Source organism: Gossypium raimondii, chromosome 13 (genome assembly GCF_025698545.1).
Source record: "Gossypium raimondii isolate GPD5lz chromosome 13, ASM2569854v1, whole genome shotgun sequence".
In the NCBI taxonomy this organism is placed as follows: domain Eukaryota; kingdom Viridiplantae; phylum Streptophyta; class Magnoliopsida; order Malvales; family Malvaceae; genus Gossypium; species Gossypium raimondii.
In genome coordinates, this window is record NC_068577.1 from 14,494,257 (window position 1) to 14,566,345 (window position 72,089).

General features: G+C 33.1%; 5 protein-coding genes across 8 annotated transcripts; 1 reads left to right on the plus strand and 4 right to left on the minus strand.

Annotated features, from left to right (window-relative positions):
• Positions 1 to 29,860: 29,860 nt before the first annotated feature.
• LOC105782685 (protein RETARDED ROOT GROWTH, mitochondrial) lies at positions 29,861 to 35,455 on the plus strand. 4 transcript variants are annotated; one of them, XM_012607588.2, is made up of 8 exons: positions 29,861 to 30,253; positions 30,371 to 30,482; positions 30,900 to 31,059; positions 31,471 to 31,619; positions 31,784 to 31,935; positions 32,506 to 32,620; positions 33,147 to 33,296; positions 34,872 to 35,455. In XM_012607588.2, the coding sequence occupies exons 1-7, from the start codon at positions 29,967 to 29,969 to the stop codon at positions 33,285 to 33,287; spliced, it is 1,116 nt and encodes a 371-aa protein (XP_012463042.1). In that variant the 5' UTR covers positions 29,861 to 29,966; the 3' UTR covers positions 33,288 to 33,296; positions 34,872 to 35,455. The 4 variants fall into 4 exon arrangements, 3 of the variants coding, with proteins under 3 accessions (XP_012463042.1, XP_012463041.1, XP_012463043.1); XR_001129887.2 differs by lacking the exon at positions 32,506 to 32,620; XM_012607587.2 differs by lacking the exon at positions 34,872 to 35,455 and having other exon boundaries at positions 33,147 to 33,498.
• Positions 34,177 to 36,239, minus strand: LOC105782686 (uncharacterized protein At5g01610). Its single transcript, XM_012607590.2, has 3 exons — positions 36,090 to 36,239; positions 35,299 to 35,353; positions 34,177 to 34,719 (listed from the first exon to the last, which is right to left on the minus strand). Exons 1-3 carry the CDS (start codon positions 36,189 to 36,191, stop codon positions 34,340 to 34,342), a joined length of 537 nt encoding a protein of 178 aa, XP_012463044.1. The 5' UTR covers positions 36,192 to 36,239; the 3' UTR covers positions 34,177 to 34,339.
• Positions 36,240 to 36,799: 560 nt separating this feature from the next.
• Positions 36,800 to 40,428, minus strand: LOC105782687 (chorismate mutase 3, chloroplastic). Its single transcript, XM_052626190.1, has 6 exons — positions 40,183 to 40,428; positions 39,280 to 39,508; positions 39,109 to 39,195; positions 37,955 to 38,098; positions 37,538 to 37,630; positions 36,800 to 37,424 (listed from the first exon to the last, which is right to left on the minus strand). The coding sequence occupies exons 1-6, from the start codon at positions 40,359 to 40,361 to the stop codon at positions 37,182 to 37,184; spliced, it is 975 nt and encodes a 324-aa protein (XP_052482150.1). The 5' UTR covers positions 40,362 to 40,428; the 3' UTR covers positions 36,800 to 37,181.
• A 4,188-nt stretch (positions 40,429 to 44,616) lies between these two features.
• LOC105781394 (uncharacterized) lies at positions 44,617 to 45,372 on the minus strand. Its single transcript, XM_052627018.1, has 2 exons — positions 45,078 to 45,372; positions 44,617 to 45,020 (listed from the first exon to the last, which is right to left on the minus strand). Exons 1-2 carry the CDS (start codon positions 45,370 to 45,372, stop codon positions 44,617 to 44,619), a joined length of 699 nt encoding a protein of 232 aa, XP_052482978.1.
• Positions 45,373 to 46,839: 1,467 nt separating this feature from the next.
• LOC105781201 (xylan glycosyltransferase MUCI21) lies at positions 46,840 to 49,914 on the minus strand. The gene is made up of 2 exons (XM_052626940.1): positions 49,678 to 49,914; positions 46,840 to 48,248 (listed from the first exon to the last, which is right to left on the minus strand). Exons 1-2 carry the CDS (start codon positions 49,841 to 49,843, stop codon positions 46,999 to 47,001), a joined length of 1,416 nt encoding a protein of 471 aa, XP_052482900.1. The 5' UTR covers positions 49,844 to 49,914; the 3' UTR covers positions 46,840 to 46,998.
• Positions 49,915 to 72,089: the final 22,175 nt, after the last annotated feature.

The window sequence follows — 72,089 nt, forward strand, 5'->3', positions numbered from 1 at the left end:
AAATTAAGTTAAATTTACTCGTATAGATTTGGATAGATCTAGTACAGAATTGGATCGAGGAAAACAAAAAGTAACAGATTAGTAGCATACAAGTTCACGAACATTGTCGAGGTAAGTTCATGTAATTAAATTGTATATATTTATATGTTTGAATTGAATATTGTATATGTGAATTGTATAAATGTCATATATATATGAACTTGATCACATGTCTGATAATGCCCGATAAATATTAAGTCTCGTTGGAATAAATGAAATTCGATTGGATACAGGGTTCCCCATTGGTTGTGGTCTTGCATATGTTGTGGACACACCATAGCTCGAAAGAGAATCTCATTATTAGCCCTCTTGAGCTTCTCGTTATATGGTTCTTGCGAGCTTCCCGTTAACAGCTCTTTAGAGCATCCCGATTTGGTTGTGATTCTGCATATGTTGTAGACACGCCATAGCTCTTATGTGCATCCCGATATATGGCTCTTTGTGAGCTTCTCGATTAAAGGCTCTTTGTGGGCTTCCTGATTAATGGTTCTCTAGAGCTTCCCATTATGACTCGCTTGAACTTCCCGATATATGGCTATCTAGAGCTTCCCTTTAATGGCTCTTCGGAGCTACCCATTATTGGCTTGCTTGAGCTTCCCAATTATGGCTTTTATGAGCTTCCTGTTATATGGCTCGAGAGAGGGCTCCCCGATTTTGTGCTATAACGAGCACTCCCGAATATGAATTGACGAATTACAATTTGTACACTTCAAGTGTACTATTTGTGTATCTATCGATATTTCTAATAAATTCAACTGCCAAAGTTCTGACATGGAATAATTTGAATTTCAAATGAATTATTATGAAAATTTTACATGATGAACTCATATTTGAATATTGATATTCGCATGAAATACGTGACTAACATGTTTCTAGAGATTATATGTGTTTAGACAAATTGCCAAACTCCTTTGGATGAATTTTTGCATGTTTATTTTATATGTAAATGAATGGTAAGTTAATTTCCCATTATACGAACTTACTAAGCATTATATTCTTACTTTGTTTTATTCCCTCTGTTTTATAGTACTTAGAAGCTCGTAAAGGTTGGAGGCTGGTCGGAGCATCATCACATTATCCCATGGCTCAGTTTGGTACAACTAGAAAACTAATTTAAGTTATAATGGCATGTATAGGTTAAGTACCCAATATTGGCATAATAATGTTTTGGTTGTAACTAGCCGTTGGAATGGCTAGTGTTTGGCATATTTTGATGTAATTATATAAGGCCTTATCATGCTTGATATGTGATGGTTGAATGATGGAAGTTACATAAGCATGTTAAGGATTGCATGAATTGGTAAAATATACATATATATTTATATGGCCAATTAGGTAAGATTGAATACTTGGATATATGGGATGTTGTGACATGTATTGAGCTTGAAATTGGCTTGAATTGAAGGTCTTATTGTGACTTGTAATGGCGCAAAATTGGTTGGTTAGGTTGATGCCAAGTTGGGTGAGAAAAATGGTCTATTTTTGTCCACACAGGCAGAGATACTGGCGTGTGTCCGTGTGTCCCCTGCATCCTTAAAATTGAGAAACAGAATGCTTAGGTATTTTCACATGGGCAGAGACACGAACGTTTTTCTCAGCCGTGTGTGACACATGGCCTAGCGCATGGGCGTTTGTTTTGGCTGTGTGACCCCGCACCTAATTAATACAAATTAAATTGTTCACACGGCTTAGCACATGGGTGTGTGGCTTGGCCATGTAACCCAAGTCAGAGAGTTACACGGGTATGGACACGGGTTGGGATATGACCGTGTGGCGCACATTGAATACCCACAAGGCCTAAGACACGGGTATGTCTCTTGGCTGTGTGTGCCACACGGCACACACGGCTTGACCAAAAGGGCGTGTGTCCCCTGCACCTAAGGAAAATTTTAAAATTTTACGAAAAATTCTCTAAGTTCCCGGTTTATTCCTAACTTGTTTCTAATGCATAATTTGGGCCTCGAGGACTCATATGAGGGACATTATAATTGATTTTTGATATGAATAGTAAATGACATAAATTAGCCGTATTGATCTATAAACTCTGGTAATGCTCCGTAACCTTGTTTTGGCGACGAATATGGGTTAGGGTTGTTACATGACCAGTTAAACCATCCTAGATCGTATATGATGCGAAAATTAATTGAGAATTCATATGAACATCCATTAAAGAATCAGAAGATTCTTTAATTTAAAGAATTCTCATTTGTTGCTTGTTCTCAATAAAAATTGGTCCTTAGAAACTCACTAGCTAAAGTTAAGATTTAATGTCTTGCATTTATGAAATGAATATGGGTCCATTCATTCACCATGTGGATGGTTTTGATATTATATGATTTTGGTAGATGCATCTACAAAATAATCACATGTGTTATCAACTCGCAACTTGTCGTTTGCGAGATTGCTTGTTTAAATGATTAATTTTAGATTATGCAGCTAAAACAATTCATCTTGCTAATGTTGGTGAGTTTACATCCCAAGTTTTCAATGATTATTGCATGTCAATTGGGATAAAAGTTGAACATCCTGTAGCTCATGTTCACACACAAAATGATTTAGCTGAATTGTTTATCAAATGCCTCAAACTAATAGCTAAATCATTACTTATGAGAAAAAAAACTTTCTATTTCAGCATGAGATTGTATTGATTTACATGTTGCACGCATCAAGCCAATAAATTATAAATACTCCTCATTACAATTGATTTTTGGTCAAGAGCCAAATATTTCCCATCTTACAATTTTTTTGGATGTGCAGTATATGTTCTAACTGCTCCACCATAACGCACAAAGATGGGTCATTATAAGAGATTGGGAATCTATATTTATATGAGTCTCCTTATAATATTTTTGAGCTATTAATTCGATATTTAGTTATGACAAGAGTTGTCAGTTTTCCCAACATTAGGGGGAGAGAATAAAAAGTTGGATTAATAAAGTATTTGAAATGAATTATCAGTGTCTAAGATCCTCGTGCAAAGCAATGTGAACCAGAAGTTCAATAGATAATTCATTTTACAAATCAACTGCCAGATTCATTAAATCTCACATACCAGCTGAAAACGCTCCAATACGAATTGATGTCCTAATAGGGCAAACTGTTAATGCAAAAGAAAGTAATCCATGCATGAAGCGTTGAAGACCGGTCGGTTCCAAAGATAAAAATCCTCGTAAAAATAAGGGAACAAACATTCAAGATGGTCATATAGTGGAGGCGAGGGTTCCTAAAGAGACCCATGACATAACTAATTATAAAACTTGATAAGAGATTCAAGTACCTAAAAGTGAAAATGGAAATGATGAAAATAAAGAGATCTCAATAAGTTATGTCAATACGAGAAAAATATGGAACAAAAACAAAATGTAGTTGTCGACAACAATTTTGCTTATAATGTTGCTATTGAAATAAGAAAAGAAAATGAGGATCCTGAGTCTAAATCTACTAAGGAATGTAAAAAATAGAAAAGATTGGCCAAAATGGAAAGATGCAATTCAAGTAGAATTGAATTCACTTTCTAAACGTGAAGTTTTTGGACCTGTAGTCCAAACACCTAAAGGTGTAAAGCCGATAGGATATAAATGGGTATTTGTGCGAAAACAAAATGAAATTGATAAAGTCGTAAGATATAAAGCTCGACTTGTAGCACAAGGATTTTCGCAAAGGCCCGACATTGATTATGAAGAGACATATTCTCTTGTGGTGGATGTAATCACGTTTAGATATATTATTAGTCTGACAGTACGTGAAAAACTTGACATGCATCTAATGGATGTTGTTACATCCTATTTATATGGTACACTTGATAGTGAAATTTATATGAAAATCCCTAAAGGATTTAAAATCCCAAAAAGATATAGAGTTTCTTGAGAAAATTGCTCGATCAGATTAAAGAAAAGTTTATATAGATTAAAATAATCTGGACGTATGTGGTACAATCGTCTTAGTGAATACTTGTTAAAAAAAGGTTACAAAAGCGATCCAATTTGGCCATGTGTCTTTATAAAAAGGTTTGGGTCAGATTTTATGATAATTGTTATTTATGTTGATGATCTAAATATTATTAGAACTCCTGAAGAGCTTCAAAATACAGTAAATTGTTTAAAGAAAGAATTTGAAGTGAAAGATATTAGAAAAACAAAGTTTTATATTGGCTTACAAATCGAACATTTAAAAGATGAAATTCATGTTCATTAATCAACTTATTTAGAAAAGACATTATAGAAATTTTACATGGATAAAGCAACCAATTAAGTAATCCGATGGTTGTCTGATCGTTAGATGTGAATAAAGATCAATTTTGTCCATGCGAGAATAATGAAGAGTTTCTTGGTCCTGAAGTACCATATCTAAGTGTCATAGAGGCATTGATGTATCTTGCAAACAACACAAGACCTGATATAGCTTCCGCTGTAAACTTGTTAACAAGATTTAGTTCTTCTCCAACTTGTAGGCATTGGAATGAAATTAAACATATATTTAGATATTTTAGAGGGAATATTGATATAATGTTATTTTATTCAAATAATTCAAAATCCCTATTGGTTGGCTATGCTAATATTGGATACTTATCAGATCCACATAAAGGTCGATCTCAAACAGGATATTATTTACATGTGGGGGTACTACCATATCATGGCGTTCGACAAAGCAAATATTAACTGCTACTTCTTCAAATCATGCAGAAATAATTGCAATGCATGAGGCAAGTCGAGAGTGTGTTTGGGTAAGGTTATTGACCCAACATATCCAGAAGATATGTAATTTGCCTTTATAGGAAAAGATGTCAACCATCTTATACGAAGATAATGCAACATGTATAGCTCAATTGAAGGGTGGTTACATCAAAGGTGATAGAACGAAACATATTTTGCCAAAATTATTCTTCATTCATGATCTTGAGAAAAGAGGTGATATAAATGTTCAACAAATTCAGTCTAGTGATAATTTAACCTATCATTTTACTAAGGCATTGCCAACTTAAATATTTGAAAGACTACCATGCAAGATTGGAATGCATCAACTCAAAGATGTAACGTAATGTTGCCATTAGGGGGAGTCTAAAACAAGTTGTACTCTTTTCCTTTAACCAAGGTTTTGTCCCATTGGGGTTTTTTTGGTAAAGGTTTTTAGTGAGGCAACTTGTAATAGAAGATTGTGAACTCTTTTTCCTTCATTAGGTTTTTATCCCACAAGATTTTTCCTAATAAGGTTTTAATGAGACACATTATCTACCAATGGACATCCAAGGGGGAGTGTTATGAATATCTTATTAAGTGGATGTCCATCATGATTAAGATAAAGTTTTGATGTACTTTAAATTCTAATATTTATTAGAATTAGATCTCTACTTCTTTTACACTTCTTATACCTATAAATAGAGACTCTGATGAAGCATTGTAATCATCCCTTTGATTAATAAAATCGTTCTCTAATATTGCTTTCATATTTTTTTATTCTTTATTCTCTCCATCTTTCTTTATTTTATAACAGATCCCATTTTTTTTTGTATAAGTTCACCCCAAACTTTTTCTTGTGTCAACAAATTCTTCCGAACTTTGTTTTTTGTATAGATATGTAGATCTCAAACTTTTTTTGTGAATAAGTTCATCCCAAACTTTTTTTTGAATAAATTCCTCCCAAACTTTAATTCTTCCTACATTTAAAAAAATATAAAATACAAAGAAAAAAGATTTTATTTATTATATGTGTGTTTTGGTAATAAGATAAAAGCAACAAAATGGTTCATTTAAAGGAAATATACAATTGACACCCACATTTACTCTTACATGATTTTATAAGTTTGTCACAAAATAAATAAATAAAATTAACATCTATTAAATTTACAATTAATTAAAAATTAAATAAATATACATTTTTTTATTTTTTAATAATTTTAAAATAAATTTAATAATTTTTTGAATTTTTAAAAATTTCAAAATTATTTAATTGTTTATGTGGCATCCATATGGCAATCCATGTGTGTGCCATATCAGCAAAGTTAACAAATGCTAACTTTTTTTATCTAATTTGGGGTGATTTGATAAATAGTGCAATTTTAAAGGCAAAAATTTATTAACATTACAAAAAAAAATATATTGAGGGAAAGAGGCACATGTTAAGAGAATTCTCTCGATGCACATTAGCAGGCTTCTGGCACGCGAGAATTCTCTTTGTTTCTCGTTGTTTTATGGGTTTTCTAGCTTGATTTTCTTCAATTTTCTTGTTTATTTTGTGTTTTTTTTGCTGCTTTTCAGCTTTGATTTTGTGTAATGTCCTCTTCGCAAGCTCTAGATTAGAGGAAGCTTTTTTATTCGTCATCTGAGCAAACTTTGGAGTTTTTTCCGCTGAATGTTCATGGTGGTTCTGTTATTGTCAAACATCCAGCCGATGTGTTTGACGAAGGGATTCAGAAGTGGCAACACTCGTTGGTGGCTCAATTTCTTAGGTGGCCTCCGAATTTTGGATCTTTATAGAAGTTGGTTGATATGATTTGGTGTAAACGGGGGTTGTTGAAATCAAGATAACAGGTAGCAATCTGTTTGTCTTTGAATTTTCTTCTTCTATTTCATGAGATTGGATATTGGATCATGGCCCTTGGCACATTCAGAACAAATCGATGGTCCATAGGAAGTGCGAGTCCAATCTCCAAAGATTGGATTTCTCCTTTGATAGCATGTCGATTTGGGTTCAGTTAAGTTGAGCCCCTTTGGAGCTTTTTACTTAAAAGGGGCTTAGCTACACTGCAAGTACTCTTAGTACTCCACTTTACATGGATAATATCACAACTTTGCAACAACGTCTTGCCTATGCAAAGGTGTGTGTTGAGATTTCTGTTGATTTTGAACTCCCTCGTTTTATTAATGTTGAATTGTGTGATGGTTCCTTCGTTTATATTGGAGTTGAAGTGCCATGGATATTGATGCATTGTTTACAGTGTTGGTCTTTCATTTATTCTGGTAAGCTTTGTCCTAAGAAGAATGGGGAGAAAGTTTGGAGAGTTAAGCAAGATGGTGTAGGCACTGCTCAGGCTTTTGTTCCTGAAAATTTTGCTGTAATTCGAAATGAGAGTGTCACATCCGTATTTCATTAAGGTCCGGAATTAGGACGATGTAAAAGTTAATTATAAGGAATCGCTAGTTTGGCGAACTCAATTGTGAGAATTTGGAAATTTTAGTGGTTGGTTAGCAATTAATTGGTTTTGATTCTGGTTTGGTTACAATAAATTCGGTTGGTTACTTAGTGAGAGACAAAATGATTGCCAATGTATGGTGTCTATGTGTAACGCCCCGAAATTGTGGTTAGAATTATTTAGGTTAGTTGGTTGGGTTAGCAGTTCGGTGGGACTGTTAAGTTGATTTTTGCGTTTTAGTGTCAGAATGAGCCTAGCCTTTGGTCTGGAGTTTGAGTTCACATGTGTGCAATGTGGGAATTATTCTTTTTAAGCATTTTTTTTTGTTTTAATTCTTTAAAAATGTATGTATTTAAATCCTGAAAGGTTTTAACAAATTAGATATTATTTATTTTTTTTGGAATTTATTTTTTTTAAAATAAATAATAAAATAGAATTTCCAAAATTGTCTTCACAATTTTTTTTTCAATTTACTTTCTTTCTCTCATGGCCCCATCTCTCACACACATTTGTTTTCTTCTTCAAATTTTTCTATTTCATTTTTTAATTTGTTTTTCTTTTTTCTTAGTGTTTTTCTTCTTTCGTTCTTTGGTTATCTGTGCTTCATTATTAGAGTATCAAGGTTCTGTAGTTTTTTGTCATTTTGGTCGTGCATTAAAGTCTTGGTGTCGGTCGCTTCATTAGAGGATTTGTGTGTTCTATTGTTAAGTGCAGAATAGAGTAAGTATTAGTATTGCTTTATTGCTTTTCTCTAAGTTTTAGGTTAATTGTTTTAGTTGATTCATCAGTACCGATTTGGGTGAATGCTTATAAATTATTATATTGTTTAATAAGTTTTCAGAACCGATGGAATTGAGACGTTCCAATAATTTGTTGGTGCTTGGAATCACAATTTCAAGTGTGTTTCTGAAATTAAAGTGGTTAGGGGTTGATTTGATTGTGAATTTCACGATTTTTAGTTTATTTTAGTGTGGTTTCGGGGCCACAAGGGCAGCCAAAAGGCGTGTGCCACACATAGATGATTCACACAGTCGTGTACCACTGTAAGAATTAGGTTACTTTCGTGTCACACGGTCTAAAGTGGGTTACACGGGCTAACCATATGGCCGTGTGACCTCTGTTTGGGGAATTTTTCATTTTTCACAGGAGCGTGTACCTCAGTTGCACGGCTGTATTTCTCAACCACACGGGCGTGTACCTCAGTCACACGGTCGTGTTTCTCAACCACAAGGGTGTGTGGCTTAGTCACACGATCGTGATTTTCCTACTTCCTTAATGGGAATTTTTGGTCACACGGGTTTGTGTTTCGACCACACTGCCATGTATCTCAGCTACATAGGCATATGATTTAGCCACACAGTCGTGTTACGCTACTTCCTAAATGTGTTAATTTTTTTATCACACGACAGAGTGAGTTACACGGTTTGGTCACATGACCATGTAATTCAGTCACACGGGTGTGTGTCTCAGCCACACAGCCGTGTGCCTCTATCACATGGGCGTGTCACTCTTTCACATGGCCGTGTAGACCCCTCACACAGTCTGGACCCTTCCACACGGCCGTGTGGCCCTATTTTTGTAGTTTTTATTTTTTGTTCATTTTTAGACTCATTTTGGTTCTTGTAGAATCCAATGCTCGTTTAAGCTTCTATGTATATTTATTTATTTGTTTATTTATTTTTAGTTTCTTCATCTTTTGTCTTTTGTTTTTGTTTAAGATTCACACTGAGCTCGTGTAGCTCATTCCCCTTAGTTTTCTTCCTCTCAGGTAATTTACGTGTTTTGAAGTTGGACTCAGCAGCTGGAGGTCTCGGATTGATAAGTTTTGAATTGATTTAATAAATTTTTTCCTCAAATTTTAATAAGTGAACTATTATTGGGCTGTGAATAATTTATATGAACTGTTGTATAATTTTTATTTTGGGTTCTCGTAAAGTTTTATTTGAATTGGACTTTAGAAACTAGGGATTTTATACTGAACCTTAATTTTGGAAGTTCACACATGGTTTTTATGAAAATGGAAATAATATGAATTTTTGAGACTGTGATGTTTTAAACGTTCCAATTTTGAAATGTCAAATTTATGAATTTTGAATCATAGTCAAACGACGGATCTTTAGCTACAAAGATGTTTTTTTGTACTAAAAATTATGTTTCATTTTAAGCAATTTCGGTGGTCAATGTGACCTCCGGGATTCGATCGAAACTTCTAGGTCGAGTTTTGGGGTGTTACATTTAGTGGTATCAAAGCCAGGTCTACAAAAACTCGACCTGTGCTTTTAACATGTTCGCATGTGTGTGTTAAGAATATTTCTAACAAAAGATAGCACGATGTTTTGAAAGTGTTTTGCGAAAATAAAATGTCTGATACTCCAATGCTGGTCTGTATGAAACTCTGAGATTGTAAGTTTATATTTGTAAAATTATAACTATAGTGTTTAGTTATTTATTTTTGTGTTTGGTTTTGAAATTGTAGATCTTTTAAGTTTAGTTACGAGGGTTGATATGGATCCCAGTGATAAGCAATATCGTAAGGATCAGCCTGGTGAGCCTCTTGAGAAGTCAGCTACTTCTCTAGGACGAGTGTCTACTCATGAGTCAGAGGTTACTGTGGAGAAGCTTACTGCGAGTGGCGGTAACTTGAAGGTTGGTGCTAAGGTGTTGACTCAGTTAGCGAGGGAAATCTTGGAGAAAGTTTTTTAGACTTGTAATAGCCCGATTTTTAGAAATGTTGAAAACAGTGGTACGAGACCACCAAATTCAGAAAATAACCTCGTAAATTTTATTATTTAATAATGATGAGTCAAATATGATTTTTAAGAGATTTTTGAATTAGTAATTTTTGTTTTATAAAAAATTATTAAGTCAAGAAATTGAGGAAAAGAGGTATCGAGACATCAATGTTATAAATCGAGCTGTAAATATTTTTATAAATATTTACGGAGTGTCAATAGGGTAGTGTTAAAGTTTCGTCAGAAAATTTTAACGTTTCAGCAGTCAATTAATTAAAAAGGACTAAATTGAAAAAATGCAAAACTTGCTAAAATGATTAAATAGCTTAAAAATTAAATAAGAAAGGACTAAAAGAGTAAATGGACCAACTTAAGTGGCTGAGATGGCATACCGTTAAAAAAATCAAAGATTTTTATGTATTTAAGGACAAAATTGGAATTACAATAAAGTTTTTGTGGCCAAAATTTATTTTAAGGATTTCAAGACCATTTCTTCTTGAAATTTAGGTGGGAAACAGCCATGGAAGAGGGTTTAGAGCTGGTATTCCATATTTTAGCTTTAAGTAAGTGTAATTATTACTTTTTCCCTGAAATTTTTATGTTTTTAGACTTTTACAATTAGGTCCAACTTAGTATTCCACTAGTTTCTGATTTTTTTGAAAGTTTAGGAAGATACCATTGATAAGTTCATATGATTTTTGTTATTTGATGATGAAATTGATATGTTAATGGATGTTTAAAGGTGTTTTATTAAAGAATTTTGGATGAAAACATGTTTTAGGGATTAAGTTGAAAAGTATTGAAATTGTGGAAATATTCTAAAATTTCATGGAATCCATGGGCTGTTATTGATATGTATAAGAATTATTAGGCTTGTACCAAGGATTAAATTGCAAGAATTTCATTTTCCGAGCCTAGGGATGAAATTGTCATATATTAAAAGTTTAGGGTCGAATTGGTAATCAATATTTTACACTAAAATAGTTTCGGGTAGCAGCAGTGGTTTAACTTTTAAAAATCACCAAAAATTATGGGAATCGAATTAGAAGATGAATAAAATATTGAATTAAAGCTTATTGAGTCTAGTTTCTCATAGAAGAAATGGTGTAAGCAATGGAATTGAAAATCATGAGATATAATAAATTTTGTGAGACAAGGTCAGAATGATTTCAAGTTCCCCTGTTCTGACTTTGTAAAATCATTAAAAATTGTACAAAAATGATTATGGGATAAACTTTATATGTTTAGAATATTTAATGAGTCTATTTTGAAAAGAAACAAACGAGAACATTATCTGAATTCTGTACAATGAGATAGTTAATTTTTAGTGAAGAGGGGTCAGAACTGTCGAACAGTGAAGCAGAGGAAACTTTAAAGAATAAGCTGTACTTATTGGCTAAGCCAAAAATTCTGAAAATTTTATGGTAAAAATATATATGAGTCCAGTTTTATAGAAAATTAACGAATCTTAATTTGGAGCTTTGTAGCTCTAGATATAAATAAATTAGTGACTCAGACTCAGACAGACAACTTGAATTTACATACAAGAAAATAGTGAAAGTATGGATAATGTTGTTTAAGTGTGTTATACACATTAAGGATGTGGAATGGAGAGGAGGAGGAGGAAAATATATGAATGACTTGTGTATAAATTGGTCATTTTCCTGATTTTAATCGATAAACGTTGAATTAGAAATGATATAATGTTTCATTTTAAATAGTGATTATGAAATTATGATTATCGTTATGTTATAAAATCGAATTGTAAGTTCATACGGTTAAATTTTAATGATTATTTGATAATTTTAGGAATAACATAATATGTTAATTCATATTTTTGCTATTGAATTGTGAAAATTGTAAAATAAAAGAATATATATATGAAAATTGAATTATAAGTTCAAATTGAGTAGAACGCAAGGTTGAGTACTTCTGATCAGTGACAAGATATAAGTGGTAAGTGATTCAGTGTAAGACCATAGCTGGGCTATGGCATCAGAGAGTGTTATTTGATTATGTGTAAGATCATAGTTGGACTATTGCATCGAGGAAATGAATTACTCAATTCTGTAAGTCGTTATCTAATTTGACAAATTGTGGTAAGTGTTATGCAAATTTTATGTGATAAAACATATTGAACAGTGAAATTGAGCTCAATTATGTGATCTCGTCTTTCAGATGTTGTGTTTGACAGGTTATGTTAATAAATTATGTGTATGTGAATTTAAGTGACGGAAGTTAAACAGCTAATGATATTGAGCTCATTTACACGAATCTGTCATTTGAAATTATGATTGACAGGAAGAAATAGTGAATTGTAAATGACTCGAATTATTTGAAAATATTCTGTAATCTTTGGTAATACCTCAAAACCCTATTCTGGCGATGGATACAGGTTAGGGGTGTTACACTTTGGCCAAGTTGTGGCTGGATTATGCCACGTTAAACTTATAAGTTATGCATTGAAATGGTTTATCATGTGGTTAGTTCCAAAAAGAATTATGTTTAAATGCACTAGCTTGCGACTTTGGTTGAATGATATGTTTATGGCTTGTGTGGTATGCATAGGAAACGAGTGTGGAAATGTAATGAAATAGTAATTTCATACTTAAAGTGTAAAATGACGAAAAAGGGGAGGATGAGTTGAATTGATGTTGTTATTTAAGCTAAAGTGATATTTTCATTGCAAAGTTGAAATTTCATAAATGTGTCAATGAATGGTATAATCGATAAAATTTGAGTTAAATGGTAAATATGTATTAGTATTATTAGTATTAAATTTAATGATATTGAATTGTACATAAATTAAATGGAAATTTTAGTGATATGATTTGAATTGTAAGCATGAGAAATTAATTGAATGAAATGGGAATGAAGCATTGAATTGCTTGAGTATGTATCGGGTCTCGTAGGTCCTATTATTTATGAATATAATAATTTGAGGATATATTGTGAAGAATTATAAAAACATTTTAATAATTTGAAAGTTTTAATTTAGATGAAATTTTATAACTCGGATAAATACGTTTACAAGTGTATGTGTTCTGGCAATGCCTCGTATTCTATTTTGGTATCCAATACGGGTAAGGGGTGTTACAAGCCTAGTTTGGAAAGAACCAAGAAAATGGTTCAGGGTAGATGTAGGGAGTGTGGAAAGAAGAGAGATCGTAGTCCTTTGAGTTCGAAGCCTCAATCTGCGAAGCGTACCAGATCTCAGCAGGACGTCAGTAAAAGTAAGGTGGAAGGTTCTAGTAGTGGCGTGGATGTGTCGATTTATGGGCATTGTAAGAAGCTTCATCTGGGTGAATGTCAGAAAAAGTCGAGAGCATGTTTCAGATGCTGGTCCACGAAGCATCAAATTAGGGAGTGCCCTTGACGGCATTGAGACAAGTATGGTTGTGGGTATTGTTGTTGAGATTGGATTATCTGATTGTTGCATAGCGTTTTGTTTGTGTGTGATAGTAAAGTAAAATTGTTTTGGTTTAGTGGTTAAGTGTTATGTTTGTGCGTGAGAGATTTTAAGGTTAAGTATGGTGTGGTAGCGCGTGGAGATTAGAGTGCTCAGCGGAAGCGTAGTGGTGGGTATTGTGTTTAGGCGATAGTTCGTTAGGTTAAGTAAAATTTCGAGGATGAAATTTGTTTAAGGATGGGTGAGTTGTAACCCCCTGAAATTGGGGTTAGAATTATTCAGGTTAGTTGGTTAGGTTAGCGGTTCAATGGAACTGTTAAGTTAATTTTCGTGTTTTAGTGTCAGAATGAGCCTATTGGTTTAGTGGCTAGGTTTTTGGTAATATAGCCTTTGGTCTGGAGTTTGAGTTCACATGTGTGCAATGTGGGAATTATTCTTTTTAAGAATTTTTTGTTTTAATTCTTTAAAAATGTATGTATTTAAAACCTGAAAGGTTTTGATAAATTAGATATTATTTATTTTGTTTTGGAATTTATTTAAAATAAATAAATAATTAAAGAGAATTTCCAAAATTGTTTTCAGGTTTATTTTTTCAATTTACTTTCTTTCTCTCACGTCCCCATCTCTCTCTCACGTCTGTTTTCTTCTTCAAAATTTTTTATTTCAATTTTTAATTTGTTTTTCTTCTTTTTTTGTTCTTTGGGTATCCATGCGTCATTATTAGAGTATCAAGGTTCTATAGTTTTTTTTCCATTTTGGTTGTGCATTAAAGCCTTGGTGTCGGTCGCTTCATTAGAGGATTTGTATGTTCAATTGTTAAGTGTGGAATCGGGTAAGTATTAGTATTGTTTTATTACTTCTCTCCAAGTTTTAGGTTAATTGTTTTTGTTGATTCGTCAGTACTAATTTGGGTGAATGCTTATAAATTATTATATTGTTTAATGAGTTTTCAGAATCGGTGGAATTGAGACGTTCCGATCATTTGTTGGTGCTTGGAATCGCAATTTCAGGTGTGTTTCTGAAATTAAAATGGTTAGTGGTTGATTTGATTGTGAATTTCACGATTTTCAGTTGATTTCGGTGTGGTTTTGGGGCCATACGAGTAGCCACACAAGTGTGTACTGTACACAGCTGGTTCACATGATCCTATGCCGCTATAGGAATTAGGTTACTTTCGTGTCACACAGTCTGGAGTGGGTCACACAGGCTGACCACACGGCCGTGTGACCTCTGTTTGGAGAATTTTTCATTTTTCAAACGGGCGTGTGCCTTAGTCACACGACCGTGTTTCTCAACCACACGACCATGTTCCTTAGTCGCACGGCTCTGTCTTCCCTGCTTCTTTAATGGGAATTTTTGGTCACATGGACGTATGTTTCGACTATACTACCATGTATCTCAGCCACACGGGCATGTGATTTAGCCACACGGTCGTGTTTACTCTGCTTCCTAAATGTGTTAATTTTTTTATCACACGGCACAGTGAGTTATACGGTCTGGTCACACGATCATGTAATTCAGTCACACGGGCTTGTGTCTTAGCCACACGGCTGTGTGCCTCTGTCACACGAGCGTGTCACTCTTTCACATGGCCGTGTAGACCCCTCACATGGTCTTGATCCTTCCACACGGCCTAGGCACAAGGCCGTGTGGCCCTGTTTTTGTAGTTTTTATTCTTTTTTAGTTTTCTGACTCATTTCAAGTCCTGTGGAATCCAATTCTCGTTTAAGCCTCTATAAGTGTGTTTGGAATATCATTATTGATCGAGCGAGGTCTAGTAAGAGAGCATTAATGTATGATTTTAGGTTTGTATGCAAGTTCGTTTGATTTAACTACATTATATGCTTAAATGCTTAAATATGTTGCTTGATATTTGGGTATGTACATTGTTGTGTCGCTATCATGAAACTGTTTTCAAGTTGTTTGTTAGTATGGATAATAATTAAGGAAATTAGAAAATGAGCTTATGTATTTTTGTAATCTGTTTGTGTCTACATTTGGGATTGGGTTATGTTTGAAGAGAAGGAAGTCCGATTTGGTAGTTTAACTGCAATATTATGTTACAGCGATGTTACCGCATTATTATATATGTCAGCTCAACCGCATATTTTTATTCAAGTGGCTTAGTTCCACAACTGTAGTGTGTAGAGTGGATGGACCAACCATGGTCCTTCGTAGTGTGCAAGGTGGATAGGCCTACCGTAGCCCTAATATGGTGTGCAAGGTGGACGAAGTGGTGTTTGGTTGGGTGGGTGGGTAGGTTTATGTATGTTGCATTTCTCTATATGTAGCCCTAAGTACATATTGTTTGTATGAACTTGTGAAAAATATATACGAATGTTAGATTATTCGTGAAATGAGTTGTATGAACTAAGGTGTTTAAGTAACGTGTGTGACTGGAATTTTGTTTCTATGTAAAATTTTTCGTATGTTGGCTATGTATATTTTTTTTGTTTAGTTTTTTTCATCTTTCGTCTTTTGTTTTTGTTTCAAATTTACACTAAGCTCGTGTAGCTCATTCCCCTTAGTTTTCTTCCTCTCAGGTAATTTTTGTGTTTTGAAGCTGGACTCAGTAGCCGGAGGTCTCGAATTGATAAGTTTTGAATTGATTTAATAAAGTTTTTTTTCTCAATTTTTAATAAGTGAACTATTATTGGGATGTGAATAATTTATATGAACTGTGGTATAATTTTCATTTTAGACTTTCCTAAAGTTTTATTTGAATTAGACTTTAGAAGTTCACACATGTTTTATACTGAACCTAAATTTTGGAAGTTCACACATGTTTTTTATGAAAATGGAAATAATATGAATTTTTTAGACTGTGTTGTTTTAAACGTTCCAATTTTGAAATGTCAAATTTACGAATTTTGAATCACAGCCAAATGACGGATCTTTAGCTACAGCGATGTTTTTTTGTACTAAAAATTGTGTTTTGTTTTTCAGTGGTCAATGTGACTTCCGGGATTCGGTTGAAACTTTTGGTTCGGGTTTCGGGGTGTTATACTATGGGAGTTGGTGACTGAGGATGTAGTGGTTATATATATAGTGAGAAGGGTTGTTCTACAAAGGGGGATTTTCTCTCTACTTCGTTTTCTTCTGTTCCGTTTTCTTCTTTTCTTCGACCTTTTCGATTACACTAAATAAGAGAAAGCTAAAGAAAGTATTGCATGGAGTGATAGACATGGGATTTGAGTCAAGAAAATAGAGAATTCAGTGAACTAACAAGCTTCTTAATCTTCACGTACTTGTGGATTTGAGAAAAATGAGAAGATATTGATTTCTGCAACCTTTGAAAGAATTTTGGGAGTTCTGGTTTCTAGGTTTTTGAAGCATATGCTTCAATTTAATCTGTGTTTTTGGTTTTCATACATAGTTGTCAGGAGAAAGAAGGTTTTGGCATTTGGAAAAGCCAACCTAGCAAAGTAGAGAGAGGCATCAGGTGAGTTTCCATACTCCATATTTGGGTTTTAGTCTAGATGTTGTGCAATTGATGTGATTTTATGTTGAGTTCAGTGATGATATAGGCTTCCTGTTTATTGGATATGTTATGTATACGTTGGCAGTTTAATTACATGAAGGAGGAAACTATGTTTCCTAAGAAAATGTTATGTTTGTATCTGTGAAATGGGTATGGCATACTCCATGTTATATTTTGAATATACTGTTGTGTGTTATGCTTGTTCATGAATTGTAGAGTATGGAGGAAATGTATTGAAGAATTAGTTTGAGTAGGAATTGACGTCGTGGAGGAAAGGGACAGATGAATTGGGAAATAGAATTTTTGTCAGCTTTTTCATAATCCGAATTGGCATGTTTTGCAACTGAGATAGGCGATGGCCCAAACTTGAGGGTGAACAATTTGATGTTCTAATTAAAAAAGAGGATTTAAGGAGGAATGGATGGGTGGCAATAGGAATGAGGTGTAAGACCATGGCAGGGTCATGGTACCGATTAGAGGCTTTAAGCTTATAATAGAGTAAGACCATAGTTGGGCTATGACATCATAATAAAGTAAGACCATTGTTGGGCTGTAGCATCATATAGTGTAAGACCATATCTAAGATATGGTAACATATGAAGTTCATCACGACAGTAAACATTTCATAAATAGGAGAATTGAGATACAATTCACGTGATTATGAAGTCCTCCAGGACACCGAACAAGGAAATCCGTCATAATAATTATGGTGAATATGGAAGCATTGGAAAATTTGTTGCAATAAGGCTCTACCAAGATATGAAGGTAAGAACTATGTATGAAAGTGCGGCGTACGCGAATATGTATAGAGAAGACTTTTCCCTTACAAAGTATTTTATAATTGGGTATCCACCACTTAGGGTCCACTAGAAATGACTATATTAAATGGAAGGTCCATTGGGGACTATCTTATTTGGTAAAGTCAGTCAGAGATTAGTCAAAAGATAAGAATCTCCATGAGGATTACCAAATGATTTGAAGTTCTAGCAGAATTTATTTTAGGTGGGAAGGACCAATGGGACTATCTAGTAGATTGAAATATTTGTCAGGATTATCATATCAGGGAAGTTCACCATGGACTATCTTGTGGGACATTCATTGGGACTATTTATACTAGAGGTTTGTCAGGTATTATCAAAGTAAAGGGAAGTCCACTATAGACTATCTCGTGGGACGTCCATAGGGACTATTTATACTAGAAGTCTGTCGTGTATTATCAAAGTAAAAGGAAGTCTTCTAGGATTATTGAGGAACTGAAATGTTGCGTGGATTGTCTCATATGGCTAACTATAGAAGGGGTTTAGTAGCGATGGTCCGCCTGATTTTAAGCTTAAATCGCCTACTGATGACGTCAAGCATTCGTGGGATTTTTCAACTTCACTGATATTCACTGAAGTGGTGGTAAACAAGTGAAGGGATAACAATATCGTATACCTACGTCAAGATCTTCATCAAGGTAAAGATAATGAAAAAAATCTTCCTTCACGATGTAGTATTTAGTGATTCATCAAGTTAGCCAAGTGGGTATTTATATAAACATCCATCTAAAAGATGAAATGCTCGATAGAATATCAAGCGAGAAGAACGAAAAATCTGATATGAAGCCTTGGGCTATGGTATGAGTCACCAGGGGGTATCCATTAAGAAGTTGTGTTGTTATAAAGAGTCTACCAGGAGTCGTAGAGGAAAAAACACAAACATCGAACATGACAACAAATGGTAAAGCCTAAATGGAAAAATAGGGAATTTTAATTATTTACATAAATTCTTTATATCGATTCTTTTATGTAGTGATAAGCATATGGAACCTCACTAAGTTTGCATGAACTTATGAGTGGATTGCCTTGGATGTGGGACCAAAGACTATGTGGAAAGTTTGGAAGGGACCGAGTCGAACCTTATGGAGTCCAAGAGGATGTGCGGATTGTGGTATCGTGCATATAAAGGGGGATCCTTAGAGGCTCCGCTTGAGAGGTTTGAAGTATTAATTGAACTTGAGTTGATATATGTCATGTATAATTTAATTGCTGTATAGTTAAGTTGAAGTAATTTCCTATAGTGAATAATTAAGCAACAACTTATATGGTGACTATTGGATTATTTTTAATAAATAATACATTGAATTATTTGTAAATTTCACGTTATTTGTTGTGTTTAAATAAAAAAATATTTATTTCATCTATTTAATAAAAAAATTGGCTAGTTAAATTATTGTACCGCATGTTTGATGGGTTTAATTGGGACACCTAGTGCCTAGACTCGGTGAACGGGTCAAGTAAGGGGTGTTATGGAGAGTGCTCCTAATGGTGTTGTAACTTTGACTTCAATGTTTGAAGTCTCCTCTAAGGATAAGGTTATGGTTGTGGATCTTTCCCCTACTATTAAACCGAAACATGTTTGTCTTACGGGATCTTGTAATATATTTGAGGCCTTGAGTGTTGAGCTTGAGAATCCTAATGATATTTTTGATGATGATATCGATGTTGAATAGATAGAAGGACTTAATGATGTTCCTGATGATGATATTGAAACTGAGCAGCTTGAGTTTTCTCCTTGGAAGCCTAGGTTGGTCTTACTAAGAGTGGGTCTTCTTATGAAATCTTTGAAGGCTACAAAGCAATTGAACATTGAAAAAGGTAAGAAGAAGATGAATAATTCTCTTAGCAAGGGGCGAGGCAAATGAGGTGGTAAGAGAGGTACATGTTTTCCTCGTGTTCCATGATTTTCTCTTTTGTAATATTAGGGGGTTTTAGTAATCCTCTAAAGCAAAAACTTGTTTTTGATAGGTTAGTTAGATTGAGGATTGACGTTTGTTGTTTGTTGGAAACTAGAGTTAAGTGTAATAATGCTTCGGTTATTTTGGGGAAGTATTTTCAAGGGTGGAGATTAGTTTGCAATTATGATCTTGCAGTTAATGGTTGAATTTGGTTTATTTGGAAGAGTGCTTGTATTGTGGATTTGTTGTATGACTTTGGTCAATGTATTACATGTAGTGTAATGCCCTAAACCCGACTCGGTTCACCGAGCCCAAATCTCGAGTGTTACTACACTTATACAGACTTATACTTAATTCACTTATACAGTTTCCAACTAGTACAACTTATTTAAAATAATATTCCAATCAAGACACAAGTAATTGTGTAATGGGAAATTACAATTATTGAATCAGGAAATTCGATTACAAGGGCTTCTAAACGAAACGCATAACTTGATTACATTATTTCAAAAATGTAATCATTCAAGTAATGCTACTGGCTACACTTGTTATGCCAACTCGTTTTGTATGCATAATAGACTGATACGCTACTCCTTTGGCGTAGTCCTGGCATCGTCCCTTCTGGCGTAGACCAAAGTCGACTCACCTGTAACATAAAACACCTAGGTAAGTTCATAATAACTTAGTGAGGTAGACACCAATTACCCGGATCATATTTGCACAACCCAGTTGGTAAACCTAATGTTGGACTTGTTGTTTTTGTCCTTTGTCTCATCTTTAGCGAGTATTTTTCCTAAATTTTCCATATCTTCATACACCTCAGACATTATGCCTTACTCTGAGATTATTTCTTACCATCATCGTCTTCATAGTATTCTTTACATTCTTAAACCTGAACCCTCATGATTCCTTATCCATTTCCTTTCCATAAATCCATTCAATTGAAACACTATCATTCTAGCATACTTGACCCTAAGTCATCATTTTATCGAGGCTCGTGAATGATTACATAGAGAGATGGTTGATCGTTCTTTTAATTACATACATCCATATTACCCTTTTCTTATGCTAACCCATGACTTCTCTCTATCCTTTCAATTCATTATTCACTATTGATTCATAGTCTGATACCATACATTATCGTAGCCCATTAAGATTCTGAGTCTTACAAATTTTACTAATTACACATACGAACCATACTGAGTGTGCCATAATCATTTGGTACAAAGTTTGCCACAAGGGATGTTCTTTACTATACGCCATTGAGAGTTTTCTTATTACACACCAAGAGTGTGTCCTTTTAGAGTTTGTCGCAAGAACAATTTTGATAGAGTATGCCACGAGAGACATTCCCTTCAGAGATCGCCATGAATGTTTTTCCTTCAGAGTGCTCCATTGAGGCATTACATTTATTTTGTTGCCACAAGGGCTATCCATATAGAGATTGCAACAAAGGCTAATCTTTTCAGGCTTCATTACAAAGGCTTTCCTTTTGGATTGCCACAAAGGCTTTCTTTTCAGTTCGCCACAAAGGCTTCCTTTTCATTTCACCACAAAGGCTCCCTTTTCATTTCGCCACAAAGGCTTTCTTTTCATGCGCGTTTATGATATGGATTCGCCTAAACTCACGTTACGTGAGGTTTGCCTATCATCGTCCTAGGATACGCAGATAACCTCATTGGGTAATAACCTTCCTTTAAGTCTTTTTATATGATGTCATGGCCTAGCTATGATCTTACACAATATGCTACCATGACTATGGACTTTTCCTTTCAAAGATCGTGTTTAAAGTCTCGAATGACCCCTTTAGACTCTATCGCGGTGAACAGACACAAACTTAATTAACAGACTCTTCATGAATTGACACAATTTAATACAAACTATGCATGCAAACTATGCATGCAAGGCCCATAAAAAATTCATACTATACTTTTCTAATGTCAGTCTCATAGTTCATTTAATTTCCACAGAAATATCTAAAATAAATGGCACACTAACAAGAGTTAGCTTAGGGACTCACTTGATTCTCACCTATTGTAGTTCAAAACTCTAGATCTAGACTTCCATCGTGCAATCAATAGCAACTATCGCTACAAAACATGGAAACTCATCAAGATCTATTCATATACCCCTTTTTCCATAATTTTTAACACTAGAAATCCCCAAAAAGGGTCTTATATCTTTTATCCTACAAATCTACCAAGTCTAACATATTTACTCTTTCACAACACAAAATACAGTCATAAATCTTACTTTGACATAGAGTAATCACTAGTAAAGATCCAGATCTACAAATTAAGCTCAAGTGAAAGAAGGAAATACTTTAGGTTCCTTAAGATTTAGACAGAAATACTTCTCGAAGAAGAAAGAAGAAAAACTCCTCATTCCCTAACCTAAATATCTAAATATACAACATTTATCCCTATTGGAGTTTGACATGCATAATAGTCTTTTTCAATCTGCCTTATAAGTGGTTTACAACTATAAAGAAATGTGTACAAAAATCTAACATATTTATATATATTTGGGTTCATTCCTTCGTTCATTCTTGACCACCACGTTAGGTCGTAACCAGCACAGTAACTAACCAAACTTGTCATACAATACTGTTCGGCAATAACCTAATCACCTGAAATCCTTAATACTTTACCAAACTACTCTTCTTAACAACTTATCACTTTCTGAGACAATTCCTTTCAATATTCCAATGTCTTCTATGCACCCATTTCTACACGCTAAGAGCACCGATTGGGAAAATAACACTACGCCACTCAGATTACTTTCGGTTTACTTGTTGAATTTAAAATTCGCCACAACCGGGTGTTATATATAGTGTGCAAGTGTAGCATCAAAAAGTATTCTTTTTTAATTATTTATGCTTATAATGATGGTGTTCCTCTCCGAGAGCTATGATCTCACTTGTGCTTTGTAAGTGGCCAGGTAGGAGATGCTCCATGGTTGTTAGGTGGTGAATTTAAGGTTACACTTTCGCCCGAGAAAAATGCTTATTTCGATGGTTCTCAATCTTTTACCATTGATATGAAGGATTTTCAAGCTTTGGTTAAGGAGATTGAACTCTTTGATCATGCTTATTTTGGTCTTGTTTTCATTTGGTCTAATTATCAACTAGATAGGCCGCTTGCCAAGAAGCTTGAAAGAGTTCTTGTTAATGCTGCTTGGTTGCAATTTCTGCCTCATTCACGGGTTGAGTTTGCTGCTCCAAGTTGTTAAGATCATTGTCCTTCTATTGTTTGGTTGGAGCGACCTGTGCAACCCTTACCTAAGCTTTTTTCGTTCTTTAATTTATGGGCTAAACATAATAGGTTTTTACAGTTTGTTGTTGAATCTTTGTAGCCTACTATGGTTGGTGATCCTATGTTGAAGTTATTTACACGGCTTAAGAGACTTAAGCCTGTTTTAAAGATGCTCAATACTGAGGAGTTGGAAATCTTGCAGCATGCTTTGTTTTGGGGTGATCTAGCTAGAGCTGGTCATATTGATCAGGTGATAGCTAATCTTCTGGTTTTGCAAGAGGTCGAAGCATGTTTTTATCAACAAAAAACTTGAGTGTAGTGGATTAGGGAGGGGGATTAAAATACTAAACTTTTTCATAGTACTGTTGTAGTAAAGTGGAATAAACACACTATTAATTCTCTTTTTGATGCAGCTAGTAATCGATTAGAATATTTTTATCAAATTGTTGCAGAGATTTTGGAATTTTATCAGCATAGTCTCGGTACAGTTGATTCCAATATTGTTAAGTGCCCGATTCTTTACTTCAAGAGTTACTACCTAAACTGGCTGATGATGCTCATCGTGTGTTGACTAGTTCTATTACCAATGAAGAGTAAAGACAGCTATTTTTGGGTAGGGGAATGAGAAAGTCCCTGGTCCTGATGGTTTCACATCTTTCTTCTTCAAATTAATATGGGGTATAATGGGGCCTAATTTTCTTGAGTCTGTTCAGAAGTTTTTTGCATTTTGGCTACCTTTAATGCTACTTCAATTTCCTTCGTTCCTAAATGTGATAACCCTGGCTATGTGAAAGATTTTTGACCTATTTCTTATTGTAACTCAATTTATAAGTGCATAACCAAGTTTTTAGTTAATAGAATGACTCCTTTTCTACCTGCTTTAATCTCTAACAGTCAGAGTGCCTTTGTTAAGGGGCATAGTTGTTGGATTTGGTGCCCTAAGTGTAGTCTTTTTGTCTAAGTACACTTGTAATTTCTTCAAACAGATTGGTTAATAAAATTATTCATAAATAACATTAATACTTTGTATATTGTCCTCGCATGATTTTTGCATGCAAAGTAAAATGCAAGCAAATGTTGCTCATTGGTTGTCTAATGTTTAACTAATATTAAACGGTATTACGTGGTCAGATCATAATACAGAAAGATAGAACCTAAACATGTCATTAGTCTAATCGAAAATAATCAAACTGATTGAAAGACTAACATGTCGTCTATCAAATCTAATTGGGGAGATGTCTTGTCTTGGGCATCGGAGCGGATGACTCCCAAAAGATAGAGACATAGATGTGACTGATTGGATTGGCAGTACATTGAACTAGACCCAAGTAGAATAGATCCTGAATCTGTTTATGGATTTATTCACTTGTGATGTTCATAGTGTGGCATACCTAAATCCTGAGTGGATGGCGGACTATGTATGCATGACTCATACACTTTGATGTAAGTAAAAGCCTGAGTTCGAATAAGTAAGGAACTGAAAGCTGGTGCGTTGGGGGTACAACTTCTGCAGTATATAGCATCATTCACAACAGTGGAATTCATAACCCGAGACATGGGTAAATGATATCCTCTCATTAGCATTACATAGTTGATGAAAAGTAAACATGGTCATAAGTCTTTCGTTTTTATGATAAATAACTTATTTACTATTCGATAGTAATTGACTTTTCATGAAGAAAGATGTAATGGTTACTATGAGATAAAATAGGATTATATTGAGAGAACGGATATTATCCCAAAGAGATCAATGATATCATATTATGGTAACACACTTATGACAATGTCATTGGACGAGCACTGAGTAGTTGCTTTCGTAATGGTATGACGTTAGGGAGAGCTTAGTCATGATACTATAGTGGAATGATTATAGTTTTTTTTTAAATGGAAAAATGGAATCATTTGGAAATGGATGTAAGTTTCTAAAATGGAAATGGAAATAATTTATTTGTAATTCTATATGGATTACTTAAAAATGATCGGAAGAATGAATTTATATTTTTTAGCTGTTTTGAAGCCTGAACATGAAAATAAACCATTCGGTCATAATGAACATGTTGAGTTGTAAAATATTAAACAAATTTTCTCGAAATTTTACTAAGGTTAAAATGGTCAAAATTTTATCAGGGGGTAAAATCATCAAAAAAATTTTGGGGGTAAAATAGGGATGATAAAATTATTTAATATAGAATATTAAAGTTTATTTTGGAAAATAGAAAAACTGAATCGGGTTAGATCACATTATAAAGTATTGGGTCACAAGGCCTAGGAAGTACTTGTAATTGGACCCGATCTGAAAGAGGCCCAAAACCCCTCATATAACATGAAGGGGGCGATAATCCTAGTAGGAATACTAGGGTGTTAAGTGGGAAGTTTTTTTCTATTTAAAATAAACCACTATAACTCAATAAGAATTCTACATTCTCTTCTTATAAATAGATGGCATCTGTAAAACATAAAACATAACTTTGAGAGATTGTTACTCTATCAAAAAATAGGGAAAAGTTATTCTCAACTATTAAATATATTTTTCCAAAATAAAAATTCTTATCGGTTTCTATTAAATAATAAAGAATTTTTTGTTTTCACCCAAAATAAAAAAGAAATTTTTTTCTAGTTCTGTGTTTCGCTTTAATTGGTTCGAGCCCATACTCGAAGCAGTTTGTGGTACGAGAATAGCGGAGCAGACCGATTAGTTGAAATCCAGGAAGAATGAACATCCGTTAAGCCGAAAATACATGTATGAATTCAGTTAGGGTTTATTGTTATAAATATCACAAATCGGGTCGTTTTTCAAAATTTTAATTTTCTGTTGTGCAAGAAAACCACTTTCAAACTAGATTTTTTTCCAATAGTAGTATCACTGATAATACCATGTTGGTTCATGATCTAATGCGAGGGTATGGTAGAAGGCATATTTCTTTTAGATGTGCCTTGAAGGTTGATCTCTAAAAAGAGTTTGATTCTTTACACTAGGGTTTTTTCTTTTCAGTGCTTAGAGCTCAAGGGTTTCTTGAAAAGTTTTTGAAGTGGATTAAAGTTTGCTTAGCTACTCCTCGATTCTCTGTCTCCCTTAATGGAAGTCTCGTGGGTTCTTTCATGGGAAGAAAGGTATTCGACAGGGAGATCCTATTTTTCCTTATCTATTTGTGCTTGCAATGGATGTGTTATTTAGGTTATTGGATGTTGCATCCACAAATGCTCTCTTTAAGTATTATCTCAAGTGGCTTAGAGCGTAGTTATCTCATCTCATGTTTACTGATGATCTTATTTTTTTAAGGGTACTGTTGATTCGATGGTTGGTGTTTATTGTGTTCTTCAGTAATTTTACTTGCTTTTTGGGTTGCAACTCAATGCCTCCAAAAGTGAATTGTTTGTTTCTGAGGTGCCTCGAGAGGAGTTGGCTCTCATGACTTCTTGTACAGGGTTTAAAGTTGGTAGGCTACCAATGAGGTACCTTGGTGTTCCTTTTGTTTCTCGAAAGTTGTCTCGATCTGACTGTGTTGCTTTAACCAATAGGATTTTGGACAGGATTCAAGCGTGGTCTACTAAGCACTTGAGTTTTACTGGTAGACTGCAACTTAATAAGGTTGTGATCTTTAGTGTTCAAGCCTATTGGAACTATCAATTTCTAATGTCTAAGAGTGTTTTCAAAAAGGTTTGTCAATTATGTCTTAGCTTCTTTTAGAAAAGGAATGTTGGCTCGAGTCGAGGGGCTGGTGTTTGTTGGAAGACTATTTCTTTACCTAAATCTGGGGGGACTTGGGACTAAAAAATGTGGCAGAATGGAATCAAGCTTGCGTTTTGGAACTTATCCGTGCCTTGCTTGCAGGAGAGGGGTCTCTTTGGATCGCTTGGGTTAGTGAATATGTGTTAAAGGCTAAGAGTTTTCTGAATGTGGCTCCTACTTCGATGAGTAGCTAGAATTGACGCAGGATGCTTAAGTTGAAGCATTTGGTTGCTGCCACTTCTCAACAGTTTGTTAATGCTAAAGTGAGTACTTCTCGATTGTGGGAGGCAATTAGAACTCGTGGTCTAAAGATAGAGTGGCACTGTTTGCTACAGTTCCCTTTGCATATTGTTAAGCATTCTTTTATTGTTTGGATGGTCATTCTTAATAGGCTCCCTACTCGGGACCACTTGCTTGCTTTTGAGATTTCTGTTGATACTTATTTTTTTTTGTATGGATGTTGCAGAGATGTGTGACCATATTTTCTTTGAGTGTAGTTTTTCAAGGAATGTGTGGCAGTCGGCTTTGCAGCTTTGCTCCATTCATAGAGCTGTGGGAACTTGGAGGCAAGAGTTAGCTTGAGCAACATTGAAAGTTAAAGTGAAAGTCCTTGCTTGTTGCTATACTCAAGCTTTCTTGGAATGCATATTTGTATGTGATATGGATATAGAGGAACAAGAGGTATTTTGGTGCATCTTTCTTGACTGAAGATTCTGTCTTGGTGCAAATTAAAGTGATTGTGCAGGCTCGTTTAGCAGAAAGACCAATCAATAGAGCTGGCCTTGTTAATGCTTCAGTTTGTGCTTCTTGAGGTATCATTGGTTGTATAGCTTAAAGTTATTGTACAGTGATTTTTTCTTCTTTTGTAGCAGTTTAATTGCTTCTCGAATTAATAGATTTCATCATTCATCAAAAAAAAAGAAAACTTTACAAAAAAAAATCATTTTAATCCTATTTAATTTTTCACCTCTTTTAATCTTTAATCTTACATTATTTGTTAAATCACTCCAATACCTTAAATTCATTATTTTGCTTTAAGTAACCATCTTCTGCAACTAATACAGTATTTATAATTTTATATTGGGTTTACAACTTTGAATTTTTGGTCACTGCCTCGAGAGATTTTGTACATTGATCTTGCGTGAAAAATGAGCTTCTGCAAGCGGGTTTAGAGCTGTCCATGGGCGGGCGGGCCGGCCTGAGAAAAAATTCGGCCCGACTCTTAGGCCGAGCCGGCCCTACTGAAATATGGGCTGAAATTTTGCCTGAGCCCACTGGAAAAATAATAAGCCCTAGCCCGGCCCGGCCCGATTTTTAATAAACACAAAAAAAAAAATTTTAAAATAAAAAAATAAAAAAATATTTTTAAAGTATTTTAAAATTAAAAAATAAAAATAAAAAATATATATTTATTATATTCGGGCCGGGCGGGCCAAAAAAGTTGAGCCCGAGCCCGGCCCATTTTTTAAATAGGCCTCATTTTTTTGCCCAAGCACATATTTCGGGCCTATATTTTTACTCGAACCCTCCCATATTTTGGGCGGGCCGTCGGGCCGGGCCGGGCCGCCCGGCCCATGGACAGGTCTAAGCGGGTTCCTACCTATATCACGGCAAAAAAAAGTAGAATACATAGATATTGTGGATTAAAATAAAAAAAATGTTTAAAAAATATATCAAATAAAAAAAATGATATTATTAAATTAACTCTAATAGAGTACTAAACAATATAAAAGTTAAGTACTGAAAGTTTATATAAAATTTTAATTTAATATTTTCTCCAAAACAAAAATAAAATTACTTCAACTTTAAAATAATTTTATTATACGTGAATAGTATTTTATATGACACTTAATAAAATCTCATGTTTGAATTACATGAATGGAGAAAATTGTGTTCGGAAAATGTTGCCCTTCTTTAAAGTTTAATCTAGTTAAACTCTAAATTTAATTGAGATTCAATATAAATACCAAATATGAATTTTTTTGTTTAAAACGGTTGAAAAATATAGACATTACATATATAATAATAATAATAAGAGTAATTACATGTTATTATTTACTATCATAAAAGAATAATCTAAATTAAAAGTGATCTAATTTAGTTAAGGTTTATTGGTTATGGATCAAATATGTGTAGATACTCTAGTAACTAATTTCTAATTGATAATTGGTTTGTTAGAAATTAGGATTAATATGCGAAGTTATATATTAGGGTTATAGTCCCAAATTATACATAAGTAACTTTTCTAATATCTCATCTCTATATTACTTGTGTGATAATTTGGAAGATTAAAACCGCAAGATTCATAGATTTCAAGAAATCAATTAATTCAGGTACGCTTTCGCATCTAGTTTGGGTCTTGATTTAACATGACAGATTCTGATGTATTAAGTTTTATTTCATCATGTTGAATCATTGAGAACGAATTAGCTCTCTATTATTTTTAAGTTAATTTTTTTTAAAAAAGTTGGATGAGTTTAATATATGAATTTGGTGTTTCAATCATACATGCATTAAAATCTTTTTGTTTTAGGGTTTATATTATATTTTATTTTTTAATTTGGGTGATGTTAAATTTTCATGCTTCAATTGAAACTCAACATTCTTAAATATATTTGAACCATTAAATTTCTACCGATTTCTTTGCTTTCTTGTTAATAATGACAATAATGAACATATATTTGCACGTTGTTTATTTATTATAATTTTTTTTTATGATTTGTGTGTTTGGTTAAAACCAAAATTGATGATATCAAACTCGCATACGTTTCGATTTAAACATGCTTTGATTGGTTGAAGGTAGTCAATGTTTAATAGCGACTTCAACGCTAATAATATCATCATAAGAATTTTTTTACTACATTCTTTTGTCTCAACATCAGTGCTTGAATTTTAATTCCTAAATTAAATGTAAAATTGATATTTAACAAACAAAACCATTAAAATTTGAAATTTGGAACTAAAATAAAAAACTATAATATTAAATTAATATTCTTTATGATCTTCTTTCTTTGATGTTTTCCATGTTCTTCTTCAACTATTTTTCTTACTAAAATAAATTATTAGTTTTGAGATTTTCAAAGCTTTTACATAAGTCTTATTTTATTTTTGTTTGTTTCTAAAAATTATGCAACAACATTCTCTTTATTTAAAATTTTCATTTTAAATTTAGCTACATTAGATTTGATGTATGGTTAAATTATTAGTTTTAATAATGAAGGATCTGATTGCGTAATATTGATAATTTGGGAATATAATTAGAATAATTTAAAGTTTAGGGACCAATTTAAAATGATGTTCATAGTTTGAGGCTGTCCTACACAATTAACTCAATAAATTACAATATTGTATGTGGTCGGACACCACAAATTCAGTTGGAGAGAAAAGAAAGAAAGTCGATGAATCGATCGTGGCAGAAAGCTTTTGTACGCAATCTATCTAAGCATAACAAAACCCATTCCTTGTGTTTCCAGTGAATGGGTAGATGGAGAGCAGCTGCTTCGCTTCTCTTCACCCACTTAACCAAAACCTCCTTCCCTTCTCTTCCTCCCAAACCTCTTTTCCTATCCCTTTCTTCAAGCCCTGCTTTCTGTTTTCTTCTTGCAAGACCATTCTCAGCTCTCCCATCTCAACTTCCCATTTATCCTAGCGATTCTGAAAATGGGTCTCCTTATTTTTCCCAACAAAATCATGGGTTTGTTTCACAAGAAGAAGAAGAGGAAATTGGCAAGATTCCCATCAAAGCTTATTTCCTTTGTACCAGGTTTGCTTTATGATATTCCATGTTTCAAATTTGATTCGAAGATAAGATTTTTAATTTTTAATTTTTGATATATCGTTTGCCTTTTTTCCTGTTACAATTTGGTTTTGGTTTTGGCAGTATCGATTTGAAGAGTATGCAAGCTGAGAATTTAAGCAACATCGTACCTCCTTCTTCTCGTTCATCAAACTATATTGCTCTCAGATATTGTGATTTCCCTCCAGGCGTTACTGTAAGATGTTTAACAAGTTAATTTAGTTCTTCAACTTCAATTTAACTTGTTCGTACCTAGTTAATTTTGCTGGGCACCATTTTCTTGATCTTTGAGGAAATTATTAGAAGGAACAGTTTGTAGCACTAGCAATGATTAAGTCGAATTTGATAAGGAACTTCCTTTTCATTGTATAGGCTTGTGACAGTATTTCTTTTCCTTGTTGAGATATAAGTTTGATTATGGTTCTTATTTTAGCATCCTAAGATCATTCCTCGGGCTACCGTTTATCTTTAGTGTCAAGCACATGTTAAGAATGTTTTGAGTTGAGTAACATGTTGAGTTGTACTATTTTTGTATTAAACTGCCAATTCTGCGAATGCCCTTTGTCTTTGTTGTTCGATTGTACTTCTTTTCTCTAACACCTCTATGGTTTAGGCACTTGGAATGAATGACAAAGTCAGTAGCTGCCGTTACATGGTCATTTTTCAGTATGGTTCTGCTGTCTTGTTTAACATTGAGGACCGTGAAGTTGAGAGCTACCTCGAAATAGTTCAGAGACATGCTTCTGGATTGCTTCCAGAAATGAGGAGAGATGGTAAATTCCTTTTTGTGGGGGTGGGGTTACATTTAGTATCATATAAATTTTCATATGCCTTGAAATTTCTTTCCCTTGTATTTATATCATTAGCAATGGCGGCCCATGTCCATAAACAATCAAGGTTAGTGTTACCGAAAGAAAAGGTGGACTGTTGGGCGTATTTTTAAGTACTTTGGTTCAAGTTGCTCAAGTGACACCTAAACTATCTGCTATAGGATATTACTACTGTATGCTAATCTAGCAAACCACATGAAGTTTTTGAGTAAAAACTGTGTTCATATATAAGGGATTTGTCCTCTTTCTGCCCTATATAACTTTTCTCACAACTAGGGTTATGAATTTAGATTATCCTGTAGTTTGCATGCTGATCACAAACTAATATGATGTCTGTTTGATCTTTTGGATTAGATTACTGTGTAAAAGAGCAGCCACTCTTGGCTAAGGATATGCAGGGAGGACCAGACTACATTGTTGTCAAAACCTTGGACACTGATAGTATTCGCATTATTGGAAGTGTTCTTGGTCAAAGCATAGCATTGGATTATTTTGTTTCACAGGTATTTCAATTAATTTGCATGAAGCATTTATAGTCAGGAAAGAAGGTATTTATTTAAATTTTGACTACAATACTGCTTGTTCCAAATTCAAGGCTTTAAAAGCTGTGATAGTGCAAGTTATTTTCTATGGGGACCTGAATATAGTCTCTCTACACGTACCTCAGGTTGATGGTATGGTTGAAGAGTTTGCCAATATAAATCGTGCAATGGAAAAGACAGGAACTTTCACAATGGATAGGACAAAGCTCATTAAACTTGTTGGAAAAGCTAATTCAAATTTGGCTGATGTAATTCTTAAAGTTGGTCTTTTCGAGAGGTAAGACCTCTGGCACCAGTACTTGTTTTACACAGTGCTTTATTGTGTGACAAGATATTTTCTATACTTTACATTCCAAGTCGGGAGTTTGCTCTCTGTTTCTTTTCTCTATTATTTTAATTAATGTTTTAGATGAATCATTGCACTGTATTTGCTTTGCAGTCATTAAAGGGTGATGTGAGAAATCTAGCTACTAAGTTGATTGTTTTATTAGGTGTCTATGTTTATGCGAACTATTTCCCAGTTTTTTCCCCTCTCCTTCCCTTTTCTTTTCTCCTTCGGAAAGGTGGTGGGAACACAAAGGAGATATTTGTGGATTGTTTATCCTTGATCATTCAACTGTTTTTACGAAGCATCTCGAACGTTGGTTATATATCTTCTTATTTATAAAAAAGTTTCTCAGAGAACCTTTATTGCATGATTTCAGCAAGGTGAATACACTTGAATAATGAAATGAATACAGGCAACATTCATTTCTTGTTAAACATTGAATGACTGAGCATTAGATGCATGAGTTAGATTTGTGAGCACCTGATATTCGATATTTTTGTGATTCTTCCCATTGTCCAGATCAGAAATTGCTTGGAGAGAAGCTAAGTATGCTCAAATATATGAGTACCTTCGGGAGGAGTATGAGGTGACACAACGCTTTGGGAATCTAGATTTCAAGCTAAAATTTGTAGAGGTAACCATGTGTTTCAATAACACTCATGGTAATTCAGTTCCAGGTTGAATTTCAAAGAGAATATTTTTCATACTAAGAAATGATGGGTTATAAGTTATAGGCATATAGATAAAGAAACTAGATTGTTCCCCAGGAAACAAAGTGTATAGGTATGACTGAGAAGACAACTGAATTTTCATTGAATTCAAAGTTAGATAAACCGAAATATTAAAGGGTTTAGATGCTGAATTATAATATATTCTTATACAAAAAAAAAAGAGTAAGGAATTATAATTTATTCAATAGGCTGAAGTGCTCAAAGGTGCGGCTCCCTCCACAACTGTCTAGAGCTTTGTGTGACCTTGAAGCTTTTATTTTCAAAATAATTTTTCGTATATTAAAGTTTTGGAACTGATTGCCACTTTGATTTAGGGGTTATTGCATTACATGTGATAGTCTTGTGTGGTAAAATGATGGTGCATTTTCTTCCCTATATGTAACAATCTTTAGGAGTCTAAACTGAAGCTTTTTATTTTGTTTATTGCAGCACAATATTCATTTCCTTCAGGAAGTTATCCAAAATAGACGGTCGGATCTCTTGGAATGGTGTATCATTTTCTTGTTGGCTATCGAGAACATAATAGCAATATACGAGATTGTCCGCGAATCAACCGGAGTTTCTTTGTGATTTCGTGAGGTATGGGCAAATTCATCATAGTAGCAAAAGATCAAACGTTGAATTCATATTTAACATGTATTCTTTCTCCGCTAATTTGGCACATCAATCATTTAAAATAAATTCATTTATCAGTAGGCAATAGGCAACCAAGTTTTTATGTATCAGAAACCAAAGCTTATAGCTATTGAATTATTGAAGCCATAGCAGCTTTTACTGGCAATGGGGACATCCGTGGTGAAAACCCTTTCCATGTATCCGTTTTAGGTCTTCAAATATGAGAATCAGAAAGGTCAAATTATGATTTTGATCCCTATACCATGCTAAAATTTGAGATTAATGTCATTAAAATGCTTAAATGTGTTTTTTTTTGGGATAAATTAACATTTAGTTTCTGAATTTGGTAACTTTTTCTAACTTCGTCCTTAAATTTTGGTTCACGTTAGATTCGGAATTTCATAGTTTTTTCTTTTAATTAGGTCTTTGAAGTTGAATTTCGTTAAGGTATGATGATGTGGCACTTTGAAACTTTAAAAAAAAATTAGAAAATCTTTTAAAAAAACAATTATAATATTATAATGAATTTTTAAATTTTTTAAAATTTTGAGTGACATATTATAATCTTAATAGTGTTATGTAATCATACTATAATGTAATTAAGTTCAAGGGCTAAATTGAAAAAACTTGTCAAATCCTAAGATTGATGTGGACTAAAAAAGTTAAAGGATTAAGGTAAAAAAAAAACCAAGTTTAGAGGCTAAATATTACTATATTTTTTAAAAGAAGAATCCTTGTTAACTCAAATTATGTCAAATTAAAGAAACTAAATCATAGTAAAAGGACTATAACTAGAATTTAAGCAGTTAGAAATAACAGCCAACTTGTTTGAGCAGAGACTAGATGAATGAAATTGGTTTCGTTTGAAGCAAAATGAAAAAGGAGTCCTTTGAAACATTACTGGTAAACCATCCAAAGCTATTTAAGCAGTAAACCCAAAATTATAAATATAATAGTTGTGCCCTATACCCCCTCCAAATAAATAAGCAGTGATGAATAATATGTGCTCAAAATTCTTCAACTCTAACAGCATCCCTGGGTGTTTCATAAGCATCTTTTGGCCTTGACTTCTTAACTCCAGCAGTAAACCACACCTTGTCTGATTTATAGCCTTCAACCGCCACACTTGTCACTTTAACCCAAACTAGGACCTTTGTCTTCATTCCCTCGATGCCTGTCAGCTTTCCCCGAAGGAGAATCCCCTTCACACGCATTGCGTATCTTATGACCGAGGAATCCTTGAAGCTGACCTCACACGGAGAGGACATGTAAACAATCAGCTTCGCCTTGGTTTCATCGAATTCGTAACAGATAACATTCTGGGGAAAGAGGCCTGGCGGTAAGTTGTACTCTCGAAGGAGATCTGGCAAGCTTTTCGTTGGCTTTCCTGTAGGAAAGAACTAGTTATTTCGTGCAATATATTCAGGAAAGCAAGCAGAACAAAGTCATGCATAATATTGTTCTTGAACGAAATATTCAATCAATAACACATCATGCAAAAGAAAGACCACTGACAGAAATTTCTTTTTCATATTGAAGAACAAGGAGCTGAAGCAAGCCGGAGGAGGATTTTAACCACAAACTGAACATCACAGGAGTGGAGATAATGCAACTATTTGACAGTTGACTACCACACTAGATTTGTTCATATTTCTCATATCAGTGTTCATGAAGGGGTTAGGAACTGAAATTTTCAAGACATGGTGATTTTCGACGGCAAACCCTTTCTTTTTTCCCTTATAATAGCTGAATGGGAGGGAAGGACTCATGCTCGGAATCTCCTTTAAAAAAGCAACGTAGGGGCCAGAAATAGTAGGCATTGCAAAGCATTTGAAGACTACAAAAAAGTAAGTATCTGCCACTCTCCTTAACTGAAAAATACGCACTTACTCGCTACTCAGTCTATGCTTCGTCACGCTGACTAATACAAGCAAAAAATGAGTACGCATATAAAATAATTCTGTACCTTTCAGTTTGTTGAAAACCCATTTTGCCTTCTCTTCAACGGTGTTTGAGAAAGTCTGCAGAAGTTAACATTTCAGAGAAACTGAAAGGTAAAGGAGCATGAACTATAAATATACAAATGGACATTCGAAATCATGTTTCAATGTCTATTAGCATTAGTACTCTTCTTTAAAAGTTGAACTCAGTGATGGCTTTTCCCAACTATATACTGATAAGATAAAACTAATTTAAACATCAGGTCTAAGGTGGTCTTTTGGTACTAGATAACTACAGTAATGCTAATGCAATGAAAGGACGATACTTAAACATCCATTGTTGAACCAAACCTTTGTCCTAAAACTCTAGAATCAATTTGAAATGTTTCCACATGTATAAGACAAACATATATGATAATTTGAAACCGGGGGAATCCCACAGAAGTACAAGAAATTAAGCAAAAATCAAATCACTTGCAATACTATCTTCCAAGACAAAATGCAATCTTTATCATCTGAAATGAAGAAATGAATGTCCTACACATAAATCTTATCACAAAAATACATTTTCATCTCAGCCAAACATTTTATTTTTTTACAAATACGTTCATGTTTAGTTCATAACCCCATCTCTGAAATCAGTACTTTTTTGCTTAAAAGTAAAAACCCCACAGATCTTGCATTACCTAACAATTCCATATACTATCAAAAGGTTATCCTTTTATCAACCCACATTACAAAATCCATAAACCAAAATACTAATACAAAGAAGAAAAAAGCAAAAAAAAAACCCAAAAAAGAAGATTACTTTACTTACAGTCAGATCTTCAGTGATGTTAGAGAACTCTTCCTTAGCTTTCTTTGAGATCCATAACCCACCAACTTTCAAGCTCCCGACTTTAGTTAATGCTTTCTCCATTTTCTACTTGTCTCTGCCTCTCACCAAAAGAGCAAAGCTTTCCCTCTTTTGCTCAGTGAGTTAAAAGAAAGAAAAGCTAAAGGTGAAGGAACAAATCCCAAAAGCAACAGACAAATATTCATATGCTAGCTGTACATTGAAGAAGATGAAACAAAAAAGCGGCTGTCTTCTGGGTTGGGATTCTCGACCATTTAAATTTTTGTCAAGGGTGTTTATGTCATTTGAAAAATGACGGTGACAGTGCTAATCTGTTGTCTTTTTCCAGATTTTCTGCTATTTGAAAATTTTTCTGTTAATTTGTACCAATTATCCCATTTAAAAAATATTTTTTTTCTATTTCTGGAGATAATCTATTAAAAATTACAGAACTGTCCTTAAATGAATTTATTTTGTGGGACACGAAGACTTCAAAGTCACTACTTCAGTCACTTCTCTCAGCAGCCAAAAAGGTTGAAAATTGGAAAGAAAAAAAGGAAAGATGACAGTGTGATTGACAGAAGATTGTAAAAGTTCTCCAATTTTAATCTTTTTTATGTGCAAGAAGCTTAATAATTATGCTCTAATATTATAATATAATTAAGCTATGATTAAAACATGAGAGCTGCACATGGTAGGATCAAGATTCATTCATTTTCCAGCTCAAAAGTTGACAATGACAACCATTGTTTTAGAAGAAAGTTTTAAACACTATGTAAATCAAACTAAAATGAGTTTACAAAAAAGAGAAGCTGCCCTTCCTGAACTCAAATGAACGTATTACTAACACAAGCTTGAAGCTCACATTGCTGTTAGATGATCACATAGGAGGGACGAGTTCTTTTTCCGGATCCGAACCCTTCGCCTTCTTGATGAAGAACATTACTGGGTATTTGGAAAGCTGTGCTATAAATTAGAAAACTGAAATTCTGTAGTTTAACATGTAAAAGGAAGTGATGTTCATACACCCTTTGGTTTCCCCTTCCCTTGGTCAGTTGTGAGGGAAACTTTACATTAGTCCAACCGTCGCAGCAAGTATTCAACTTGAACTTCCTTTGTTAAGGGCATGATCCAATCTCCGTAGAGATCAGCTACTAAACTTGGCTCGATTTTGTACACAGGATCTGGACCTGCTGCAACACCATTCAGTTGAAAGTTTAGCTCTTGACCATATGTTTTCGTTTTCATATCTACTCTCTTTTTCACTGCTGTTTCCACTGTTTCGTATGTTAGCAACTCCATCAATCGAGACCGGTCCTGTTAGGTGCAGTTCCGTAGGCAAAGAGGAAAGGAAGAAAATCTGTTAATTACGAATATGAAGCAGCCTAAACAAAAAGGATGAAGTAGGATAAATGTGAAAGGAACTTCACCTTTGCTCTAATGGCATCCTCATAAGTTTTAGGTGATTCTCGAAATTTCGCCTCTGCTACAAATTTTCCATAGTGAATTCTTTTTGAAAGCGCCTGTAAGGGGAAAAGTTGAAAAATAACCAAGGTTTCCAAAACAAAATTCCTTTAACATGTAAAGATAAATAGAAGCCTCCCTGGGAGGAAATAAAAGGGGCTAAAATTATAATAGGAACAAAGTAAACAAAGGAGACTTATGATGAAAACTAAAGGAAATTCCAAACTATTCCACCCTCCCTAAGAGGAAAGAGAAAGGAGGTTACAATAAAATATCCCATCTTCTATACTGTTTGAATGTTATCGATGAACAATGATTCACAATTTAAATCCAGGTAAGAGCAGCTAAGAATTGATGAAAGGAACAATTGCTTAAAGGCATACCTGCAAGCACATTGTATCACATACAGCAGTAGACCCACAATTACCATCATCTCCAGCTTCTACCAATCTTGGTAGAAGCTCTGCAAAATACATATTCCAAACCTTATTGTTTATGTTAATTGAAGCAGCACAGTGATGCAAAACCTAGTATCAAACAAAAGAAATGTCCAATGGTTAACGGATATGTCCTGCAACACAACCTTGACAGTCAATAAGGTATCAAGATATTTAAAAGATCCAATGGCAGCTCAGTATGTTGAATCAGTTAAGATTTTCAATATAGGACTAGTTTATTAGTGTAATCTTAGGCAAAAGTTATGAATAGAAATACTCATCAAAGTGATGATATCAGTCAAGGATTTAGTGAGGCACGATATGCTGGCATTAGGCGATGAAACATTGAACTGAAACGAAAACATTACTTCTCATCAAGTTCTAAACTATGATGCACAATTAACAATGTATACAGAGCAGAATTTCCTGTATAATTAGCATGCTCATGGGAAACATGTGTTGCTGATTTTGCTAGATAAAATGTTTGATGCACGATACTATATTGTTGGCTGTAGTTTACCAAATCCACAATGCTAACTTTTATGAAGCGTTTACTTCTTATGAACCAAATTGTGAATTCCAGTACCCCAGTCATGTAAAAATAAATTACAGCATATTGTAAATGCAAGGCTGGTTAAGTAACGGCTTGCAAAACTTAGTGGGATCACAAGAGATGGGAAGTGCAAGGATGAAATATAAGTGTTAACCGGAACCTATCAAACTAAAGTTTTAGGTCATATGGTTGACTATCATGGAATATCAAACTTTGGCATTTGTTTATTGTTTTACATAACTTTAAGCATACCCACAGCTTAAGAGTAGATCATTGATGAAAAAGAAACAAGAGTCGCTTCCAATTAATTATATGTTAAATATTAGTGTTAACATGAACCTATCAAACTAAAGTTTCAAGTATATGGTAGGCTAACATGGAATATCAAACTTTGGCTTTTTTTCTTTTGTTGTTTTACATACTTTAAGCATGCCCACACCTTAAAAGTAGGACCATGAAGCCTAAGTATTATAAAGTAGGATCATTACTGATTAAGAAATCGTGAGTCACTTCCAATTATTCATATGTTAACATCTAAAAGTCTGACCTTTGGATATTGCAAAGGTGGAAGCATTGGCTCGGGTAGATATGATGGGAAGAAAGGGTGTTCATCAGGACTTTTATATCTGCCAACCTATTCACATAGAAAAATCATCAGAATGTTGTATACATGATTTAATCTGTTTACCTAACATCTTCTCCACATAGAGAACACTACCTGAGCATGGAGCCTTTCGGTTTCCCGAACCATGAACTCAACCAAAGACAAAGACCCATGAAATCCATCCATGGAGAATGAATCTTGCTTATATGTGTCTGGGTTATAACAGTACTGAGCTCTCTCCAAAAGGCTAAATATTATGCTATCTTCTTGTCGAATTAAGGACTGTCTTATACTGTTGAGAGTAAGGTTCTCACTCTCATCCACCCTTGGCTTCTTTGAAAATCTGTATGAAAAGAATGCAAGCATATGCATTACAAGTAACCATAGTATCCCAAAGAAAATTTTACTATCTTCAGCTAAATTTACCTCGTTTTATCTCTAATTGATATACAAACAAACAAATAAAGTAATTCTAAACCATAAATTTTAGGATTTATTTTCAATGTAACAAAAAAAATTACTTAATCAAACACTGAATGCAACAAAAAGGAATGAACAATCACAAAGCTCTCCCTTATGCAATATGTTCATATGGATTTCCCAAACTTCAAAGTACAAATTTCAACGGACAAAGGGCAGTCTTTGCTTGGTACAAAGGGGGAAAAGATGGAAAAATCTTTTGATCGAATAATAAGTTTCAAAAACCACCTTAAATTTCATTTTTCCATAACATTTGGATTAAGCAATTTTCATCTCCATCTTCCCTAAGCATAATAATAATAATAATAATAATAATAATAATAATAATAATAATAATAATAAAAGCTTAAATGGACTCCTTTTAAGATCTTTACCATTGCCTTCAACAATATCCACCCTCCACTTACCACTTCCTTATTAGCTAAACTTAATCAACAAATTCCATAACGAATGAACAAAATCATATACCCAAGAAAGAAAAACAAGTACCCAGATTTCAAAAGAAAAAAAAAACATGTATATATTTGATGTTCTGACCTTATGTTTGAAGAAGAAGAATGGGAAATTCCAAGAGAGCGATAAACATTTGCACCGAAACTCGTTGCCATAACTTTGAAAGCATTTCTAGGTGTAAAATGAGAAATGGGTGAGGAAGATTTTGCAGCATTTTGGTTGAAAATGGAAGAAAATGGCAGCTCAAGTAGCTTGGACTCCATCGATACAAACGAGAAAAAAGAGGCTGACAATCTGGTTTTCACGGTTTCAATTTTTTGTAACGAAAGTGTCAAAGCCCAGAACCCTGCTATTTTATTTATGTATGGCCAAATTCTGGTTTTAGTCCTTCTATTATGCTAAAATTTTATGTTTAGTCATTGTATTTTTAATTTACGTAATTTAATCTTTGTATTTTTATATTGTTATGATTTAGTACAATTTGTTAATACCATTAATTATTTTCAATAAAATGCTAATGTGAAGTTTTTAAACAACATTTTACATGAGTCGAATGCTTAAATGTGTTTTAAAATATTCTAGCAAAACAACTTAAATGAATAAAAATTTATATTAATTAATGGCATTATAAAATAATAAGATTAAATTATGTCAATTTAATGTATAAAGATTAGTTTTAATTTTAGTAAGAATCAAAATGTTAATTTGACATATGTATTTTCCTTCCGGTCCTATTTTTAGTGTAATTGATTCGATGCTAAATTAATTAACGGTGTCAACAATTTATAATTAATTTATATCAAATCAAAATTTAGGAATTAATCTCAAGTTTAGATATCAAAATTATAATTTAACACTATATATATCATTTTACGTCCACGTTTTTGGTGTCATTTGATTTGGATGCTATAGTAGTTATCAAATTTACAAATGATATTATTATTCGGGATAAAATAACATTTAACCCTTAAACTTAGTAATTTTTCTTGGTCCATTTACAATTAGTATTGTTTTTGGAATAAATCAACTAATATTGTTTTTGGGATAAATTAACATTTAGTCCCTAAGCTTAGTAACATTTCCTACATTAGTCCTTGAACTTTTTTTGTTCACATTAGTTCAAGAACTTGATAGTTTTTCCCCCATTTTAGTCACTAAACTTGAATTTTTTAATGTTTGATGCGACATTCTGAGATTGTGTCACATCATCACCTATTTCTTTTTAAATTTCTTTATATCTTATTTTATTCTTTTAAGTTCTTGGCATTTATATAGTTTTTTTTTTAAATTAGGTATTGTTGTGACAAAATCTCATAAAGCCATGTCAAAACATCTTAACAAAATCTAAGTTTTGTGATCAAGTAGGGCGAAGCTAGAAATATTTTGGGGCCAAAGTTAAATTATAAGCTTTATGAGAGCTAAAATATAATTATTTTCATTGTCTTAGTTTATAATTTTATTGTTTTTTTATAAAGGACTATATCATAATTTTATTATTCTTAAGAGTCAAAGTATAAATTTACCATATATGAACTTAAATTTTATAAATTTTTGAGGGATTAAAGAGAAAATTTCCCATTTCTAAGGGGGCAATGCCCTGAACAAATTGCCAAGTTTTGGGACTCATGTAAACAAAAAGAAAAAGAAAAAAAATCAAGAATCAAGTAGAGAAATATTATCAAGTTTAGAGACTAAATATAGCTTCTTCTTCTTCTTTTCATAATTAAATTTCACTTACTTTTGAATTGGTGAAGTTTTATTATTAATAGTATGGTTCTTGACCCACACCTTGTGGGTGGATTAATTATTTTGGGTTAAATTATATAGTTAAAATTTAAAGGTTAAAACATGTTTCAAGTTTTTATATTCTTTGTATATTTGAAATTTAGTTCTCATGTTTTTATTTTCAAGAATTTTTCTCTTTACTTTTTGAATTTAAAAATTTAGATCTAATTGTTAACACTTTATAGTTTTTCATTAAATTTGCTCGTTTGACTTTCTATTTTTTTTAAATTCTCGGTTGGTAGCCATGTGGCAAAAAATGGCATTATAATGAACTTAAAATTTTTTTAACAGTAGTAACAATTCTTAAAATTTATATAATCATTTTAATCAAAATAAAGTATTTAGATTAACTAATGACATTATAAGCGTTGTTATAGCAAAAATTAAAATATAAATAGCAAATCTAAAATTTGAGCATAATATAAGATTTGAAATTGAAATTTGATTATTTTATATTAAAAAACATGGCCACTTGTCATAAAAAGAAGGCTTATATATAATTATAATAAAATATTTAGACTAACTAATAATATTATAAATGTTGAAATGTTAAAATTCTGTTAAAATTAAAGTATAAAGGTTAAATCTCAAATTTGAGCATATTATAATAATCAGTATTGAAATTTGACCATTTTATATAATCTAATAAAATAAAGGGACCGCCATTGAAATTTAATATTTTGTTAATAATTTGAAGCCCTTAATAAATACTTTCTTTTTTTAAAGTAAATGTTTTCCTTTTATACATAGCAGTGTAGATATTTTGATATGCTAAAATAGTTAAGAATTCAATTATGTTAGTTTCTCTTAGGTTAACTTTTACAATTCTAGATTTTTTTACTAATTTTCTTTTTATTAGAATTAAATTTTTAAAATATATTGAATTAAAATATTTATTTTTTTGAAAAAAGATTTAGGGTGAGTTTGGATGGGCGATTGGGTGCGGTATGTTTAGCTTATTTTTTGTCTTACGCTATAGTATCGCTACAGTATCTAATCTCACCGCCACTGCTGTTTTTACACTAACCGCAGGTAAACGCTGCCCATCTAAATTCACCCTTAGATAGTCCTCGAATTATTTCAAAAAATAATAATTAAACTCTCGTAATTTTTTACACTCAATCGAATCTTTTTAAATTTCATTTAAAATGCTCTTTAATAATCTTTCAGCGTTATCTTACTGACGTGGCTGTAAATAATGTTGACGTGGACAGTTGATGATGTGACAGCATCACAACAACTGCCACATTAGCCAAAAAATCATTGTCGAAACCGTTTTTTGAAACAAAAAAATCTAGTTGTCGACTTAAAGAAAACAAAGAGCTTCGCCACCAGTATGGGAAGACAAGATCTGGTATTTTTGATCTACTTCACGCCAGTACATGAAGACAATGTCTTCTTTCTTTGATCTGCTTCGTCACCAGTATGGGAAGGCAAGATCTGTTATCTTGGATCTACTTCACGCCAGTACATGAAGACAAGATCTGCTTTCTTTGATCTGCTTCGCCACCAGTATGGGAAGACAAGATCTGGTATCTTTGATCTACTTCAAGCCAGTACATGAAGATAAGATCTGCTTTCTTTGATCTGCTTCGCCGCCAGTATGGGAAGGCAAGATCTGTTATCTCTGATCTACTTCACGCCAGTACATGAAGACAAAATCTGTTTTCTTCGATCTGCTTCGCCACCAGTATGGGAAGGCAAGATCTGTTATCTCTGATCTACTTCACGCCAGTATATGAAGACAAGATCTGTTATCTTTCAACCTGCTCCACTGCTGCTCAGTGAGATAAGACTTTATGATTCCACCGACCTGTTCTCTGTGGAACATGACCTGTATGATGAACCTAATTATGCCTAGTGATTAGGATATCATGATTGGAATGAATCACATGCTCCTAACTAGGCGTGTATGAATGTCATCTAAATGCTATGTCATGAAAATGATTCATTAACGCTAAATATTGAAGTCGTTATTACTCATTAAGGCTTCCTTTGTGATAACGACGCTTCGAAAAACTCAAAAATTCTTGATCCGGCTTTTTACTCCTATATATCTTTGACCTTTTAACCCGGTTAAGTCTAAACAATAGTCCTGCTTTAGGTTCTTGTATTATTTAGAAATTTCCTAGAGTAATATGAAAAACTTCCCTTGTGAAAGTTTTATTAGTCCATTAATCGTTATTCTAATGCAACATGCTTTTGAAAAGATCATAACGATGGGTAAAACGAAATTGACTTGAGATCATAACTTGCAATAAATTATCAATGAAAACAAGTCAAAGAAAGAAATTGACTAAAACACTTATATTGAAAAAGAATGAAGTGTTTTAGAAACACAAATTATGGACAAGTGCCCCAGATATCTTTGCTTGAATTGCTCTATACAACTTTCTGAGGACCCTTCTGAATTCAACACGTGTTTAGGAGATTCATAGTATTTTTTTGATGCCCCAAGATGTCGTCTATTCCTTTCTGCCGATTCAGGTACAACAAGACTACCACGTGCTTCAATCAGACTTTGAGCCACCCTTGTCAGGTTTTCAACTCAAACCCCTTTGGTCTTAAGGTGCCCTTTGCGGGTTTTCACCCTAGCCTCTCCATTTATTTTTATTTTTTTTGGAATCAAAGCGCCCTTTGCGGATTTTTACCTTGGTTCCTTCCCCTTCTTAGGTGAAGTATCTCTTGACCGAATTTGAATTCACTGGATTGGGCAAGTTTTTTCCATCCATTTCAGCCAGGATACTCACGATTTTTTACATATCGTAGTATATCTTGATACCAAGGACTATCATCGATTTCTCCTTCTTCAATGTTGTAAAAATGAGCCGGGTCTTCATAGATACTCATTTGGATAGACTTCATATCCTCATGTCTGTTCACCTTGATCATGGAGGCTAAAGTAGCTAGTGCATCGGCCATCTGATTCTCATCTCGTGGGAGATAGCAAAAAGTGATGTCCTCAAACTCCTTAATCAATTCGATGACCAACTTTTGATAACTGATTAATTTGGGATCTCTCGTTTCCCATTCACCCCTGAGCTGATATATCACCAATGCTGAATCTCCATAGACCTCTAGCACTTTGATTCTTCGCTCTATAGCTGCACGAATACCCATGATGCATGCTTCATATTCTGCCATGTTGTTTGTACAATCAAAATCCAATTTGCAAGTGAAAGGATAATGATCACCATTCGGGGACACCAGGACTGCCCCAATTCCATTGCCCACAGCATTCGAGGCTCCATCAAAGTTTAGCCTCCAACTGTAACCTTCTTGTGAATTTGCTTCCATAGCCGCTATACACATCAAATCTTCATTTGGGAAATCAAAACTCAACGGCTCGTAGTCCTCCAAAGCTCTACTAGTTAGAAAGTTAGCAATTGCACTCCCTTTCACAGCCTTTTGGCTCACGTAGACAATATCGAATTCAGACAGTAAAATCTGCCACCGGGCCATCGTCCCATTCAAAGCAGTTGACTCCATCATATACTTTAACGGGTCTAACTTTGAAATTAGCCAAGTCGTATGGTATAACATGTACTGCCTTAATCTTCGGGTTGTCCAAATCAGGGCACAACACAACTTCTCAATGGGCGAATATCTCATTTCACAGTCAGTGAATTTCTTGCTGAGATAATATATTGCCCTTTCTTTTCTCCCCGTTTCAACGTGTTGGCCTAGCACACACCCCATGGAATTATTAAATACTGTCAGATACAATATCAGCGGCTTATCCGGGCTAGGTGGTGACAGCACTGGAGTATTAGACAAATACTGCTTCACCTTGTTAAAAGCTTCTTCGCATTCTTCATCCCAAGTACCAGGATTATGTTTCTTTAGAAGACGAAATATGGGGTCACATTTCTCAGTTATTATAGCCGAAAAATCAAATAAAAATGCTATCTTTTGCTGTTTCCTCTCATTCGGACTCTTTTGAGTCCGTGTTTGCAGGTGTGTGGAGAGTTTGGCGTGCGTGGAGGCCGAAACGTGTGGCGATCGGGCGTGGGGCACGACGTACAGGGGTTGATGGGGCTTGCGGCGCTGGACATGCGGCTAGGGTTTGGGTGTTTTGGGGTCTGGTTTAGTTGTTTGGGCTTAGGTTAGTTTTGGGCCTGTAATTGTTGGACTATTTTTTTAAATTTTGTTTGGACCTGGGTCGATTGGGCCCTATTACAATCATTTTAAAAAAAAATATCTTTTTTAGTGGAATGAGCTTAGATAGTGTCTAGGTTCAAACGTAGTTTTTTTTAATTATAAAAAGATTTATTTAAAAAAAATAAAGTTTTAAAACATTATTAAAATTTATAAAAATATTTAATAAAATTAAAATTCAAAACAATTAATAATTAACAAAAATCATTTTAAGGTTAAGTTTAGAAAGAATTTGGATATATAATTAGATGAATTTGAACAAAATTCATTTAATACAATATAATATTTTAATTGAACTTTATATAATTTAGAAAATTTGTGTTGACAAAGAGGTTAAAAGAACTAAATTGAACTATTTAACAAAGAGATTAAAAGAATAAAATTAAAAGGGGACTAAATTTATAATTATACATTTTAACCAAAAAAATAAAACCCATCCTTGCCCGTATCAATAATTCAATAATGATACATAGGGTACTCAAATAGTCACCGAGTTTATCCGTGTTCCTATTTTGATCACCCATTTTAAAAATTTATTATTTTAGTTACTCTAGTTAGTTGAATTTCATGTTTTAGTCACTTCTATTTGTTAAATTTCTTGTTTTAGCCACTCCTCATTAAAATGCCTTTAGTCACCAAATGAAATGTTGATGTAGCCTTATTTGATTGGTATTATAATAGTTTTAGCCCTTAACAATTTACATAATATGTCAATTGGGTCCTATTCTAAAATGTTCAACAAATTTCCCCTTCAATGTTTACATTTTTTGTCAATTTGGTTATAATCTTAAAAATTCAAAAAAAAAAGTACATAAAATTTCAAAATAAAAACGGAAGCATATACAAGCTGTCGTCAATGAACGCAAAATTAACACAAATTGAGATCAAAATACAAATTTTGCATATAAACACAAATGGTGTTCTCCTATAATTGGATCTCTATGATAAAAGAATGAACTATCTTTCCTTATGCATAAACTTCTTTGCCATTAAATAAGCACTCTTCAAGCTTTTTCTAAACCTTACCAAATCAAGCTTCACATTTTGTTGCTTCAAATAAATGTCCATTATCTCAGTTGGCCACCCTTTCTTTTGAACTGCTGATGGATCTTTTAACAACACATTATCTTTCCCATACTTTTCCATTAAGCTACTTTCTTCGACCCTTATTTTATATTCCAAGTAATTCACATTTAACCCTTTAGCTATTCTCCCGTAAAACGCATCTGCTGCCCATTCAGTCCCGATCGGTACCACTTGCATGAACACTGACCTTGGCCGAAGGAACAATGCATGCGTGAGGGCCGCGCCGTGCACTCCAACCATCACGTGACTTGAATTCAACATTGCATATGCCTCGCTGAGGGATGTGTAACGGTTTGGTTGGAACACGATAACGTCGAACCCTATTTCTTTCATTACTTGAATCACTTCATCTTGATTTAGTATCCTTCGTGATGACACATCGTTGCCTCGACATGTTAAAACGAGGCGTGGACGGCGTTCGGGTTTTGGATCAAGGGGAGGAGAGGGTAGAATAGGATTTTGGGTATAGGCTTTTTCTAGGAGATCCCGGAAATGCATCAGTGTTTTTGAGGTTGGGATTAGCGTTGGGTCTATAGTCATGAAACCATGTGCTATGAGCCCTAGAGTGGCTGAAGGAAAACAGTGAGTGGCGTTATCCTTTTCGAGGGCAACAATCGGGTGTTTGCTAAGAACCTTAAGTATTTCTGCATACTTACTTTGCCACCAATCATGGAACTCCGAGACCACGATGATGAAATCACCGTCAGGGTAGAAGGAGCTTGCGGTGATGAAGAGGGGGATCAATCCATCATTGAAAGCATGGAATAAGTTTCCAGTGTACCCTCCCGCACTGAATACAATGGCCGGAGACTCGTGCCGGATCGTACATTGTGGGCTTGATGGGCCCGATACTAGATTAAGCTCTTTGATTTGGCCCATGATGTAGTCTTCGTATTTTCTTGGGTAGGGCCTGATTTTCTCCACGTGGACGGGGCTAGTGGGGTCCATGGTAAAGAATGTAGAGGTTGTGGGGTCCAAGACAGTCGAGCCGTCGATCGTGCAGAGATCATAGCGAAGATAGGTACGGTTGCAGCTGAATTGGTAACTCATTGGAAGAACGCCACGTGGAAGAAGTTGGTGGTTCTGCTGACTTGCCACAGTTCGTATTTGAACACGTGTTTCTGTTGCGAAGGAATAAAGAGTTGACGAATAATACAAATAAAAAAATAATTTGTATTAGTAAAATGCAAATATGTTGGCCAATGATATGTTATTAGTAACAGAAAATATTCTTTAACAAGTACTTGCCAACTACATTTTTTTTATTGAAATTTTAAATTAATTAAATTACAAATTTTCCCAAGCTTGAAACCATTAACCCATATTTATTACTTGATTTTGATCTTGTAAATTTTATACTAGGGTTATTTATGAGACGGGTTAAATCATAATATTATAGATCAATTTTAAAAAATTTAAATTTAGATTCGTTCCAATCCAACCAAATAGAGGTGTTATGGGTTGAGCCAATGTACGATATTAACATACTTTGTATTTGCTCAAGTTTGGTCTGTTATGAAATGTTAGCTTAAAATTTTGCCCAAACTCGCTCATATTTGTAAATGGCTAATCCCAACCCATTTTAAGTCTGCCCATATTATTTTTAAAATTTTCAAAATATATATTTATATTATTTTTATTTAATATTTAATAATTTTTTATTAAAATTTTATATATAGTCACCTTAACAACTTTTAATGTTTACGTCATACTAGTATTATATACTACTCTAGATTTAATTTTTGTATTATAAATTACATAATATATAAAAATAACATAACATACTTAAAAACGGACCAGGCTCGGGCCTCAAATATTTGAGCCCGATTCCAACCCATATTTTAAGTGATGCCTTATTTTTTTGCCCAAATATATTATTCGGGCCTAATATTTTTGTGTAAACCCTCTCAAATTTTGGGCAACTAACCTAACCCATGAATAATGCATTTTACTGTTTAGAAAATAATTTTATGTTTTATTTAAAATGTTAATTTATTAAGAAAACAATAGCATAAATTTAAATGGTTATAAATACTTGATTAATGAGTGTAATAAAAAGGTATGCTTGGAGATTAAAATCAAAAGTAGTTTTGTAAATGGATGTGGGCAGTTGTTAGTGATATATTAAGCATCCCAACAAACATAATGCAATGCAAAGAGGTGATGAGGTCAAAGGATATGGAAGGTTGTGCGGTTGGTAGAACTAGAAATAGCAATCCAGCCAGGCATCAAATATAATGGAGTTTGAATGGTGATCAACTCGGTTAAAGTTCATCATCTAGCCTTCAAACCAATTTTCAACTCCTACACTTCCGCTTGCTTATATCATCGGTATTTTTAAGGGGTAAATTAATGATTTAATATCAATATGTATTCTCTTCATACAGCTCTCAATCCCTAATTTTATCAACAATATTGCAATGGCATATATTAAAACATTTGAATTTAGCTTATTCACCAAATTGAATTCAAACTCATTTTCAAATCAAACTTGAATCGCTCGGAACAACACAGACACAAAAGGATTATGAAGTTCTAATTTTATGGTACCTTGATTATTGTTGAAGGTATAGGTGGGGGAGGACGTGGCTGCAATGATGTTGTTTATCCTGGAAATCCACGACATGCTGAGGCTCATCGTATGAAACCACAACAACAGTAAGCAAAAAAGGGTGGTCGCAATGGCGGCTCTCGAGCTCCCAAGTATCTTCTTCATCGCCCTAACCAAAAAGCGCCAAAAAAATATTTAACCTATATATATAAGTGGTGAAGAAAACTGTACCTATGTTAGTGTTTGAAAAGAAATGAAAGAATGGAAGAAATGATTTGAGGGAATCTTAAATAAGCCAATCAATTTTGGACTTAGTTACCTACCTTTTTTTTTATTTTTAATTATTTGAATTTATATATTATTTATTATGGCATGCCACACACTCATTCAATTATGAGTATATACATATATATATTTCCTCTATTATGATTGGAAAATAAAGAAATTAATATTTAATACATCATTGATGAATGAAATTGAGTTGATATTTTAATTTTGTTAGTGATTAGTATGTAGAGGGCCATCCGCTTTCCCATGCATCCCTTGTCTTGTGAAATTTATTTAAAAATAAAAAATTGAGGGACTGTATTAAAAAGCATAAATTTAATTAAAAAAATTAGATTAGGTAAGATGTAAGTATGCATATATAAACGGCCTGCTACATTTTCAATTGACCTTCTTATGAGCCCATATACTTCTCAATTGGGCAATGTCCATTCAACTATGGGCTATTTGACAGTACCTCAAAAGCAATCATCTATGAAGAACCTAAGATAAAGACATTTGTGGCAAAACTACTAGATATAAAATGAAGCCAAATATGAATCTCCACTATTGGTTGAAAATGACCAAGACACCAAGTTGGCCAGTCTAAAACCCAATTTTTATTACATTTCTTTTATAGTAAGGTCACATCATAGTGGGATGCTTTCAATTTTCATGGCCTAACTTACTCATGTAATGTTACGTTTGATTAAAGTATTAAAAATTTTCACATATTTTAATTATTATTTAGCTACAAACTAATTATAAATTGTAATTTTTAATCATTCACAGAGAGGAAAATTTTCCCCTTATCTTACTTTTGTGATTGTTTTTACTTATTTTAATCACATATTTTAATTTTATAATAATTATTCTTTATTTATTTTATGTCGGAACATAAATGTTCTGAATTTTTCTTATATTATTACATCAATAATCAAGTTAAAAGTAAAAATACAACACTTCAATTAAAATTAATGTAACACACTTACTTAGAATAGTTATTAAATCTAGGGGTGAGTCTTCGGTCGAATCGAATCGAATGAAAAAATTTTGAATTAATTGAGTTGACGAATCTTATTTTATCATCCTAACTCGATTTGAAATTTTCTCGAATCGAGTCTAGTGAGATGGAATTCGAATCGAATCGAATCAAATATATTTGTTCGAGTTAAATTTAAAAAAAAAATTTGGGTCCTTGTAATTACTGACACCCACCATAATCAAATTTGTTATTAATTTTCATCCCCCATAATTTATTTATTAATCTTTTATATACGGGTTAGCTTCTTTGCTTACTTAGTTGCTTCAATTATCTTCTTATTCTTGTCACTATGTATTTTGAAATTAAAAATATATTAAATGTAAAAATGTGATTTTTAATAAAATTTATCTTAAAGATAAAACGTGAAATTAATACCAACATAAAAATTAACACGAATATTTTATGGCATCATCAATAATTCAATTTTAACAAAAATTTATAAAGGTTCAATATGATTAAACAATTCAATAATATAAATAGTCTAAAATACGAAATTTAATTTAATAATATAAATTGTAGATAGAAATAAAATTATTACTGTTTAGGTTTAGAGATTTTGTTGGATGATTTTAATTTTTGATTTGAGGGTAAAGGGTGAGAAGTAAAAGTTTAGAGAAAAAAAAAGTTTTGGGGGTTGAATGAGTAAAATTTTGGGGGAAGTAAATGAGGGAGTAAATTTTGGGGGGATATATTAAAAAAAAAAAGGGGAGGGGGGATGAGAGGAGAGTAAAAGGTGAGAGAGAGTAAAAGTTTTGAATGGAAAGTAAAGAGGTTTGGGAGTTTGGGGTAAAAATCAAACTTGATTAATTCGGTTTATTCAAATTATTCGAAGTAGAAAATCAAACTTGATACGAACTTGAAATTCGAAAAAAATTCAAGTTGGCTCAAACAACTCGATTAATTCAAATAACTCGATTTGTTTAGGTGATTTTTTTATTCTCATAATATTATAAAAAAAGAAAAGGGGTATTTTTCATTTTCTTGGGTTTTATGTATTGCATCGTATCGAATAAATCTCTAATTTTCAATTGAAATGATTTGGACAATCCATTCAATTCAATTTTACATCATTAAAATTATTCTTTTATTGTGACAAAAAAATTTAAGTTTGCAAATAATTATGATATTTTATATTAAAGAGGAATGTTGATTATACTTAACTTTATTCTTACTTAATAATGGATGTCTAATAATTTTAAGTTGTGGTTTATTAGTATGCTTGTTTTTCTTTCTGGGAATAGTTTGAATTTATTGTTGTACTAAAAAAATTAATGAATATCTAAATTTGCTTGAAATCCATAGCTTTCAAAAGTTTAGAACAATGTTGGGGATATAAAAGTGAAGAGGAATGAATACAAATATTCTACGTGGAAGGCCCTCAAGGAGGGAAAAACCACGAGAAAAAGAGGTATTGTCTTTTCACTAAATAAGAGTACAATATGGAGAAAATAAACTTAAATGTACTAAACGTAATACCCAAACCTTGAAAATAAAACCCTAATTTAGGAACAAAATTCTCTCCATAGTTAACACCAAAAACACCATATGCGACTACATCTTGTCGCGCTCAAAGAAAAGCCCTAGCTGATTGGCGTCACAAAATAGGGATATAATGACCCCTTTAAATAGGCTTAGATTAGAGTTCTAATCATATTAAAATATCCCTGGAATAATTAGAGTTCAACTGGGAGAAAAAGTCATGCTTGGAGTCTAAAACGTGGCTACATTAGGTGAGATATCGTCGCGACGCCACGACTCTTCTCATGATGACATCACCCCTGCTCCTGCCTCAAGAGATCGTCGCCTCCTCCCGACGTCCCGACGGCCCTTGTCGTGACGTCGCTCCTTGCTCGTTGCGTCGTCACAACATCACATATCTCTTCATTGTGATGTCGTGTGTCTGTCTTTGATAAGTGCCTGCAAAACGTTCGATAAATGCAAGGCACATCCCACAAATAATATTAATGTCGATAAGTGTTATAGGATTTATATCAGTAATCAAAATTGTCAAATTATCGATTCTCAGTTCATCTGATTGAATCATGAAAAATTTTAAAAATAAAAAATAAAAATAAAAATATAAACATTTATTTTAGAAACTATAATAACAAAATTAAATATTTTAACTGATTTCTTTTAACGATTCAATTTACCTTTTACTAACTCAACCTTTCTTCGATTTTATGATACCGAATGGATTACTAATCGAATTAATACAAAATTGAAAAGAACACTCAAAATCAAAATGAAAGAATTTTTTCAAGGGTAGGACACATAGGAGATGATATATATAAAATTCCATTTCCTCATGGCTACACCTTTTTCAGACATGGAATTTTGAAAAGGGGTTTATCTTGATGCCTCTATTTGCCAACAAATACATATAAATTATTAATTGCAACTATGATAAACACATCATTCATGGTTGTGACTTTTTCTTTTATTAGGTGGCTGAGATCTCAACAATTGGACAAAGTTTAAAGAGTCAAATTTTGTGTGATTAAACCCATGTTCATGTTATCAAAGTATAATAAAAATATCACCACACCTTTAATAGGAAACAATAAGTTTGCCTATTAATGACAATTTGTGCAAACAAAAGATATGGCCACATCAATTTGGGGACCATATAGCCCACACAATTTCCACCATAGACTCAAAATAAATTAAAAATTGAAAGTTTCACTACATTCAAATCCAAATCTTTACCTTTATGTAAAAAGAAAAAGAAAAACCCAAACTCTCTTATATTATTATTATCTTTTAAAAGAAAGCTTGTATTTAAGAATTTAAATTATATTTTAGGTATAAGAGTTTATTAATCTCATTTTCTCTCTCAATTAAAAATATATATACAACAAATATTATAATTATTTTTATTAATAAATAAAATTATAAATTACCATAAAATAGAAATTTAAATTGATTGAATGTCATTTTATTAAAAATTGAATGAATCAACTAAATTGAATCTCGATAATATGCATATCTATATCATTGATAAAAAGCGAGTTAATGTGACGTGACAAGTTAACCCAACACAATTTAATTAAAAAATATTGAGAAAAAATATTTTGAAAGTTATATGAGAGAACCGCCTTTAGTTTTTAAAATAAATTATTCACAAAAATAAGTTTTTACTAAAAACTTTCTTGTTAAAAAATATTAAAATCATATATTGTTAAATTTTTATTTATAAATATTTTTAATTGAAATATGCTCCAAGCACATATATATTTTATACATTTTAAATTTAGTCTCATTATTTTTATTTTAAAGAATTTAGTTCTTATACTTTTTAGATTTCAAAATTCAAGTTCAATTGTTAATGTTGTTAAAATTATTTCGTTAATTGATTGGTGCGTCATTTTGAAATTAAAAAAAAACTCATTTGATAGCCATGTAACAAAAATGACCTTTTGCAATGAACTTGAATTTAACAAAGGAATTTTAATAGTATTAAAAATGAACTTACATTTTAAATTTGAAAAAGTATAGAGGCTAAATTTCTTAAAATAAAAGTAGGGGCCTAAATTATTATTAGGCTAAAAATACCAAAAGAGGTTGAATTGAAAATTTGAAAACTTATACAAACTTTTCTAAATTAAAACAAATGGAAGAAAAGCATACATGAATCAATTTGTAGTGGTTTGATCTCAATTTTCTACCTCCACTATAATGATATAGCTTAATAAAATATTTTACTGAATTCACTTTATTGAATTGATACCTTTCATAGGTAAAATATAACCTTTACCATCTCTATTTTTATCACAATACTTAGATAAAACATTACCCTTAATTTTTATAGTTCAACTAAAACCTTATAGCTCTTATAAAGGCTCAAAGAGAAACCTCTCAATTATCTTAAGGTTTTCTACTCAAAACCTTAAACAATCTCTTTAATTACAAAGAGAAAATGAGCAAATCAATGATCAACCTCTAATAGTTGAGTGTTTGCAAGGTTAAGCTCACTAGTACAATGAAATAAGAATAACCAAAAATATTACAATAAGTTCCAAGAGATATGTACAAGAAAAAATGAAGAATTAAAAACTTGGAGGCCTTTCTCCTGACCTTTTAGCTTGTATTAGCTTTTTTGTGTCTTGTGTTTTTTTACTTGTATTTATATCAATGAAATGAAATTTAACCGTTATGAATGAATTAGAGTCGTTGCAAGCATTAATTTCATGCTAAAAAAATGGCCTTATAAACCAAATATTGATACCCACAAACAGGTTATCAACATTTACTATGAAATGCAACTATTACTAATCGTTATGACACCTAGGTTATCAATACATGCCTGCATGTATCGATGCATTTAGGCTGAGTATCAATATCTACAAGGTATGTACTGATACATTGCCTCTCAATTTGATTTTGAAGCTACTGACATGCAATGTATGCAATGCATCAATACGTGGACCCTAGTATCGATATTTAGCTACCAGAATGCCTTAAAAATATTTTAAACATATTGAAACACTTTTGTAGTAACTCAAAAACATTTGATACAAATTGAAACACATTTAGAACATGTTTTTGAATATTTTGAAAGTCTTTGAAAATATTTAGACTCTAACAACATGTTTGGTTGGACGAAATAAAAGTCATTCTATCACTATTAAATGTGCTATAGTAATTCACTTATTTGGTTCACCGTTTGAGTGCTTTCGCAGAATTCTAATTCACCTCTATTCCCTCAAGTCCCGTAATAGGGATTCAGTGGTTAAGTGACAAGAATAGGGTAATCTCTTGAATTTTATTGATAGACCTTAAGGGTATATATATATACAGTAGTAGCTACGTAGAAATCAAATTCCTAAAAGATAATATCCATTAGGAATCAAATTGCTAAGAGATAATATCATATAATATTCCATTAGGAATCAAATTGCTAAAAGATAATATACCATAATAATATCCTAACATCCCCTTAAGTTGGAGCATGCAGAGATCATAAATGCCCAACTTGCTTAGAAGATATTCAAATTGCGGTTTGCCAAGCGCTTTTATAAAAATGTCAGCCAATTGAACGGAGGGTGGAACATAAAAAAAATCAACCCATCCTAGGTTGCATCCCTAGCAAAGTGACAATTCACTTCAGTATGTTTAGTATGCTCATGAAATACAAGATTCTATGCAATATACAACACAACTTGACTATCACAAAATAAAAGAATTATTTTAGGATGATGAACACCTAAGCTCAATAGCAAGACCTTCAACCACTTGAGCTCACAAGTGAGGGAAGCCATAGACTTATACTCAGCCTCAGCAGAAGAATGGGAAACAATATATTGTGTCTTAGTTTTCTAGGAAATAGGAGATTGTCCTAGAAAGACAAGCCAGTTAGTAAGCAAATATCGAGTTAATGGACAAGTAGCCCAATCTGAACCACAACACCATTTCAAGGACAAATCACTATTAGATCTAAAAAGAATTCCTTGGCCAGGAGAGCCTTTCAAGTACTAGACAACATGTAGAGTCGCGCCCCAATGCTCTTGGCTTGGCTCATGCATAAATTGGGATAAGATATGAATCGAGTATGACACATTAGGTCTAGTCACTGCCAAATAAATCAAATGACCTATTAACCGCCTGTATGACTCAGGATCAGACAAAATCATCCCTGTAGCATGCTCTAATTTATGATTTTGCTCTATAAGTGATCCTATGGGCTTTGCTCCTAGAAGACCCGCCTCTGGTATAATATCAAGTGCATATTTCTTTTGACAAAGAAATAAACCCAAAGAGCTACGAGCTACCTCTATCCCCAAAAAATATTTCAAAACGTCAAGATCCTTCATATGAAAGCAAGAACTGAGATACCCTTTAAAATTTTTCAAACTAGCAGAATCGTTCCCAGAACTAAGCAAATCATCAACATAAGCTAGCACATTAATGTTTACAGATCCTTTAGTGTATGTAAAGAAAGAATGATCAGAATATGATTGAAGAAATCCATACCCTTTTAGTGCAGTAACAAGCGCAAACCAACATTGAGAAGCCTGTTTCAACCTATACAAATACTTGCGCAAATGAAAAACCATTCCAGACTTATCAGGAGCAAAACCTAGAGGACGGTTCATGTAAACTTTTCCACTAAAATCACCATGCAAGAAGGCATTATGGACATACATATGATTAACTCCTAATTTTTCGAACTTGCAATAGCTAAGAAAGTATGAACAATCACCATTTTCACCACATGTGTGAAAGTTTCATTATAGTCAATATCTTTTACCTGGTGATTGCGAAAACAACAAGATGAGCTTTAATTTTCTCAATACTTCCATCAGGATTATATTTAATCTTGTACACCCACTTACTGCCTAATGTTTTCTTTCTAGGAGGAAGTGTTTCCATAGACCACTTGTCATTATCCTCCAAAGCACAAATCTCCTTTTGTATAACATCACGCCATTCTGCATCCTTCACAGCCTTTTTAAAAGATTATGGCTTGACCCCTACAGTAATAGCTACAAGAAAATTTTGGTGTTTCACAATAAATTGTCACAATTAACATAATGCGCTATAGGAAATGGAGTACCTGAAGAAGGCTCTGAAGTAGGTGAGGTGAGAGATAGACTTTTCTTTATGATGGTATGAGTAAAAAAAATCTCAAAGCTTTACAAAGGGCAATTTCTCCCTATGCCCTTGTCCCAATTCAGGCGTATCATTACCCAAAGCCCCTTGTACCACCGTGTCATTGGAGGAAGAAGAAGATACCACAGGTGTTGGAGAACTCACAAGTGGCAAACTCACAAGCTGCAAAATAGCAAGTGGAGGAACTTCCGTAGGTTGCAACACCTCTGGCTCACCAAAATATGTATCAAAAATTGTGTCTACACTCCCATATGGTAGGGCAACATTGTCAGGCCCTAATAGTTACAGTATTCTCATCCAAATAAGGAAAAATATCCTCAAAAAATTTCACATCACGGGACACAAAAAACATATTAAAATCTAGATCATATAAATATCGACCCTTTTTTGCCAAAAAGATACAAAAAAAACACTTTTGACTTCGACTAACAAATTTTTCACCTTTAAAACATTGATTATGAGCAAAAACATAAGAAACCAAACACACGAAGATCATCAAACAAGAAGGGTTACCAAACAACATTTCATAGGGTGTTTTACTGTGAAGAAAAGGTAAAGGAGTTCGATTAATGAGATGAGAAGCAACCAACACACACTCCCCCCCAAAAAGATATAAGCAAATTTCTCTGGAAGCGGAAAACATGAGCTACATTTAATATATATTGATGTTTTCTCTCCACTCTTCCATTTTGTTAAAGAGTGCCTGTAACACCCTAATCTTGAATATGGAGTACCTGAAGACTAAGGCACTACATCGGGTCACCGGAGCAACCCAACAAAATTTCCAAATAATTTAAAACATTGAAATACATTTTATATAAGAGAAATACCATGCATAGTTATATTGAAAATCGTAATAAAAGTAGTTATACAAAATATGTGGAACTCCAATATCATCGTATATCAAAATAGTCAAAATAACCAAAACGATAAATGAGTTACAGACCTACAAAGTACAAGTAAGGCCCTAGGAATACAATGCCTACTAACAGATAAGGCATTGTACTCTGAATACGTGATGCTGGAAATCCCTTATCGATGATGTTCCTCGGACACGAACAAAAGTCTACTAATCTAAACATGAAGACAATTCAAAGGATGAGCTTCACAGGCTCAGTAGTACACAACTAATCTACCATACTTCAAGCAATTCATAAATATAAGCATGAAAATCAAATGTATACATAGAAACATGACATGGGTATCGAATAATAAAATCACGAGTCATTCAATCTACATAACCAAATCACTTGCATATCAAACTTGTCAAACTTGTTAGATTGCACATGCTGCTCAAATAATCGAGTATCTAGATAGTCCTATGCCACTTATAGCCTCTAGTCAGATAATTTCGACTGTTCGTAGGGTTATCCCGAAGCCAGTTATGGTCGTTAGTTAGGTTAGAGCCCGAAGGCTGAGTACGAACAAAACATCAAACATATAATCACAAATATACAGCCATAACATTCGAGTCTCATACTCGTTTCAACTTGCTTATCATTCCGGCTAAAATATTAACTAATGAAATATGGCAGTCTGCTTCTTTGACATTCTGACCTTTGCTCATTCAAAAATTAATAACTCTTAATATATAGCTCTAAATTGAGCAACGTTTGTTTTAAACGGAACTAGACTTCCATACAGTTATAGAGATATAAGGCTTACTTTCTATTTTATCTTGTGAAATTTTTGGTAATTTTTTTTCAAAGTTACGGTTATAGAGACTACCATTGCTTAGTGGTAAAACTAGGAAGTGTCACCCCCTGATACTTGTGTTGCCTGTTGCATCCCAAAAATCAGGCTATTAGAATTGATTTTGTGAACTGAGAGTGGTGAAGCCCAAGTTTTTAAGGATATCTTTGTGCGTTTGTTAATGAGTGAGTTATTAGCTTGATGGTTAAGAGTTAGTGAGTTCATCCTTGAAACTAAATTTCGAATCACTTCCCTCGTATTATTTTCATTTTTTGCAATATTGCTTCAAATCCTAGAGTTGCCATGCCCCATTTAAATTTAGTTATATTTAATTCATGAACAAGTGTAAGTTTTGGCCTAGTGGCTAAGAGCAAGCTAAGTTCCCCTTGTGACCCAAGTTCAATTCCCCTCTCCTATTTTATTTTTTAAATTTCGACGCAAAACACCCTTGGTTAACCCATTTTTTGCCCATATTTGTTACCATACAAGAGGGATTCTTTCCTCCCTTATCTTTCTCTTTCTTCCATTCTTGTTCCCCTTTTCACTCCCTTTGTTCCCCCTCCTTTCCTTTTCTTCACCTAGTTTCACTGCTTGCCTTTTTCCCTTCCTCTATCGATCCATTGTCGTTCCATGCACCTAGAAAAAACAACATTGTTTGTTTTCACTTTTACTCTCTCATCTCATCTTTTTCTCTCCACTTCTTATTGTAACCACCTTTTCACATTTTTACCACCATATCACCACCTTCAGCCACCATTAGAACACCAGACCACCACCTCTGCACCACCATATCTTCTCTCTCGTCGTCTTCTTACTGCCGTCACACCACAGCTAGACCACCATCGTCACCACCTCCTATTTTTCTTCAATTTTTTTACCTCTCTTCATTTCTTTGGTCATAATTGAATGTATATCGCCTTTTCTTCTATTTTTATTAATTTTTAAATATTATTCTTACTCACGTTTCTTATTTTGAATTATCCATAGCCACTACTCCTCCGTTTACTCAACATTCCTAGTGAAACATTAACTTTTCCAATCTAGCCTGATTTAATGTAAATGATAATTAGTTATTATAATCTTAATTCTTCTCTTTTATTTAGATGGGCCAAATCTAATATATACTTACATGCTTATGTTTTTGTAAAGAATCCAACCTGGACCACTTGATTTTGCCTTAGTGCAAAAGAAATTCTTAAATCTTTGTCGTTGATTAATAGAGTAAGCCTTTCAAAACGATTACATTAGAGAATTATTTTGGAATAAAATCAAAACTAACGAGTGAACCTTTGGTGTTGTACCATTATTATTCAATCAGATCAAGCGAGATCTGACTAGATCAGTATCGTGGTATTGTGGTAGAGTAGATCTAGGGATAAGGTCGTATTTTAGGTATGTGTTTCAACCTACCAAAGTTGTATATGTTGTTCATAAAACTATTCTATTTTTTATTAAAAATGATAATATTAATTGTATTAATCTTCTTCAAAATAATGGTTAATTGAATACGATAAGTATTCTTGGTGAAAATAAATTCTTTATCAAGGTTAAAGCCAAGTAAGTACCTCCGATCAGTTAGATATGTGATACCATATGTGTATATGTGTAATCATATGACTCGTTGATATTCTTCATATTATGTGTTATTAAAACATGTTCTTGATTTACTATTGAGACTAACTACATGATAGATCATGTATATTATTACTGAAATTTTTGTCATATGTTAAAAATATGATTTATGTTACAAGAAACACTGAAAGCATCATTAAATGTGCTACTATACTATTTTACCGAATGCATGATGATTCATGCCACTAATTTTTTATTGATCGCATGTCTAAATCATGCCTACTGATTCTACTACTAATTACATGTTTTAATCATGCTTACTGTTCTGTAATGTTCTACTATGTTATCATTAAAAACATTTCATACTACATTGGGTTGGGACAATTTCGTAAAAAGGAAGTACTAACAGCTTGTTTGCAATTTAGGTGGCTTGTCCACAATACTAGTAGCTTGTCTGCGTTATTGACAGTTTATCTGCATCACTGGTGGCTTGTCCACATTACTGGTAGCTTGTCTGTAATATTCGTGGCTTGTCCACATTTCTGGCAGTTTATCTACATTATTGGTGGTTTGTCCATAAGCTGGTGTGTTATTGGCTAGATGAGTTGGGGGAACTTTTATTATGGTGTGTAGCGGAGTTGGATAGGACCTTTTTCTGAAAACACTGCATTACCTTTTTCTAAAAACATTGCATTGACATGATCATGCATGGCATAAACTGTGAATTATGTATTGTTTATGATATTCTGTATATTTATTGGCTTGAGTGGTATGTTTACTCTAGAAGATGTTGCATTGCAACTTGGGTTCCCAATCGACGGGAGTGTCGTAACGGGCGTAAAAGTGATAGCTGAGCTGGCTACCTTTTTTTATAGCCTACTAGGAGTCTCGTCCGCCAATGCTGAGTCCAATTTTACGAGTTTGAAATTTTCATGGCTGAAAGCCAAATTTGAACATTTATCAATCAATGCCACTAAGCATAAGGTGATGTACGCAGCTCGAGCGTACATTATGCATATTATATGGGGTGTACTGATGCCAGATGTGAACAACAATAGGGTTCATTTGATTTATTTACCCCTATTAGCTAATTTGCAGAATGTTCGCTTGTATAGTTGGGGTTCCGCAGTTCTGACTATGTTGTATCGTGAGCTTTGTCGAACGAAAAAGCCTGATGTCGTAGATATAGACGGATGCCTTGTATTGCTGCAGTCACAGGCTCTTTATCAGATGTCATTCTTGGCATCGGTTAGGCACCAACCATACGTATTTCCATTAGTGAACAAGTGATAAAATTTAACTTGTTATTAATTGACATCTTTTTTCTAATGATACTATTCTAACTATACTATTCTAACATGTAATTTGTTTTTGTAGGTGGAGTTTTTATTCGGGTATCGGGAGGTCGTACACTATCTCGATATATCATCTAATGATTGAACAACATGCTGGGGAAGGGGTAAGCTATTTCAGTATTCGTGACATGTAATTATTTTGTATATCTTACTCGAACCATGTTAAATTTTAACCATGATATTAATCGTGTAGTTTATCTGGATGCCGTATCAGAGACTAGAAATTGCGACTATTATACCCTCGTCTGCCCACATTCATTCTCACCTGTGGTGCATTAACGCACAAATTATCAATTTCTAGACAGTCGAGCGGTATAACGGGGATCGAGTACTCCGACAGTTTGGTTGCATCCAGTATATCCCAGATTTGCCAATGCAGTTGGGGAAGATTCACGGGATCAACAAGAGAGGAAAACATGGAAATAATTGGGGTTGTGCACCGAAAATATATTGTAGTGTGGGATAATTGGATGGCACGGAGACCTCAGATGAAAATTTCTTTCGATTTGCAACCATAGTTAGAGTACGTACAATGGTACTCTAGTACGAGAAAACCATATTTACTTGGTGGGTAGTCGACACACATGCATCAACCTGGGGCATACGAGCCAGTGCTAGATATAGAGGTCGAGCCAGAGTTAGAGCCAGAGCTCGAGCCCGAGCCCAAGCCACAGTCGGAGCCCTAGCCCGAGCAGTCGTATACACATTCGACTGATAGTTCTTATCATCCAGAGTTGCGGGTCAATGACTATTTCCCGGGCTCGTCAGGACACAGATATCATTTCAGGTTTGATATCTTTGTGTTGTATCCACCGCAACACAGCACTCCTCCCAGGCCGTATCCACTGCATTACTCCACTCCTCTTGGGTCGTATCTATCGCAGTACGACACTCCTCCCGGCTTAAGTTTATTGATGGCATTCGGGGTATATGATTTTTCTTCCATGTTTCGCACATCCCCACCTGCGACTGAAGAGGATGTTAATCACCGCGACCACCCACAACGTGAACGTCGACCCCCGCAGAAATATACCCCTAGAATCACACCATTAAACTATCAATTTTAGGGGTTTCTTGCAATTTAAATATTACAAAGTTTGTACTTTTTTATTCTAAAAAAATATAAATCAAGAAAAAGATAATATTTGTATTTATTTAATTAGATTAATTGCAACATTAAAACTTGGAACAAAATTTGTGGTCATAAATTAGATTAATTGCAACATTACAACATTAAAGCACTAAAACTTGTAACAAATTTTGTAATATAAATTTTGTTATATAAAGTAAATACATTACAACATTAAAAGTTGGAACAAACTTTGTAATATAAATTAGGTACATTGGATTACATAAGCTTAATTCCTACCAGATCGTGACGATTGTCCAACATGGTAGTTTCACTGCGGGCATTTACTCCGATTATGAGCAGCTAATTTGCATAATCCACAACGCTTACCGTCAAATTTCTCCCTAATGTCCATTTCATTACAGATTATGAATGATTGCGGACAACCTTTCAGATTGCTACGCAACCCTTTGTCTAGGACAAGCTCGAAAGTCGTCAGAGGCACCTCCCCCGTAGACAGGTCAGGCAAGACGGGGAACTCATTCTCCCAGACACGCAACGTGCGCTCAAGGGTGTACATATCATTGTTTAATTGTTCAACTTTGAACGAGACTTTAGAATAGGTTGCCACGACATGCGCACATGGATAATGAAGTGTTTGGAGCCTCCTGCAATCGCACCGTCTGTTTCGGAGATCAACTTCATAAGACCTAAGTGGTATACCAGGTCGACGACTGATGATCTCCGTAACTTGAAACATTTCAATACATCGTGAATATACTTCTACATTCTTCGACCTTACCATCCGACGGTTTATAACCATTACATCCCTGACATCTTTGACAAACACGTGTCCTGCCTCCATCTGATTGACTTGTTGCTGACCCATTCTTGGCATTAAGGTAGCCAACCTGTAAAATGTTACCGAGAAAACAAATGAAATCGGAAGATGTCGTGTTTTCAACAACATATCGTTGATCCCCTCCACCAAGTTTATGGTCATTTGACTATAACGAAAGCCCTCGTCAAAACTTGGAGCCCATTGCCATGGCTCCATGGTACCCAACCATTGTTGGAAAGATGTATTCGTTTGACCCTTCATGTCACTCTCAAGTCGAGTCATTCTTTGACAAAAAATGTGTGGCTTTAGCTCATGCGCTGTATATGTATTAAGAAAAGATAAGTTACAGTATTTCCCTAAAACATTAAAACTTATATTGAAAAGATAAGGTTATCATTTACCCATTCTCACAACTTTTCTTCGCCAGTCTACATTCTTATAATCTCGATGGAAGTTAACCGCGATATGTTGGATACAATAAACGGATCTCCATGGCACACCAGAATGCCTAATGGCGGCAATTAATCTTTTCCCTCTATTGGAGATGATGTAAATATTATCGTTGTTAATAAGATACCTCCGCAGGTTGGTAAGGAAGAATTCCCATGATTCCATGTTCTCCTTATCTACGATGGCAAATGCTATCGGGATCACGTTCTTGTTGCCGTATTGAACAACCACAAGAAGTAGGATCTGTGTATATTTTCAGTATAGCCAGGTCCCATCTTCTTGTACAAACAGCTTGCAGTGGGGAAATGCATGCACACATGGATCGAACATCCAGAACATCCGATGGAAATTTTTTTTTCGATTGTAGTTGGTCATTCGGGCCGTAATAAGATCGTGTCTGTAGCTCAATGATAGTCCCCAGTACGTACTCTCGCATAGCGGCTATCCATCCCTATAGCTCATTATACAACACATCGAAATCCTAGTATAATTACTCCATTGCCATCTGTTTAACTATCCACACCTTTTGGTATAATACTCGATACTTGAATCGTGCCTGCATTTCGGCAATCAGTACTGAAACTTTAATGGTCGGCATGTCCTTCACCATTGACATGATACACGTACAGATAGTTTTGGAATCAAGTTTTCAATAATCTTCTATCATACATGTTGATGTGCATGTGTGAGACCCAACAAATTTTCGTATCTCCTATATCTGTAAATTTTGAATAAATGCAGCTCATACCCGCCAATTGCAGCCTTCCGCCGACTTCCAACACTCCTCAATATATAATGTTAGTTTAGACACTATGACTTTGTAGTCCACTGATATATTCATGTTATATTGTTTAATAGCAAATGCGCACTCTTCCTTACTTTCAAATCTCTGGCCTACAAACAACTCCTCAAGATCAAAATTTATGGCCAGCCGGTGAGCAGGTAGTATTTCACGGTACTCCAAAAACTCGGCTGCGTGTGCCACGTCGGGGTCTATGAGCAACATGTGTGACCCAGGGTTATTGTGTATCACAATATGTCAAATCTGGTTCCCGGTTGAAGACACGTTAATGTTTCTATCGTCATTCACGTCTTCGTCGTCAATATCATCAGGGACCTCGTCCACATCGGGATCACTATCACTATCGACCTCTCGATCACAATGATCACTACTATCGTATCCATCATCACCAACCACATCAATATCAGGTGCAATATTAAGATCGATATCGATCTCGCGTATAGTCGATTCAGTATCAACGTATGATATTGGAGTCACCATACACGATTCTTGAGCTCTATCTTCTTCACCATATGCAGTGAGATCTTCAGTTGGCTCCACACCAGCTAACTCAGCAAATAAGTGAATCGGTGTATTTTGGTCACTTCGATTCCTACAATAAAGAGTGATCATTGTCTCCACGTCTTCATCGTTTACAAGTTCTATTTCAGTGAATTTGATAGGATTTGTCGAAACTGAAAACTTGTAGAAAAGTTTCGAGATCCTTCTCCCACAACATCTAACAATTTTTGCATTAATCATTTCCTTCATATCATCGAACGAGACATTTCTATTAAATCCCATTGCTATTTGTTGTCGACATTCAAATATACATTCAACGGTTGTTGTCAAGATGATTCCATCGAAATAAACGCATATGAAAAACTGATTATCTATCTTCAATACTCAATCTGTTAAAAAATAAACAAAACTTTAAAACTTTCAAATATATTAAAAAAAATTAAAAACATAACATTCACAATAATCTAAACACAAAACTAACTAACAAATCACAATAAACAAAATAACTTTAAAATAAAACATAAAAATAACACTAAACAAACTATATAATATTAACAAAATAATTTTTTCTTATCATAATCTATTATATTTGAAAATAACAATAAAAATAATAATACATTTTATTCTTCTCTTTTCTTTCTTTCTTCTCTTCTCCCTCTCTTGTTCTGCTAATTTTTTTTAAATTGATACTTTAAAATGAGCCAGATGGGGGAGTGTGGGGGAAAAATACTAGGTATGTCGCCTATCAGATAGACATCACTAGTGTCGCCTATCAGATAGGGGTCACTGGTGCCGCCTATCAGATAGACACCACACCCCTATACCCCATTCGTATTTTTGTACCCGTATATACCAGAATGGAAAAGTGGTGCCTCCTATCACTTTGGCACCACTACTAAAATATTATTATTATTTTTTACGAAATTGTGTCAGAATGAGGGTGGTGCCGCCTATGCACCACCCTCCACCCATTTGAATGTACCATTTTGGTACATAATTGTTGCAACATGCCATTTTAGTTTTTTTTTTATATTACTTATGTAAAAAAACCCGAACATGAACAAACTAGAAAGAAGACAAATGGAGAAATAAATGAAAAATTAAGAACATGCTTTTTTATAACCTTTAGATTACTCTACTCCATTAATGAAATTAGATGATCGAGAATAAAAATAAAAAAATAAAAAATAAAAAAACAAAAAAAACACTAGAGAGATGAAAAAGATGGAGAGGAATTGGCAAGGGAGGAGAGCATTGAAAAGAAAAATACGTAAAAGAAATAATATATTATTTTAATTTTAATATTTTAATATTTTAATATACTAAATAATTACAAATATAAGATTTTATTTTATACTATATTTTAAATATAAATTTAAAAATTATGATATATTTTAGTTAATATATTTTTTGAAGTATAGCAAATAATTTATTTAATTACATATATTAATTAATATAAATAACAATATTATTTTTATGTAAGGGTGAAATTATCTTCTTCTTTTTGTATCTATCCCTTATATATTTCATTTAATCCAACCAAATTTTTGTTGCACTTAATTTATTCCATTACACCTCTATTTGATTTCTACAAAATAATGTTACATTACAGTTATTCTATTTGAATTCTATTTGATAGTTAAAGTTTTCAATCTGTTATCAATTTGCTTCTACTGTTAACGTCGTTAAAAAAAGGGTGAATGACGTGCTGAGTGTGCCACGTTACCCAAACTTTATTTTCTTAAAAATAAATTTTAAAATGGAAAAAACGATTAGAATAAAAAAAAGTCAAAAAATTAGAAAAAATCTCAAAATTTTATAAAAATAAAAAATATATAGAATTATATAAAAATCTCAAATATTTTTTTTTATTTTAAAAAACTTAATGATAAATTTAGCCACTAATATTTACATGTTTTTGTCAAAATAGCCCTAATTATATTTTTGAGCCTTTTTGACCATCAACCTTTATTTTGTTTTTCAAATTGCTTTTTAATAGATTTGATGAAAGTAAGGATGATATGTGAAATATTTTAATGAGATATAATTTATTACTTAGATAACCTAATAAAATATTTACGTGTGAAAAATAATAAAATAAATAATTCATGAAGTTAAAAATAACTCTTAATTTAAAGAAAATAAGCGTAATTATCTAAAAAAGTTTCAAAATGAATGCACACGTTTAGTATTTTCGGTTTGATTTATTAATTATTTTTTGAAACCTCTCGATAATCAAACGTATGCATTCATTTTGAAATTTTTTAAATAATTACATTTATTTTCTTTAAATTAAGAGTTATTTTTTATTTTCATGTATGATTTATTTATTTTATTATTTTTCACATGTAATTATCTTATTGGGTTGCTAAGTAATAAATTACATCTTATTAAATATATTTCACATCATCCCGTTAATTTTTTAATGGTACTTTCATCAAATCATTAGAAAAAGCAATTTGAAAAAAAACAAAATTAATGGCAAAAAAAGGCTCAAAAATATAATTAGGGCCATTTTGACAAAACATGTAAATATTAGTGGCCAATTTTGTCATTAAGCCTTTTAAAAATACATAAAACACACACACAAAAAAAGAAAATCCAAACATTGTCAAACAAAGTTAGAAAAATCTCAAAAACAAATTAACAAATCAGAAAATATATGGAAAGTTATATAAAATTTCCAGAAAATAAAAAAATAATTTTCTGTTTAAAAATACATATAGTTAAAAAAGTGAAAATTTAAAAATTTAAAAAATCTGAAAAAAAATGGAAAGCTTTACAATATTGAAAACAATTTCTTTCACTTTGATTTTACATATTCATTCACATAGTGTAATATGTCATTAAAGATTTTAATCTAATAATTGAATTTAATATTTTCCATATAAAGTAAAGTAAAAAAACAACCAAATTCACTTTTTTTTAAAAAAATTATATTTTCATTCACCGTCAATCTTCATGTTTTAAAGTTTTTTTTATATTTTGTCTGATTTTATAAATTTTTTGAAATTTTTCTAATTTTTTGACAATTTTTATTTTCTCTTTTAAAATTTATGTATTTTTAAACAGATATATATTTTAATTTCTATAAATTTTATATAACTTTCCATATATTTTTCTGATTTATTAAAATATTTTGACAATTTTTTGTATTTTCTCTCTTTTTGTGCTTTATGTATTTTTAAAAAAATAATTTTATATAATTCTATATATTTTTATTTTATAATTTTTGCTTTTATTTATTTTCTTATTTATTTTCCTTTTTTAATTTATTTCATAAAAGTGTGCCACATCACCCTTTTCCTTAACGACGTTAAGGTTTGGGGCAAACTAATAACAAGTCGAAAACTTTAGGTACCAAACCGATACAAAAATTTCTTTAAGTACTAAAGTGATAATCACTATTTGACAAAACACGTTAGCGAAAAATATAAATATAAATGTTTATATTAAATACAAGATCTGGAATAAAATAATATAAACAAATTTTATATTTATGTAAAACACCAGATTTAAAACAAAAATAAATTAAATAAATATTTATATTAATTTAAAAACTTCATATTTGGAAAAAAATAAATAAACAAGAATTTTGAAAAACCAGAAATGAAATAAGGGAATTGAGTTTTACAGATGTTGAGGTATGTTTTCACAGTTTCCTTATTAAGACAGATTCGATCGCTCCTATGGTACTCGGAGAAATGTTGGTGGATTGTCTCCTAGGATATAACAACAAAATGATTGCGACAGTAGTACCTTTGCAGTGATCAATGAACAAACCTTATCTTATTCTATCATCGAAATGTTGGAAAATTTGGAGAGAAAAGAGAAAGGCTTTTCGTTGTGTCTCTGTCAAAATATTCTATATAATTCTTTAGGCTTTTATAGGTATTCAATATGGTGGAATTTTGGAAATTTTCATGAATAAAGATACAAATCTACATTAAAAGGAGCATTTAAATCAATTTGAATAGAATCAAATTAAATTGATTGGAATCAAACCAAATCAAGATATATGTCCTTTTAAAACAAGTTTTGTATAATATTTGCTGAGAAAAATAAATTTTGTGTTGGGCACGCAATGGGTTTGGATTTGCACCCTTCTGTGCGCGAGGCAGAATTTCAAGCATTGTCAATAAACAACTTTTCAAGTGAGTTCTCATATATATACATATCTCACACTTGGTATTTAACCAATGTGGGATCTAAACTTTCATTTTCCTCAACAAATATTCACAGGTAGTTTACTTTGAGTATCAATTTCTCATTCATCACTCAACCATTTTGAGCATATGATATACTGTTGTAAAGGTCTATTGGAGTAGAATATAAAACCATAATTTTATGATTCAAGTCTTCACCTTTACCAATCAAGAATATGTCTTAATGTTTCCAAAAATTACAATTTTTCTAACTGATAATTGAGTGCAAATAATATATTAACCCTATTTTAAAAATAATTCCAAAATAACTTATTTGAAAAGAATTTTAAATATAAAATTTACATGTTTATTAAGCTACATAATTACAAATAATAAATCCATAAAACTACAATATGTACACATGATAGGAATTGAACCCCGTATTGAAGGTGTCATACCTCAATCTTTATCAAAATATTAAAGTTGTGTGTATATATTTAAAAACATTAAAGGAGTTTACAAGTAAAATTCCATGATGTATGTGGGATTAACTATAATTAGAACACAATAAATTAAAAATTAAACTATATAAAATTTAAATAAGACAAATATAATGAAATATAAACTCAAAAAAAGTTTAAAAAAGAAGTCACGTATGATAAGCCTTAATTTTTGGTAATATGGTGAAGGGTCTCATTGCCATTTTTTTACCATTCATACAAATCTTTTTAATTCATCTTGCTTATAATTTTAAACAAAAATGGTAAAATTGTGAAAGAGGGAGACAATTTTTTGCAGTTACTTTCTCGAAAAAGGCGGGGGAAGGGAAAGCAAGATTCTCTCTCGTGAATAACTTTGATTGCTCCACTTTCGTGTGGGACCAAAGGAGGGCAGATCGGCGTCGGAGTCAACATTTTTAAAATTACTTTCACAATTTGGAGTGACATCCATTTTTATGTTCAATCTAAAATAAATTTAGGTTAAATTTGAAATTAAATCATTTTATTTTTTCCACCGTTAGAATCTTAAATCCGAAAAATGAAATTACAATGGTGAAATAAAATTTTACATGAAGCTTGAAGTTCAATTGTGATTCATAACTCAATGCAACTTGCACTGGTTTTTTTGAAATTATAGTATCATTCATCACTCAAACTTAGTATGTTCAAATGCGTACAATGATGAAAGTAATCCAACTATGGTAAGATAATCTTGTTTTAACCGAAATTGGAATGCCTAAATCTTACGTTTTCATCTTCCATATGGGCCCGCTTCTTTCATTCTTTTTATTGCCCCCCACCTCCTCCTTTTTCTAAATTTGCTAATTAAAACTTCATTTATTCAAGGTAGTTATTGCATTAAAGATGATTAAATCCATTAATTCATCTTGGTTTAATTCAAATTTGATATCCAATCCCTTTACTTTACTTTAATTTTATCTTGTCCTACTACTTTTATCAGCTGACATGCGACATCCAATCGGATGCACAGCTGCTGGGGTCGTTGTTGGTATCAGCTATCCCCAGTCGACAATTGCCTCTTGTTTTAAGTTTGGTTTCTAAGACTATCCATGTGCCGAAACACTCAGATGACTCACCCGATACGACCATGCAAGAGATGGAGGTTGGAATGGAATCATACAATTCATCGCAGGCAATGCATAAACCTAACTCACAGGAACAACAACTTATTTTTGTTGTTGACCAATGAAAATAGTTGTTCGGAATGGTAGAGGGATTGGTAACGAAACTTTTTTTATGTAGTTGTCGTTGTTAGAATGTGAGGATAAAAATAAACTTATGAGAACTTAGTGAAGGCTTTAAGGTGTGTATCAATGCCACTTTCTTTAAGGTTCTATTCGCCCTCACCTATATTATGGTGTGCAAAAGAGTTATTGGCAAATTAACCTTAAGGATCTAATGAAGCCCAATGACTGTTTACATTTTGAACTGACAAAAATAATTCACTGAGCAAAGCATAGCAATGATATCAATTTCTATAAAGAATTTCTGAAGTAATTCTTTATAGAATAATCTAGGAATATAAAAGATGGTGGAATAATA

Coding starts and splice junctions, on each gene's coding strand:
- LOC105782685 (XM_012607588.2), top strand. CDS start 29,967: ATGGGTAGATGGAGAGCAGCTGCTTCGCTTCTCTTCACCCACTTAACC. Junction 30,254..30,370: donor GCTTATTTCCTTTGTACCAG/GTTTGCTTTATG, acceptor TGGTTTTGGCAG/TATCGATTTGAAGAGTATGC. Junction 31,060..31,470: donor TCCAGAAATGAGGAGAGATG/GTAAATTCCTTT, acceptor CTTTTGGATTAG/ATTACTGTGTAAAAGAGCAG.
- LOC105782686 (XM_012607590.2), bottom strand. CDS start 36,191: ATGGAGAAAGCATTAACTAAAGTCGGGAGCTTGAAAGTTGGTGGGTTA. Junction 35,354..36,089: donor ACATCACTGAAGATCTGACT/GTAAGTAAAGTA, acceptor TAACTTCTGCAG/ACTTTCTCAAACACCGTTGA. Junction 34,720..35,298: donor GGTTTTCAACAAACTGAAAG/GTACAGAATTAT, acceptor TCTTTCCTACAG/GAAAGCCAACGAAAAGCTTG.
- LOC105782687 (XM_052626190.1), bottom strand. CDS start 40,361: ATGGAGTCCAAGCTACTTGAGCTGCCATTTTCTTCCATTTTCAACCAA. Junction 38,099..39,108: donor CACCTTTGCAATATCCAAAG/GTCAGACTTTTA, acceptor GTTTGATACTAG/GTTTTGCATCACTGTGCTGC. Junction 37,425..37,537: donor AGGATGCCATTAGAGCAAAG/GTGAAGTTCCTT, acceptor TGCACCTAACAG/GACCGGTCTCGATTGATGGA.
- LOC105781394 (XM_052627018.1), bottom strand. CDS start 45,372: ATGGAGTCAACTGCTTTGAATGGGACGATGGCCCGGTGGCAGATTTTA. Junction 45,021..45,077: donor AGTCCTGGTGTCCCCGAATG/GTGATCATTATC, acceptor ACAACATGGCAG/AATATGAAGCATGCATCATG.
- LOC105781201 (XM_052626940.1), bottom strand. CDS start 49,843: ATGAAGAAGATACTTGGGAGCTCGAGAGCCGCCATTGCGACCACCCTT. Junction 48,249..49,677: donor TACCTTCAACAATAATCAAG/GTACCATAAAAT, acceptor CCTTCGCAACAG/AAACACGTGTTCAAATACGA.